The following is a 72,089-nucleotide window of genomic DNA, read 5'->3' on the forward strand; positions in this document are numbered from 1 at the left end:
CAGAGCAGCTTATTACTCATCTTAAATAGAAGAGAATAAGAACAATCCTAGATTTCTTTTCAACACTATAGCCAGGCTGACAGAGAGCCACAGCTCTATTGAGCCATGTATTCCTATAACCCTCAGTAGTAACGACTTCATGACCTTCTTTAATGACAAAATTATAACTATTCGAGACAAAATCAACTCGCTTGGCACAGATTTTTCTTCAAACCCAGGAACCCAGGAATTAACTGTACGACCTGATATGTTCTTGGACTGCTTTTCAACAGTTGACCTTAACAAATTAACATGTTCTATTTCAGCATTAAAGCCCTCTACTTGTCTCCTAGACTCTATCCCAACTAGGTTACTTAAAGAAGTGTTACCTATAGTTAGCACTCCTGTACTAGATATGGTTAAAATGTCTTTATCAGCAGGTTATGAACCAAAGTCTTTTAAAGTAGCTGTAATTAAACCTCTTCTTAAAAAGCCCAGTCTTGATCCAGGGGTACTAGCCAACTACAGACCTATATCTAACTTCCTTTTCTCTCTAACATCCTCCAGAAATTAGTTGCCAATCAGCTGTGTGACTTTTTACATAATAATGAGTTATTTGAGGACTTCCAGTCAGGATTTAGAATGAATCATAGCACTGAGACAGCACTGGTAAAAATTACTAACGACCTTCTAATAGCTTCAGACAAAGGACTTGTCTCTGTACTTGTCTTACTAGATCTTAGTGCTGCCTTCGACACTATTGACCATCACATCCTGCTACAGAGACTGGAGCATCTAGTTGACATTAAAGGAACCGCACTGAGCTGGTTTAAGTCTTATTTATCATATCGATCTCAGTTTGTACATGTTAATGAAAAAATACTCCATTCACACTAAAGTTAGTCACGGAGTCCTACAGGGTTCTGTCCTTGGACCGATTCTATTCACCTTATATATGCTTCCCTTAGGAAATATTATAAGGAAGCACTCCATAAACTTTCATTGTTATGCTGATGATACACAATTATATTTGTCGATCAAACCAGATGAAACCCATCAGTTAGATAAACTTCAAATGTGCATCAAGGAAATAAAAAGCTGGATGACCTGCAATTTTCTGATGTCAAACTCAGATAAAACTGAAGTAATTGTACTTGGCCCCAAAGGCCTCCGAAACTCAATAGCTAAAGACAATGTTGCTCTGGATGATGTTGTGTTGTCCTCCAGCGCCACAGTACGAAATCTGGGTGTTATTTTTGATCAGGATATGTCCTTCGATTCTCACATAAAATTTACGACAAGGACTGCATATTTTCACCTGCGTAATATTGCGAAAATTAGGAACATTGTGTCTCAGAAAGATGCAGAAAAACTAGTCCATGCATTTGTTACTTCTAGGCTGGACTACTGCAACTCCTTATTATCAGGCTGCTCCAATAAGTCTGTCTCCAGTTGGTCCAAAATGCTGCAGCTCGTGTACTAATTAAAACAAATAGAAGAGAACATATTTCTCCTGTATTAGCTTATTTGCACTGGCTACCTGTAAAATCTAGAATAGAATTTAAAATCCTTCTTTTTACCTACACAGCTCTTAATGGTCAGGCTCCATCGTATCTTAAAGAGCTCATAGTACCGTATTACCCGACTAGATCGCTGCGCTCTGAGAATGCAGGGCTACTTGTCGTTCCTAGAGTCTCCAAAAGTAGAATGGGAGGCAGAGCCTTCAGCTACCAAGCTCCTCTCCTGTGGAACCAACTCCCAAGTGTTATCCGGAATACAGACACTGTCCCCATATTTAAGAGTAAACTTAAAATTTTCCTTTTTGATAAAGCTTACAGCTAGGGCTTACGAGCGCTTAGCAATGTTGTTATTTTTAAGCTGATTTGTTCTGCTTAATTATGCTGCTATAGGCCTAGTCTGCCGGGGTATAATACTTTTCCAGATACTCTGAGCTTCTCTCCTCTCTGTCTGTATCATTCATGTCTCATCAATGCATGTTACTAATTCAACTTCTTCCCCGGAGTTGTTTGTGCTTTGTCGTCTCGCAGGTCTCTGCTGATCGTGGTGGTGCTTGCTGCCGTGGTCCTGCATGACGCTTCCTGCTACTATTATAATTTATAACTTTAGCTGTGCTTGTTTCTACTATTCTGCTGTATTAACTGCCATAACATATAAGTCGTATTCACATTACTATAGATATTATTATAGTTACTGGAAGTGTGTCTGTCTCTGTCTTTGTGTCTGTCTTTGTCTCTCTCTGTCCATCTGTCCGTCTTTTCTCTCTTTCTCTCTCCTTTTCTTCCTCCCCAACCTGTCAAGACAGGTGGCCGTCCTCCACAGAGCTGGGTCTGTCTGACGTTCCTGCCTATAATAGGGAAGGTTTTCGTTGCCACCGTACTCTACTCGATACATTGCAGTAGCTGCAAAGCTCTGGAACCCTAACTGTCCTGTCTTAGTTAAACATTGCTGCAAAGTTCCAGGTAGTTTTAAATAATCCAGACCCTCTGAGCACACCCGTGAGCCTAGCTACCTACACGTTAGTTTTCTGCGTGGTGTCTCTACACCTGCACATATATTGTCAATTGAAAGACCCAGGCTTGTGCATATTCCAATTCAATTCAATATTATTTATAGTGTCCCAACCGTAACAAAAGCTATCTCAAGACATTTTACATATAGAGTAGGTCAAGTCCACACTCTATGACTTATTTATGATTTACAGAGACCCAACAATTCCCCATGAGCAGTAACAAGTTGCACTTTGTTTACTACTACTTCTATTACTACTACTGCTACTACTACTACTACTAATAATAATAATAATAATAATATTAATAATATTTTTGTACAGTATTTATCCTACAAAAGTTTTGAAAGGCAAGGTTAGATAAATAATCGGGCATTGTTGGCCAAAACCAAGAACAAGTTTATCTCCTACATAGCTGTTTTGAGGGTGAGAAAGCCATGCCTGACGCCTGATACAAAGAGAACCTTTCTTCAACCGGCTTCTGTCGCAAGGACCAGCCACTGGCATCAAGCGACGCAACGTATCTTTCCTATCTCATGGACTGGTAACTAATCACCATCTGGGCATTACTTCATGTTATAGGACTGTATGAACGGCTAGATAGAACTGTTTATACTTTGTTATAACCTGACTCTAACTTCTGAGGTCTTCAGCCTGCTGCCCTTTTTGTAACTTAAAGGTTCACACCAACCCTGCAGGGGTCCAAGCCCCCCACCTCTCCCAGCAGTAACTCACACTGTGGCCAAACATTCTGTGTGAGATAAAGTCCGCCAACATTCCAAAGATTAAAAGTGTGAAAGGTCATAAAATCTTGATGGCCAAAAGGAGTAATTAGACAGTTAGAAGCCAAAGACTTAATTTATTAGTTTATGGACCAGCTTATCTTCAACAGGCAGAACGCCAAAGACAAGTTGAACCTATGAACTCATATAGAAACTTCACAATTAAAATGTACGGTACATTCATTAATATTGTTGAATATATGTTTCCTTTTCAAGGTGACAATTAATGTTCATCCTGGGATTGTGAACGCTGTCATGGACATTTAATCAGAATGAAGATGGCATGTGTTTAGACTATTGTTATATATGAACGGTGACTATGTAGCTATATCACCATTACATTGACAGAGTTTTGGGTGAAATTAAGACTCAAATTATATTGCTGAACTTCTTTTTGTTCATTGAATTTTCACATTCTATTGGAAAGATGAGGATTGTATGGTAGTCAGTCCTCAACTTATATGACTCATGTGCACAGTAGTGTTCATGTCTCACTTTTATAATAGTTCACATAACCTGTTTAGTTAATTGCATTGTAGTTCATGATTATCAGCTATGTACCATGTTTTATTTGTGACCTTGTCTATTGCCCATCGGATATCTGTACACTTGCATGAGTGGATTGATTTACTGTGTACTGACCTTTACCTGATTAAAGACCGCTTTTCCCGATTTCACCTCCAAGTCGCGCCTGCATTCTTGGGTCTTACCTGTGTTCTTTATACCTCTCCCTTCAGAGGTGGAGAGAGCAGACATAAACTCATTGTCTCTGATAGCGGATGTTGACTTGCCCTTGCTCTCATTCACCTTTGATTTCAGTTCATGTGTTTATGACGCATGATCATAAAATCTTATTTAGTTATTAATAATTAAATCTGCTTCTATTCCCAGTTATTAATTTCATACCCTGTGTGAGACCTGAAACGAACTATAAATGTTTATAATTTATGCACAAACTCATTGTCATTTAAAGGTTACAGCACCTGCTCTGGCAGAGCCAACCAGAGGAAGTATGTGCAGTTGTTATACAGATGGTTACTTGTTATTCGTGAATTTAAACATGTATACACAAACTGATTCATTATTGAAGTGTTTGAATATAAATTGTGGAATTGAATAATAATGAAAGGGATGTGCGTTGTTATAGTGATTCACTGTGCTGTTTGAACATTAAAGTGTTTTTCATATCTGCATGCAACAGCATCCCCCCACACTGTATTAAAAAGGCCTATATGATACATTATGGTTGCTGCAAAGCTCTGGAAACCTAAATGTCCTGTCTTAGTTAAACATTGCTGCAAAGTTTCAGGTAGTTTTAAATAATCCAGACCCTCTGAGCACACCCGTGAGCCTAGCTACCTACACGTTAGTTTTCTGCGTGGTGTCTCTACACCTGCACACATATTGTCAATTGAAAGACCCAGGCTTGTGCATATTCCAATTCAATTCAATATTATTTATAGTGTCCCAACCGTAACAAAAGCTATCTCAAGACATTTTACATATAGAGTAGGTCAAGTCCACACTCTTTGACTTATTTATGATTTACAGAGACCCAACAATTCCCCATGAGCAGTAACAAGTTGCACTTTGTTTACTACTACTTCTATTACTACTACTACTACCACTACTACTACTACTACTACTACTACTAATAATAATAATAATAATAATTATTATTATTATTATTATGATAATAATAATAATAATAATAATAATAATAATAATAATAGTAATAATATTGTTGTACAGTATTTATCCTACAAAAGTCTTGAAAGGCAAGGTGAGAAAAATAATCGGGCATTGTTGGCCAAAACCAAGAACAAGTTTATCTCCTACATAGGAGATAGTGTGAGAAATAACCAAAGATTGACCTACCTTATTTATCTATGATGTAAATCCTTGATTTCCATAACAATCAAGCTCTGAATGAGTGCTGGGGATTGTGGAGAAGGAGTCACAGGGGGTTAGCAAAAAGTGACATTCGGTGGTCGTAAAACACTGATAACATCCACTGGGGTCATAAACATTGGGTAGTGTGTTTTTGTGACTTTGATGTCCTTGTGTTTGTAAGATGCTTTGATGTGAGTGTATATCTGCTGAAGAAATTTGGAGACAGGCAGAGATTATTGGAGACCCGGCTGTTGGTAGGATGTCTCTCCTGTATGCATGCAGTATTTAGTAAAGACATGATTTAAGAAACACTGAGGACTCCAGAGAATTTCTTTCACAATAGAAAGTGAAAGTTCAGCAAAATGCAGCATAAACAACATGTTTTACCTTATTAACGACAAATGTCTGTTGGAAGTGTGCATAGGTGCCGACTTAGGTCAAATTGTGTGGATATAAGGTCTGATGAAATCATATTGGGAAGGGATTGTATTCCACATGGCTACTTAATATTCACCTCAATGGATGATGTGATCATGATGCCTGCAGGCAGTGTAACCCTACCTAATGTGTATATGATGCACCTGGATGCAAGAAATCCAGGTGCATCATATACACATTAGGTAGGTTTACACTGCCTGCAGGCATCATAAAAATAAATGTAACAACAAATAGCAAGTTAAGTTCACACCTGGACATTGTGTGTTTTAAGTGTGGCAGACTGCTGTTGATTCCAGGTGGTTGAGAAGATAAACAGGAGATTTAAATAAACTAGCCAAAAGTTTGGACATGGTATTCTCATTCACCTTTGACTGGTAGCCGACTGCATGTCTGCGCGTAAAATTACGTATACGCATTGACATACAGTACCAGTAACGCAGGTAGTGAAGACACAGATCTCCTGTTTATAAACACAGGACAATGAAATTGTAAACATGACTAACAGTAATGCAAAGGTTGCGGGTATAGTTATGGAACAAGTAATGTCCCAGGCTGCTTTATATACTGTAGGTGCAACCGGCACCCGAAAGATGATTGTTCATTTCTGGATTACGTGAACTTTCAGTTTGATTATGAGAAGGCTTCAGCCTGCCTAGACAAAGGGGGAAAGACTAGGCCCCCCACAGGTCACACCCATGTATGAATTCTCCAAGGGACCCCCAAACTGTTAGTTCATTGGCTGACCTGACCTCTAGTGATGACATCATCAGTGTCTATAAAACTGTAGGACACTTCCATTCCTCTCTCTCTTGGATTCCTCCCTCTTGGCCTCTCTTCCTTCGAATCTCCACACTGCTCGATCCAGGGACCAGCTGCCCGCTGTCCCTAGGCCCTGAACCTGGCGTATGGAGTAGGATCACTGGCAAAGGTTAACCAACCGGTTATCCACTCAACTAAGCAGAACAAAGAGCAATCTGAGTTCTCTTTTGTCTAAGAGCCTTTCTTCAACCAGCTTCCATCGCAATGACCAGCCACTGGTATCAAGCAACGCAACGTATCTTTCCTATCTCATGGATTGGTAACTAATCACCATCTGGGCATTACTACATGTTATAGGACTGTATGAAAGGCTAGATAGAACTGTTTATACTTTGTTATAACCTGACTCTAACTTCTGAGGTCTTCAGCCTGCTGGCCTTTGTGTAACTTAAAGGTTCACACCATCCCTGCAGGGGTCCAAGCCCCCCACCTCTCCTCTTTGTTTCACACACACACACACACACACACACACACACACACACACACACACACACACACACACACACACACACACACACACACACACACACACACACACACACACACACACACACACAAACACATTTGCTTTTAGCTTTAGTTAGTTTATTTTGTTTGTGTTTACCATATGTCTGTTTATTTAATATTACATAAAGATGAATGAGCCAGCCTCTACTAAGAAAAGAACTTTTAAATCCTTCAACTGATTAAACTATTACATTTATCGGTGTTCAACCCTTAATTAGTAGTTTAATATATTTAATGAGACTTTAATATAAGTTGTCACTCCGTCTATGACGGTGGTGCCCCGAGGAACTCTGGTTTAACTAGAGTAATTTTCATTATTATCTTTGATAATTATTGGTGATAACTAATATTTACGTGATTAACGATACGTTTATTGAGAATACTCAATCTCATAATCTGAACGTGAGTCAAGGCCCTACATTGAATTGGTTCTCCATGTGAAGTTTTTAATAAATTAAAGTTATCTATTTTTAGTAATTTTTCTATATTCATTTTCTTTTTCAAATATTTCATTTGATAGTCACACTTTTGATCCAATTAACCTAAAGTACCTACAATACATAACATAGGTGGATGTGATGGTATTCTTTAGTTGGTGTATGCAGCAATACTTCAAAGAACAGTGAGTATTTAAACTATGAAATATATAGGCCCTAGTTAAGTTGTAGGTGGATGCTTGTTGTGACAGAGTTATTACACAGGGACTGTTCCTGTAATAACTAAACACAGTCTTTGTCTGTGCATAATTGTGCATGGAACCGGAAGCTGGTTCACATCACTACACTTTAATTGCAGTTATAGGCTATAACGGTAACTGTCTTGTCACTTCACTGGTGCATGTGTGTGTGTGGCACTGACATGCAAGCTGTATGCTTTTTTTGTCAACATCAACTCCTGTCACAAATAGAAGACATTCTGACATCTCTCACGATCAAAAGATCAGATGAAAATTGTTAAATGTTTGGTCAAAATGCATTTGATTTGTGACTGACAGTTGATGTTTGCTGTGTAGAAAATAAACATACAGTTCACTGATATCATCATGGCCGATGTTTGCCAGACAGACACACGCACACACGCACGCACGCACACACACACACACACACACACACACACACACACACACACACACACACACACACACACACACACACACACACACACACACACACACACACACACACACACACACACACACACACACACACACACACACACACACACACACACTCCTGTGTCCAGACGCATCAGCTCTGATGTACAAATAATGTGCAGGTGTGAACTTAACTTGCTATTTGTTGTTACATTAATTTTACATATTGCATTTCTTGCATCCAGGTGCATCATATACACATTAGGTAGGTTTACACTGCCTGCAGGCATCATGACCACATCATCCATTGAGGTATATATTTAGTAGCCATGTGGAACACGCAGTGTCTTTACAATATGATTCCATCAAACCATATAGCTACACTGTTTGACACAAGTCGGCACCTATGCACAGTCCCATTATGTTTTACAGACATTTGTAATTAACTGGTAAGGTAAAAAAAAATGTTTATGCTGCATTTTGTTGAACTTTCACTTCCCTTTGTATTGTGCGTCAGGCAAGGCTTTCTCGCCCTCCAAACAGCCTAATAAGCCTCAAAGTTTATCCCGAGGAGATAAAGTAAGGTTTTGGCCAACAAAGCTTGAAAAAAAAAAATTTTCACCTCGCTTTCAGGGCTTCCGTGTATCCAGCAATCTTGTGCACACAGTGGCAACGAAAACCTTCCTTTCAACAGCCAGGAACATCAAACTGATCCAGCTCTATGGAAGAACTTCACCCAAAACTGGAACTCCAGGATTTGCAGTTGGAATTTTCCAAGTTGTAAGGCTGCTGGGCCATAATGATTTGCCTGGAATGAAGGGAAGACTTTCCAAATAGACAACCTCAGCCATACCCGCAATCATCAGAAACAAATGGTCTCACCAGTGATGAAACTGAAGCCACGGATCAGCCACACAATGCTGAAATAGCAACTGCACAGACCCATAGCACAACAAAAAGGACTGTTGTGCTTGAAATGGAAAATTACATGCTGTGAAGGAGAATCTGAAAAACCAATGGACAAACAAAAGCAAACTTACTCCTTCAATTAGAATTCATCCAACCCCCACAGAGTTCAGTATTTCACCGTATTTCCCAGTGTTGCCGCTGTTGTTTTTGGAAGCACTTCTTTCTAAATTTGAGCTTCAATATCATTCTGACTGGGCTGTCCAATGTAGGCCCCTAATTGATCAGCTGTTCCTGACCTTAGTGAAGCTTTGGCTTAACTTAACACGGAGAGACTCAACGCACAGCGTCATCTGTACAGCCAGTACACAGGGCGGAGATATTTTGAAGAATAACCTGTGCGAGGTACATGTGGAGCATTCTATCCAGAGACTGAAACTGTTTTACATATTGCAAGACATTCCACTCCTGTTCAGAAAAAACATCAACAATGTACTTAAAGCATGTGTGTCTTACAAACATGCAAACACCCATTCTCTGTGAAATTGAATGATTGATGCGTGTTGAAAAAAATGTTGATGACCGTACGTTGTATGGGTGTCAAACCCTGCTCCTAGAGAGCCACTGCACTGCATTTTTTAGGTTTCTCCCTCGCCCAAAACAACCGATTCTAATGACTTGCTCATTATCAATCAGGCAAAGCGTGTACATGATTGGATAATGAGCAGATCAATGGAATCAGGTGTGTTGGAGAAAGGAGAAAATATAAAATGCAGGGCAGGATCAGGGTTGGACGCCAATAAGTTTTGGTACACTGACATGAAATTAATTCCATAGAGATAAATAAAACTAAATGTCTGTCAACTGAAAAATCTTACTTTTGTTGATTTTTGCCAGTGTGTTCCCTGGCAAACTAATCAAAAGAAGTACAGTATATATGTTTAACTGTTTATATAAATAAACATTTTATTTGTCAAAACATGTTATTGTGTTACTTACTAATTCAAAGGACAAAAAAAGCTAAAGTTATTTCTATTAAAAATACTTTTTTCCCAGATTTGCTGAAACGTCACTAAATCCTGTCATCTCTAAGTGCTTGTTGTAAGTCTGGTGCAGTGGTAGGCAGCAGATGTCATTGGGAGCACGTTTTTCGGCTGACAGGGAACGGGTTAAGAACCCGTTCCCTGTCAGCCGAAAAACGCTACCAGTGTGCTCCCAATGACATCTGCTGCCTACCACTGCACCAGCTCCCAATGACGTTTTGAATTCTTTGAACCTTGGTGCTACCTAGCAACAACATTTCCATCAATTTTGTGGGAATCACTGTAATCAAGGATGTGTCAGCAACTGGGGGCGTGTACAATGCACAACGGCAGTAAATGTATTATGTTGTGTGTTATTGGGGTGCAGAAATGAATGTGCCATAAAGTGGAGTGGTACTCCTTACTTAGTTCCATGTGAAAGTTCTTATTTTGATTGTTGGTAATTTCCTCTCACCAACCAATCACATCGTGTTGTTTACGGAGGATTATAAGACAACAACAGAGGTCGGCTGTGTGCAGACGAAAAACTACTTCTCTTCTTTAACCTCGACAAAAGCTTTAAAATTAAACAACTGTAATATCTTGAAGAAAATTAAATACTCTGTTTTGCACAGACATATCCGCATTCAAATGTGTGTAAGAGTGCTTTTGAGTGTGCATAGATTTTGTTTTTACCTGTGAACAAATACCAAATACAAAAACGTTAGTGAATGAGGGGTTTTAAGGGAACGGTTGGTGAATAAGGCTCATTGTCCTGCCAGAGTGACCCTCGAGTTCTTGGTCACCTGTCTGAGCAAGACTCCCTTATGATGAGGGAAGAAACTGAATTCAGCATAAGGCTGAAACATAACAGTGAAAAGAAATGAATAAAACTGATAAGATAATCATGTTTTAAATCTTTATTCATGCTCCCACAACAAACAGTGACTATAAATAATACCCGAATAAATTCTTTAAATGACATTAGAGGTAGGAGTCTAAAATAGCTTCAAAAGTAAATGTTAGCAGGGTCTGTTAAAGATGCATTTTTTTTTGGGGGGGGGGGGGGGGGGGGGGGGTAACCTGACTCTCGCCACATGACTTTCGTTTCCTTGCTTCCGTCTTGAGCCTAGCTCCACTCATCCATCTGGATAAGGTCCATAGGAAAGTGATTTCAGGGTCCGCAAAAAAATGGTCAGGCCAATCAGGACCGCTGGGCGGGGTTTTTATAGATGTGCCATAGCAGAGAAATGACTGTTGTTCGGACAACAATGGCGGCTCACATTGAATAAGCAGGCCACATCGAGGAAGAAACCATGTCGGCTGTTCTGTTTGGCTTTTCTCTATATCGCTCTCATCAGCGTCACAGGTTGGTTTCCATGTGAGTGGTTGAAGTAGCACGTCAATAAAGATGACGGACAAGTGGTTTATCCAATTATATGCAAGGATTTATGATAAGGCCCAGCATCCTGAAATCACTTTCCTATGGAGCGATCCCAGGTGGATGAGGGAAGCAAGGAGGAACCAAATTAATCTGGAGAGAGTCAGGTTAGGAAAAGTGTGCTTTTCTTTCAATCCCACTCAATACAAATGTAACAGCTGTAGTCTTGCTTCCCAACCATTAATGATAGTATGAATGTTATACTATAAACACATTTTATTTACAGGATGTTGACATAAATCATGCAAAATTCTTGATATGAAAGATGTTTATCAAATTTGAAATAGTTTCGATACACAGCTGGATAATATTTGTCCAAAGAGGTGAAAAACTACAAGTGTTTCATCAAAAAAATTCATTATGTAAAATGTTGGACAAAATATTACTGCTTATTTTTATGCAAGGTAGAAAAATAAGAATTTTTAGGAGGCGACCTGCACAGTTAGAGGAAATTTTGTAGTGGTCAAGTCATAAGGATCATAAAAACATAGGATGCTTCAAAAAACATAAACATTTTATCAGCAGGATTGGGAGGGTAGAATATAATGATTTATTCAACAAATGTTACGACTACATGATAAATACTACTACTACTACTACTGTCAAAATAAAACGACCCTTCATTATCTAACGACCAAAGGGGTTCAGTGGTCTGCAGTGTCAGCATGTTGAGTACAATAAATACTCTGAAATTTGATTTTCATTTTTGTACAGCTTTAAGAGAATTGAAAACCTAAATGGTAATGAACAAATGCAAATGCATGCCAGCTGTTGGAGGGGCCACAGGAAGTCATTATTCAGTAGTTATTACAGCGGGCCAGTGAGGAATGATGAGTTGTTTTAGAAATTAATTGGCAGTAACATGGACAATCAAGGGTTGACTGAATCTTTGGGTTTTGGACAGACCGATTAATCAATAATAAAAGTCATTGTTGAAAAATAAACTGAAACTTGTCTGCCATTTTACTCTGAGATGAAAACGATATATTCTTGTGATCTGTGTCTGAGTTGCCAGTACAGAGATGTGTTGAGGATACGTTCAGAACAATACAATCGCAACACCTTATATGTTTTTCTCATTATCTGTCCACTGCCCCTTATATTATTATATGTTTACATTGCACTACCATTAGACCACTTATTTATACTTTTTTAAAGGTATCTTTATATTACTGTTGTGATGTGGGCCTGTAATGCTGCTGTTACACTGCAATCTCCCAGCTTGGGATCAATAAAGTATTTCTATTCTATTCTACTGTATATGACGCATTCTTGCAGTGAGATTAAAAAGGTGCAATAGGTGCGTTTCCATTAGGCTCGAATACCCATATCTCGCCAAAACGCCCTTAATTTGCATGTGAGTCGCTCGAGTGGCTGTTTTTTCCCCCTGTGGGAGAGCAGGGCCCTTTTTCTCTCCTGAGAGAAGCCTGGTTGCTGATTGGATGAAGCTCTCTGTGGGATGTGACATGTGGTAGTACAGACGCCACAACACGGTGAATTAGGCTAGACTCTTTTATCCAGTGGTGTAGAAGAACATAGCCATCTTAGATTAAACTGCAACTATTCATTATTTATCCCTTAGAAAGAACGGCGCCGCTGTATCACTGATCAGCTGATCACCGGTGATCTAAACCCATTCAGAGCGATACGTCACCTCCAGAGTCTCTAAATCCCTCTCGGGTCTTTTTTTTGTAATGGACACACGACTTTTGAGAGGACCTGACCTGAAACTTTCTGAGCGGGCACGTTTCCCCTGATGGAAACTCACTAATGTGTAAAATATAGGCACATGCTCAAAAAAACTAGGGGGCAGCATTTCACCTTGTGAAAGAATTTTTATGATTTAATAACACTGTTCAAGACTGTGTACAATTAAACACAATAAACCTGCCATGGACAAGTCCTCACAGAGTCTAGCTCCATCCAGGTGGAGATTACTCGCTCAATGGAGTGTACGGAGACCAGCGGCTCGGCATAAACCTGCTGTTATCAGCGTCTTTCTCACCAACACTCGCTCGCTCGTAAAATAACTGCACAACATTAGAAAGCAGATTACCAACTTGTAGCAAATACTAGTGGTGCCTTTATGCTCTTTCCACACACCAGCACTGAGTCAATCCCAGAGACCATCGGTCTGACCACAATTAGCCTCTGGTGGAAACGGCTAATATTTCATGTTTTCCAGTGTAGCCAGTAGATATCCAGGCCAAGACTTCCTCTTCTGAGCAGCTGTCATTGTTTGCAACTTGAGTTAGATTTGAGAAACGGCGCCTCCATAAACAGATATCTGAATGCATAAAAATAAATAACAAAGCTATTGAAAAGGTAAATCATCATCAGATGAGATAGCGGATGGGTTTCAAGCATTTCAGCCAATGTGTTCCGTCTTGTTTGCTCTCCACACGGACTGTTTACCTGCATCCAACCACAGCATGCTCAAACAGGATTGGTCACTATTACTCGGGCTACAAGAGGAAACCAGAACACTTCTGCTACCCAAATCTTGTCCTGCTGCCTAAAGAGTCTTGTCTGGGTCCGGACCTTAGAATCCATTCACTCCACTCCACATATGTGCATTCACATAGACAGCACAAACATGCCAATCACAATCAAGTTCATTAAACATGCTTACAGTCTATGGTCGCTATTGTTGCAGCTGGAAAACAGAGGATACATTGTTGACTGTTGTAACCTCGGGAAATGTCGTTTCATTTTCAGAATCTGATAAATATATTTCCGAAAACATTTGGAAAGTCTAGAAGAGCCGCATGATTTAATTATTTCAACTTAGCAGAGCGCAAAAATGGAAGTAAGACGGTTCGGTCTGGAAGACTCTTGTGATTGGTTAGGGAAAATTGAATCCCCCACGTAAATCGGTTAGAGTGCAGGGCAATGTCAGACTTCAAATGGAAAGTCGAGTCGAGTGCAACTAGTTGAAAATTCTTTCTCTCAGACAGTCAGCGTTCATATGCAGAATCTGTTTAGAAAGATTATTATGTTGTAGTCTATCTAAAGAGGAATTCAGACCTGGTCACAGCAGAAAGTAACGCAGTGAATCCAAGGTGGTGCTAGAAGCTTAGTAATGTCATGATTTCTCGCAGAACAAGTTGGCACTACTCTGGCTGAGTTAAAAGAATCTTCCACTTCTACCTTTAAAATGTAATGCAATAAAAGTCCTTTCAAAGTTGAAGACAAAAAATAGCAATGTATAAACTATAACAGTGAGCCCCCAACAACCAAAAACTTAAATATATAAGTCAGCAGATTGTACAAACTCAAAGCAGTGCAGAGAGAGACACTATGTAGAACATGAGCTTATGAAACAATCAGACACAGCAGTTTCTGAATATTGAAAATGGAATAACCACCTGCTTCATAGAGCCAAAAATACTCTGTGCTGGATGAATAAATCGTATCTAAATATACTTATAAAGTGCAATATGGTTTGGTAGGTAGTAAGATACCTCTATCAAGTATTTTTCAAAATCTACATTATTATTTAAACAAATCCCCTTGTTCCTTCCTCTTGCATAAAGGACAGATTATGGTTTATGAAAAGTCATCTCATAATTCTAAGATGCAGATCGTGTAGTTATGACGCACAACAATAGTTCCATGTCAGTTTGAGGACCTTAAAATTATGAAAAAGTTTTCTTGTAGCTACTTAATAATGACCTCATAGTAATAAAAATGTTTTCTTGCAATTACAAGAGATGAATCATGGAATTTGGGAATAGTTTTCTTGTGATTCTAAAATAATCATCTACTGATTATGAAATAGTTTCCTTGTAACCATTTGATACACATCGTAATCATGACATTCATCTTATGACAGGATACATGTCTGGTTTTTGTATTTCCTTGTAATTACAGGATCCATATTTCATCTTTTATTTCATTTAATAATGAGATAAGGATCTTGTAATTATACAATTTCTAATAATTGCAACATTCAGATCTTGTAATTGTTTTCCTGTACTTATGAAATACAGATGTCATAATTATGAGATACACATCTCTCAAGTACGAGACAATGTTCCTGTAACTATGAGACACAGGACTCATACTATTGTCATGAATAGTCATAATTACTGGACTGTTTTTTCTTTGCTGAATTCAATGTGATTCAACAACATCATTTTCTTATCTTCGTGTGGATTTCTTCTGGTATTGATATTGCAGTAAACACTTGCTTTATGGTGGCGACAGGAGTGTGTTAGACACTGCACACTTCTCAGGCAGAGCTGTTGGGGAGTATAGTGGTGGGGTTATTCAGCAGGATGTGGGATGCTAAAGGGCTTGGTCATCCCTCTGATAGAGGTGGTGTTCCCTCCACAGTCGACGTACTGGTACATCTCCTGAGACACCTGCTCCGCATGACCAAAGTATGTGGAGGTGACTGTCACTCTGCGGAGGGTGGAGAGGCACGAGGTGAGGCCACCAACACACACTATACACAGATTAGATCAAATACATGTGTGGATCAACACAACTCACTGCATCATGACGACAATGTTGTGGACCTTGATGGTTTGCAGAGTGCAGTAGTCACTGGAAAAATAAAACAAGAGAAGGGAAATGTGTATCGTGAAACTATTCAAAAATGACCGAGTGAAGAAATCCCAGCTTAACCATGAACTCTACTGGTCTGGGTTAAAGTTAAGATATATACAAAAGTTAAAACAACCTATGTAAAGTGGTAAAGATTCCCTGTTAGGGGTGTTCCATATCATATTGTTTATGACAACACTGATACAAAGTATTGTTAAACACTTAACAAATGTGTGATCATTATATTAAAGGTTGAAATGGAGAATGAGCTTACAAAAACGTAAATAAATCAGTGTTCGCATTCCAAATCAGTCCTGCTGTGGAGAACACACTGGCAGAGAGGTGGCAGGTCTCAGCAGGTGCTGCTTTGTATATCTATAGCATGGGCGTGTGCGTGTGTATATATACACCGTACACACATATGCACGCAGATTGCTCTAAGACTGCAAGGGAAGCCGCGCTTCCCCTAAAATATCACCCAAATAAAAAGTGGTGAAATATGTACTGCTGTGTGTACATTTCATTGACAAAATACACGCTAGAAAGCCTTCATCTTTTGTTCAGAATCAGCTACTTATCACAGGTAACTGGCTCAACTTCCTTCTCATTCATCCCCACAGCTCTTTACACAAGTTACATTTCACTGAGTAACCTGTCTTGTTTAATAGAAAAAAACAAATAAATCCACCTTATACAAGTACTTACTACATGTAGTTCATCTCATCTGCGATGATGGTGGGGACCATATAATCAATCTGAAAACAGAAATGGGGACAACAGTAAAGAGTCAGACATGTACCCACACAGAGGAAAGGTTAAGTTGTAACTAGAAAGTGAATTGTACCTGTTTCATGTCCAGAGGACTGATGACAGTGATGTTACTGATGCGGGATTTACCAATCACCGTCTTGGCAAACTGCACCTGAGCTGTGATGTTGGCCACCTCCACTGAGTAGTAATTGTTGTTGGTGATATTGAGAGTGTTCTGAAAGAGAGCCAACATTGGAAGTGTTGACTGGTATTAGCTTTTATACATCTATGAGGCGGCAAATGTATACTTAACCATAATATATTAAACAGTACAGGAGTTGTGTTTGAGGGAGAATCCATGCCCAAATCTAAAGGTTTTGATTCAAATCCGTCTTGTAACTTATTCTTAATTACTCGAAATGCTACAAAAACACTCAAATGTCCCTGTATTCAGGAGGACAGCTATGGTCCAGCTGCTACTTCAAGGTGACATACTGAAATACATGTTACATGTTTGGGATGGCTCGTGGGCACAATCTTTTGCAATGCCTCATCTTATGTAGTATACTTGCTGTAGGTTTAATGTTAGCCTGTACTCTGTAGTAATGCAAATGTAAATGTTTTAACATTAACTACCTGCCACCACCATGTCTGTAAAAATGACTGCATCTACTGTAAGTGATTAGGTGTTTCTACATGCATGCTTGTGCCAATGTGTGCATTATTTGTGTATGAATCTCAAGTTGTTGCACTTCAACCAATGGTTGTACAATATATTGTTGCTATATAATATATGTCTGTTGTAAAAATGGCCTTTGAATATTTTGTAAAGTTGCTAATAAAGAAGTTCATGTTTTAAACATAGACTGTATAAAATATGGACCTAGCCTCTCCGTAGAGATCCGTTCTCTCGACTTGATTCAATCGTCCTCGCCTATGGGAGTCTCCATCTTATCAGACTTTTACTCCTCCTCATTTCCTCTTACCATGATGTGACGTTGCGTGGAGGGAGATACATCCATCCGGCTGACCTTGAATGAATTGACCACATTAGCTAAGCTAACAGAACACGCTACTTGATAAACGGGAGTGTGAGTCAATGTTGAGTTTTTTTGTAACAGGAACAGGATTTTTTAGAGGGTAGAGTCGAGTGCAGGCACTCCTGTGTCAGTCTAGTGGAAAACACTAGACTGACACAGGAGTGAAGTGCAGGCAGCATTTATGATCTATGATTTAAACTGATATTCAACACAGTACCATGCTCATAGACTGTAAAACACCGACCCTCACGGCCCGAATCCTCCTGCTGCTCCAGATTAGCATCTAGTGTATGTGCCATCGATAGAAGGTTATAGTGCAAGTCATGGTGCAAGTGCTGTTATTTAATTAGCATAACAAAGTTAACGTTAACACGTTGTGTTCCCAAATAATCTGTTGGTACAGTTAATCGAAGAGCAAACCATCTTGTTGAATGACGCAGTTCAGGTCGGGATGACAGAGGAGAAGTGAGGGCCAGAGGCTAGCTTTCACTCAAGAGGCCACGCCCCCAATTTTTCCTAAACTTTAAACTCCAATAAAATAAAAACTAGCCTTGTAAAAGAAAAAATGTCACCCCCACCCCACCCCCCCTCAGTGTTGTCATGGAGATATGACCTAAACATACAGACTAGAATGTTCTTTTGTCCCAGGCCTTAAACGGGTTTAATGATGCTGTGAAAACGGCCTGTTTAACATGGGGGTCAATGAGAAACTGCTCTATTATAAAAACCTGCTCCTAGTGTACACTCAGAGAACTGCAGTTTTTGGCACTTCCTGAGAAAATCCTTACTTTTTTTTAACATGGTATCGAATTGGCATCGAGAATCATGTAATTTTACTGTTATTTGCACCAACTACTGAATTTTTGGTCTCATGACTTCTCTAGTCAACACAGCACATCTTCTCTTCCAGCAAGCTGCAGAGTAGGCTACCATATATTACAAGGTTAATATAGGCTAGCCTACATACAACAGCATCAACTACTGTATTCAAGTCTGTATGTTTATCTACTGCATGTAGTGTTAATGTTTATTTTCCTGTGTTTTTCTGGCTGTCTATGTCTGACCATAGGTGTTTTAACACTGGACAGCAAGCTGGCAATTTGGCTGCCTTTTTCTCGGCCTGGTCCGCATATTCAGACGGATCGCAGTAAATTGACTGATCTATCCCCCAAATGTGTTGGTTGGACCCTACATATATTGGCAGTTCGATTTCCAGAGTTTTGGGCGAAGGTTTCGATGATGTGAACTGTTGTGCGACGCAGTTGGGAGTTTTAGAAGCAGGAAACAGCTGATCACAGGAACTAGAGACAGCAATTCATCACCTAGTCATCACTGCAACCGCGACAACAAAATATCGACCGTAGAGACCGCACAAAACCTAATTTTTAACATTAACCCAATTGAAACTTCTCGTTTTCGTCATTGTGGTTTTAAAAAATGACACTGGTGTAACAGGGCTATCTTCTTCTGACTGTTGTTTGTCACACATTGTGCTTCACGTCACGTGTTTATGTGTTACCCAGAACGTCACGATATTACGGCTCAGCACGTTATTCAGTGTTTTCATAAAAGCCTTATTTTTATGCATTTCTTAATACACAAAATACACAGTTACTCAGCTTGAGTTGTGGCTCTGTGTTTACCTGGCCTGGCTTTCAATTGGCACTTTTGGCAGTGCTGATTTAAGTTTCCATTACCCGTTCTAGTGCGCCAAGCCACACCAAGATGGACCTTCTCTGGAGTAGGGTCACCAAGTAGGCCACGGTGAAGTCTTGCCAGCTTCACCCAACCAAGTTAGGACACCCCAAGAAAGCTGTGTTATGAGCCTCAACTCGAGTAAAAGTCTGTGTTCAGTCCTCAGTACTTTTGTAGCTTCTAACTGAATCTTTTGTCTAAAGTTTAGTTTCTATCCTCCTGGTTTCTGATTTCTGTTTTCTGTTGTATTTTACTGTCATGGTTGCATTCAGCTGTTTCAGAGTCATGTTGAGTTACTGCAGATGCAAAGCCAACATTTCTGGATTTTGCTGCTTCACAATAAAAACTTTTAAACAACATAATAGGGAGACTTTTTTTGTGAATAATTCATAGGAAATTCAATTCTGTGCATCTGCAGTGCCGAGCCAGGCCATGTGTATGGAAAAACGGCATTAGTGTTTCCTGACAGACTCAAGCTACCCTTTTTCCTAAACAAGAACATTAGATAAATTCCTTGTGTTGCTGAATTCTTTTGTTTTTGACTGAAGCTCACCGTGATGTTGAGATAGACGCTGCGTTTGTCTTGGTCGTAGCTGACAAATACAGACTTTACCCCAACGTAGGACACATCGATGGACCGAGGGAAGAGGAAGAAGACAGCCAGACTGGACAGTAACAGGCAGACAACCACTGATGCTGATACATACAACTTCCTGAGGAGGACACAAGACAACCCTTACTCAACACACAAGGCTAACTACGAAATGTAACGGAGCTTTATACGTACTTAGGATGGACTTTGTAATTGGACTTACTTATATAGCACCTTTCTAGTCTTCTGACTACTCAAGGCACTTAACACAATTTGTTACATTTATCCAGACATTCATACTGATGCTCTGACCACCATCTAATCTAACCATTCACACCACATTCACAAACAATTCAATTCTGTACATCTGTCATTTTGAGTCTAGCATCCTCTAATTTTGCAGTACTATGAAATAATACGGTCACTGCAAAAACATTTTTTAATAGCCCTATAATGTTACAGTACACCAGAACTGGGGCCTCATTTATAAAACTGTGCGTTGGATTTTCTTCAAAGGTGGCGTACGGACATAACATAGGATGTGCGTGCAAATAAAAATATTGGGATTTGGAAGAGTGCACAAAAGTTCTACGCCGGTTTCCCTTTATAAATCACAATAAACTCTAAATGGGGCGCAGCTTTTGTGGCTACATGTAACACCCATAGATGCCTGCAAATAGTCAATGAAACGCCCCAAATTAATATTCACTCATATCGACATTATGACAAATGCAGAGGGAAACAAAAAAAAAAAAGACAACAATCAATGTGAAGTTGAGGTTCTTGTTGGAGAGGTGAAAAAAAAAAAAAAAAGTGTGAGCATTAATAATGATAAAACGGCCGTAGAGTGGAGACATGATGTGAGTGTGCGTCATAACGCACTGTGATGGCAAGACTTTTTATACCTATCCATTTGATTTGTTTGATCTAAAAAGCTCCAGTTGTGGAAAAGAGTCAAATTTAGTTTTAAAAACAATACAAATAAAGACTGTATTAAACACTGTGATATATGAAACCTATGCTCCCTATGCTGAGAATAATGCACACATTCCAGCCAATCAGTTTCAAGTTTTTGTGTAGTTTCAAAAAAGTTTCTAAACAAGAGTGCTAAATTATGTTTAATCAAACTTCTCCTATACTTGCAAATACTTAAAGATAAAAATCTTGAACTGCAAAGAGACTTAAAGAATGTTTGTGGCTTGATCTAACAGTCCTTAAAAAGGACACACAAAGATAAAAGTACTTACGTCCTCCTCGGCCGCAGCCTTTGGTCACTATATGGAATCAATGCCACAAGTTGATTTTCTTGTCCTGAAACACAGGCAACAATCAATGATAGGTGACTATCAGCTGTTCTGGAAAAGTCTGTGGTGCAGATTAAGTCTGTTTTACATTATCCCCCTAGTTTACTTAAGGATTATCACTGGATATTGTCAAATCATAAAATAATAAACAGTCTATGGTTAATATGGGCCTCCCGTCCCAACCCTGCAGCTTCCAAAATTTGGCTGCGCAACAAAACCTCGACCGGAGAGCCAGAGAGGCCAGACACCGCCGCAGTGCGCTTGTAGTAACACTGGTGTTTTCACAAGTCTATTAACCAGTGGACAAAATTTCCTCACTGTGTACACAGTGTTGTTACCTCTGGGGATCCTCCCTGTGCCCTGACATGTGGGACACGTCACACTGTCCCGTCCTGTGAACTCCACATAGGGAAACTGGGAGACGTCTCCACCCTTTCCATCCTCAGTCTGGTTGTCCTCCAGAGGAGAGGTCAGGCTGTCATGACCCTCATCGTGGCTTGTCTGCTTACTGAGATGGGAAAAAGACTTCCCCATAGTCACACCTGGAAAACACAAGAACAACCTGTGATTCACAGTCAGCTGAGCTTCTATTAAAAGCAGGAGTAGAAATATGCAAACATGTTATCTTCTGAGGGTACAAAGTTTGTTGTTTTTTCAAATTTCTTCTGAGATCAGCCGAGATAACTCAATATCAATTAATCTGATTGGCTCACAAATTTCATCTATGTAAATAACTGTATTGGAAAAATCTCTCATAGCAAAAAAATATTATGTCAAATCGGTGTGTTTAATCTGGCTCACACAGTGCAAGTTGGCTTACATGGTATGATAGGGATGTTTACCCCATACAATCAGTACCTAAAAGGTTTTGGTGTTCCCTAATTATTAATTTTCATTATGCAATTCATAAGGGGATAAGTGAATTCATCGTTAAAAAATATAATATATGAATCAAGATTAGCATATGATCATTTTCCTACAAATCCTTCTTAGGGCGCACTCACACTGTCCTTCCATAACGGGTCTCTCGAGCCTAATTAATTTGATCAGTGTGAGTGCAACCGCTCCGCGCCTAGCAGCTGCCAGCTGGCCGTCCACGGCCTGTTTGAGAGAGGTGGGCTTTAGCGGAGCCGTTTGCACATGTACGAGCACGAGCGTGCGCACGTGTACGAGCACGAGCACGAGCACGAGCCCGAGCACGAGCCCTACGGCGGTAGCTTTATGTGCGCCTGTTCGGACATGTTAATAGAAGGACGGACCATGCGCGGACATTTAACAACAACAACAATGGCGGTGAAAGGTTCACGTTGGTGTGATGCCGATGGGGAGTGTTTAATGCAGATTTGGTCGGATGAAAATATTCAAAAACAGTCGACAAGACGCACAAAAACTCCGAGGTCTGTGGAAAGATTTGTAAACAAAGCCACACACACGCGATCAATGCATGTGACGTGTTACGGCATGGCATATGGACAGCAAGATGTATTGGCCAAGGCCCTGGCAGTGTGAGTACAAACGGGGCTGGGGCGCGGGGGGAGAGGCAAGGGGGGCAAGTACCCTAAAGCCGGGGTCGCGGTGCCGAAGGATAGTGTGAGTGCGACCTTAGGGCGTAGAATGACCTCACTGGAAGATTTGTCCTACCTGGTAGGCTATTTGCTACTTTGAGGAACTCTGTGTAGAGGAAAATCATTCCTTCATAGAGGGATTTATACAACTGCACCACTTTGGTTTCTGGAGCTGGAGTTTGGAAGCCATATATCGAAAAATAATCAAAGAATTCTTGTTTTTTTTTAGAGCCTAGTTGAGCGAATGTAACCAACAATTGCTTATCACTGGGTTTACAGTCGGTCTTAAGCATATGTTCAGAGCAATTCTCAATAACGGCAACGTTACTTCACCACAACCTGGTGTTTGTCAACAGGCTCAGGTGACGGAACAGACTTCAGGTCTGCCGCCAACTGCCACACACAACTTGCAAAGTTGCACAGCACGTGTGGTGAACAAGAATCCCTCGTGCCATTCTCGAGTAAATGCATTATTGAACCATGTCATGCAGTGACGTTAGAGCCGCTAACATTAGCCTGTGGACTTTATGTTAGAGCTAACGTTAGTGGCCTTACAAGCAACGAAGTCAGTGAACACTAACGTAAGTACATAACGATGAACTCTGTTTCGATGTAGATAACAACAGTATACCGAAGTGTCAAAGCCTGCTAAAAGAACAGCCCACCACACTAACATTTAGCTTGTTAGCTTTCTATGACTAGCTGACAGGTAACACACTCAAAAATAAACATTTCCCCTGGCCAGGACTACAGGAGCTAACGTTAACTGACCTAATGTTAGATAGTTTATCCCCAAAGCAATTTCAGTCAAAAGCAACTGGACTTGGTTATTTGTCTAGGATGACGTTTAGACAAATAACCAAGTCCAGTTGCTTTTCGAAATTGCTTTGGGGATAACGATGACCTGGACAAATGAGAATATTTACAGGCTTGTTAGCTAGTTTAATATCTAACACAATATAGCGATTAGAAGTTAATGTGCGAAACACTGCAATAACAGCTAATTTCAGGGAAATCTGGTCAGAGATAATGAACGTTACCTCGATTGGAATCTGTATTTACCAGATCACAGCTGCTGCTCTCAGATCATCGACTTTAGTTTGTTTATCTTCTTCTTCTTCTGATGAATTCGCGGCAGACTCGACCAGGTCCCCAGGACAGACGCTCTAATCGTATGCCACCACCGTCTTAGAGGTCAGGCGCGGTACTGCAGCACTCGCCTGTTTAAGTGGCGGTCCTGTGCCCGGGAGCATAGACATATAAAGAGTAGACGCCGCATCGAACGTTTGGCCGCGAGAAATGCGGCCGCCATCTTGGACCGGTCATTCTCCCAGATCAGTTCTATGAGTGACTAGTTGAGCCTATGAGTTGAGCAGCAGAAGGAACAAGATGCCAGAGCACTATGCAGCGTATTCCTGCTCTAATCTAATATTACAATATTACAATTCATAATCAGTACGGTACAGTACAATTTTAAACAATTATACATAAATCCATGCATTTTTGAATGTTATAGTGAGTCCCTCAGGCTGTGGCAGGTAGATACATATTTAGCTGCCAGAGGAGCTGCTGTCCCTTATTATATTATTATTATCTTGTCACAGTAGAGGCATGGAGATTAGCCTCTGTGGGAATCTTAGTTAATTTACCCCCCGCCATATGTGTGTGTGTGTGTGTGTGTGTGTGTGTGTGTTTGCGTGCGTGCGTGTGCGTGTGTGTGTGTGTGTGCATGCCCGTGTAGATATGAAAGGAAAAGCAGGGAGGAGAGGGGTTGTCGTACATGTGGTCTAGTGTAAATGGATTGCACATTTCCAGCAGTAGGTCAGCGGAGGATGTGCTGTGGTTTCATGAGAGGAAGACACTTCAGAGACAGTTCATCTCAGGTCACCTCAGATATTCTCAGTTTTGTTTTTTTAAATATTGAACATGACATTGACATGAATTATGAGATAATTTTTCATGTCATGTCACTTTTTTTTTTTAAGTTTAGACTATCAAAGGAGAAGTGGCAGAATCGGATCAATATCCTTTGCTGTTAAACTGTTTCATCAAACAGGAGCAACATGATGTGGGGTTTATTATAAAGAATGAATTAGAGATTTACGAGGCAAGCGTGAACATGTATTTCCACTCTGTGCCCGATATTCTCACAGCTGAACAAAATGTTCCATACATTTTTACTTGGTTCTCCACATCTCCACTTAAAGCAGGACGAACGTCACATGTGTGTAAACCAGAACTGATGAGTCCAGGCTTTTTTAGTTCAGTTGTACCACAGAAGTTGAAACAGTCTGAAAAGAAAAAAATCATACATTTATTTAACTAAGGAAAAATCTTAAATCGTTTGTATAATTTAAAATGGATATTACTGAACTATGCCCCGTGTTTTTGTTTGCACATTAAATACATTTACTACATCATTAAAATATAAATAAATAGAGCTACACTGTAATTGGTAATTGTGCAAGAACAAAACAGTGTGAAAATGATCGATTTAACAAAATGTTATATATATTTTTATACCACACACACACTCGCTCCCTCTCCTCTCCACTACCACGACTATGCGACTGGCAGAGCATGGATCATTTCTAAATATTTATAAACATATAGGGTTCGGCTCTTGCTTTTTTTTTAGTGCTATAAATGGAAGTGTGTCTGTGTGACTTGTATTTAGATGTGTCCAAAATGTCATCTCTCTCTCTGACCTAATTGTATTGATACTCTTGATTTATATGTATTTTAATTTTCTCTGTGTGTGTGTGTGTGTGTGTGTGAGAGAGAGAGAGAGAGAAAGAGAGAGAGTGAGTGAGAGAGAGATGTATGTATTCATGTATGAAATATAGCCTATTAATACTCTATAAATGATTTCTCTTGTTGTGTTTATATTTATAGTGTTTGTAAAACACCTATCATACATCACATATATCATATATCACAATATTCTATTACTGTTAATCCCACTATGAATATTAAAATACGCCGAACCGTGTCCTGTCCTTACACTGAGTGGAGCGGGCGACCGGTCCAAGAAGGCGGCCCCACCGCTCGTCAGCGCCAATAGGCCCAACCATAGACATATAAAGAGTAGATACCGCATCGAACGTTGGGCCGCGAGAAATGCGGCCGCCATCTTGGACCGGTCATCCTACCAGATAAGTTCTATGAGTGACTCGTTGAGCCTCTGAGTTGAGCAGCAGAAGGAACAAGATGCCAGAGCACTGTGCAGCGTATTCCTGCTCTAATCTAATATTACAATATTACAATTCATAATCAGTACGGTACAGTACAATTTTAAACAATTATACATAAATCCATGCATTTTTGAATGTTATAGTGAGTCCCTCAGGCTGTGGCAGGTAGATACATATTTAGCTGCCAGAGGAGCTGCTGTCCCTTATTATATTATTATTATCTTGTCACAGTAGAGGCGTGGAGATTAGCCTCTGTGGGAATGTTAGTTAATTTACCCCCCGGCCAGATGTGTGTGTGCAAGCCTGTGTAGATATGAAAGGAGAAGCAGGGAGGAGAGGGGTTGTCGTACATGTGGTCTAGTGTAAATGGATTGCACATTTCCAGCAGTAGGTCAGCGGAGGATGTGCTGTGGTTTCATGAGAGGAAGACACTTCAGAGACAGTTAATCTCAGGTCACCTCAGATATTCTCAGTTTTGTTTTTTTAAATATTGAACATGACATTGAGATGAATTATGAGATCATTTTTCATGTCATGTCACTTTTTTTTTAAAGTTTAGACTATCAAAGGAGAAGTGGCAGAATCTGATCAATATCCTTTGCTGTTAAACTGTTTCATCAAACAGGAGCAACATGATGTGGGGTTTATTCTAAAGAATGAATTAGAGATTTACGAGGCAAGCGTGAACATGTATTTCCACTCTGTGCCCGATATTCTCACAGCTGAACAAAATGTTCCATACATTTTTACTTGGTTCTCCACATCTCCACCTGAAAGCAGGACGAACGTCACATGTTTGTAAACCAGAACTGATGAGTCCACGCTTTTTTAGTTCAGTTGTACCACAGAAGTTGAAACAGTCTGAAAAGAAAAAATCATAAATTTATTTTGAATAAGGAAAAATCTTAAATCGTTTGTATAATTTAAAATGGATATTACTGAACTATGCCCCGTGTTTTTGTTTGCACATGAAATACAATTACTACATCATTAAAATATGTAATAAAGAAGACATTCACATAATTAGACCTTGCCTAAAAACAAAGGACACAGTCATTTTAGATACTATACAAAGTAGTCCTACAACATCACTGTATTTACCAATTAGAGCTACACTCTACACTTGGTAATTGTGCAAGAACAAAACAGTGTGAAAATGATCGATTTAACAAAATTTTATATATATTTTTATACCACACACACTCGCTCAAATGTGGACCCTCCCTCTCCTCTCCACTACCACGACTATGCCACTGGCAGAGCATGGATTATTTCTGAATATTTATTAACATATAGGGTTCGGCTCTTGGTTTCTTTTTAGTGCTTTAAATGAAAGTGTGTCTGTTTGACTTGTATTTAGATGTGTCCAAAATGTCATCTCTCTCTTTGACCTAATTGTATTGATACTCTTGATTTATATGTATTTTAATTTTCTATGAGTGTGTGTGTGTGTGTGTGTGTGTGTGCGTGTGTTTGTGTGTGTGTGTGTGTGAGAGAGAGAGAGAGAAAGAGAGAGAGTGAGTGAGAGAGAGATTTATGTATTCATGTATGAAATACAGCCTATTAATACTCTATAAATGATTTCTCTTGTTGTGTTTATATTTATAGTGTTTGCAAAACACCTATCATACATCACATATATCATATATCAGAATATTCTATTACTGTTAATCCCACTGTGAATATTAAAATACGCTGAACCGTGTCCTGTCCTTACACTGAGTGGAGCGGGCGACCGGGCCAAGATGGCGGCTCCACCGCTCGTCAGCGCCAATAGGCCCAACGTTCGATGAGGCGTCTACTCTTTATGTCTATGGGCCCAACGTTCGATGAGGCGTCTACTCTTTATGTCTATGCCCGGGAGTACATTCGCCCATTCACTTCCCTCATGGACATAGAAAAATAAAGGACGTTGGACGGGAAAAAAGCGCCCATTCATTCCAATGGAATGCCGCTTAGTGGTGCAGGCGATAGATATAAGCACTAGATATGCCACGGCTCTGTTGAGGTCCAGTCGGCTGACGGCGGCACCATCTAGAGGTCTCTCCAGCGCCTCATCATGAATGGTGCAATGCACCATACGGACAATTCATACAAACATGTAGCACATTTAAGTGCTTAGTGATGACACTGAAAACATGTGTAGTGATGGCAAGATGAAGCATTATGGAGCATTGAAGCTTTCCATCTAATTGGTTCACTCATGGGCTGCAGCTCCACAGTGCTTCATTTGCTCTACTGTGCCATCAAGTGGACAATAAATGTAAAACAGGCTCAGGAGTGATTAGAATGACACCATGGCTTTGATGCACAATAAATTGGTTGGACATTTAGACACAAAATTAATAGAGTTTTGAAAATATATTGTGATGGAACTTTATTCACAATGGGAGGATGTAGCTGTGAATAAATGCTGCATTAAATACCGGATATATGGAATTAAGTTTTATTAAAATTAACAGTAACTATACTGATATAAACAAACCCGAAGACATCACAAAATTTAGTTATTGATAAGACTTAACAGAGAGGAGATACTTAAGTAGATTATTTTTAAAGGCATTGTGTCTCCTGAATTAAAATGTGTAATGTTGTAAACATGTTATGGATTGGATGAAGAGGTCAAACTTTGCTGGGTTGGTCAGGTTCACTTCATCAGTCGACAGCTTAACTAGGAACCAGCAGTGATCAACAATACTACACATGTCCATGTCTTTCTAATTGCAGCTGTAATGTTTTAAATGTGTGTGCTCAAACAGGAGATCTGCAGGGGCTTGCAAAGTGTACTAAAGATTTGAAAAACTGCTGCTGCTTTTCATGTGTGTGCAATGTTCAATAGTTGGGCCTAAGTATGCAGTATGATTTCCATGCAGTGCATACACACAATGCTCTTTTTTCAATAAACACTGAATGAAACCCTTCTCCTTCTCCATAAACAAAATGCTACAGCATGTTAGTCAGGCAACAGTGTTCACCGAGCTGCATACATCTCAACTGACCTCTTCTGAACGGCGTAGTGTAATAAGGTGCACCATTATAATTCATTACAACTATTAATGCTGTAATAGAGAAAAAACAACATATAAATATAATCCCAACCTGGCGTAAAATCATCCCTTGGTCTTTTTCGGCACTTACATACATCACATAAGCCGAGACAGTTTTTTTCATGTCACAACTATTAACGGAGAAATCCGGGAGAGTCACTAACAGTCGGACGTGGCTAACAGTGATTAGCTTGGGGCAGAAGGTGAAGGCCTTAAAACGTCTTTTTTAACCACTAATACTGCTCAAAATCCCTACACACGAGACAAAGCACCAACAGCGTAGTTAGTGAACCCAGAGTTTATTAAAAGAGTGTTTTAAAGACTTACCTACTGGCCTCTGTAACAGCTCCTCTCGTAGTAAAGTCCATTCAAGTGGATTACCAAAGTCAATCCCAAAGGAAGGAGCCCATTGCAGCTTTGTTTTCTGTGTAGGGACTCTTCTCATGCTACTGCAGAGGTTTGCTGTTATTTTGAGCTGTATTAGTGGTTAAAAAATACGTTTTAATGCCTTCACTGTGCTGCCCCGAGCTAATCAGTCTTAGAGACTGTTAGTGACTCTCCTGGATTTCTCTGTGAATAGTTTATAAACAAAAAAACTGTCTCTATGGCTTATTCAGGGATGCCCAATCCTACTCCTTTAGAGCCACTGTCCTGCATGTTTTAGGTTTCTCCTTGCCCCGACACAACTGACTCTAATGGTTATCAAACCTGTGATGAGCTTCAGCTGCTTGAAAACGAGCACATCATTAGACTCAGGTGTGTTAGAGCAGGGTGAAATCTAAGACTTGCAGGGAAGTAGCTCCCCAGGAGCAGGATTGGGCAACCCTAGCTTATTTGATGTTTGTAAGTGCCGATTTTACGCCAGGATTTCTCTTTAATAATAACTGGCAGTGACGGAGTAGAGTTGTGACTGTGAAGTTTATGTGTTTTGCTCTGGACGTGACCTTACAAAGGTGGCAGAAATGTAGTGCGCACTTAAACTATAATAATATCTGCCACAGTAGATATGAAAATCATTGGTAAGATGTTTGTGAATCTGAAGAGAGGCTGAGCAGCTGCTGTTGTCACAGAAACACAACAGGGAAACCACAACACTGGGGCTCTGCAGCAAAGAAAGCAGTGATAGTGAGCCATGTTTTTTCTTACCCTCTATACCCCCCCCCCCCAACACACACACACAGGCGTAGAGTTTTTTTAAATCATTTGTAATTTTGACATACTCTGATGTTATATCTGAAACTTGATTCTCTTGTTGTGTCCACCCTGTCCTTGTATATTGACAGGTGTCTTCGAGATGGCCCCTGGCGATATTCGCCTCAGGCCCCAAATCATTAAGTCCGCCCCTGTGTAGGTGTCATGATTATTAACTTACTACAGTAGAAAGTCAAACATTAATGAACTGAATTATACTTATATGATTTATATACTGCATTATATATTTGATATATTTTTGTATTCTATATTTTATTAGATGTTTTGCGATAGTATAATTGTATTATCTTAATTATTTATTAAATTATATTTGACATGTGCCATGTGACACTGCCGACATTTTGTTCCATTTATAAGATATCACTAAATTAATGTTTAAACTGTTTGTGTGTGTGTGTGTGTGTGTGTGTGTGTGTGTGTGTGTGTGTGTGTGTGTGTGTGTGTGTGTGTGTGTGTGTGTGTGTGTGTGTGTGTGTGTGTGTGTGACATGTTGTATATAATCATAGGTAGTTCAAGGACATTGATTGATTTATTTTAATATCAGAAAACATCATAAGGGCTCGGTTGTCAGTATTATTTTGAAGGTGTTCCGGAAGTGCTGGTGTCCGTTTCCTCCGGTGTGACCGTGAGCTCGGTCAGCAGAGCGAACCGTTAGCTGCCTTTAACTAAGGGCACAAAAACAAATAATTTAGTTGAGTTTAGGAACCGAAGAAGAGAGTGACCGACACCGAAAACTGCTGCTGCGCGTGCCTTTACAACCGGCAATGAAGCCGAGAAAAAAAACAGGTTGGTTTCCTGGCTCCTAATGATGCTAAGCTAATGTTAGCTGGTTAGCCGCAGCTAGCTGATGTCTTTACTGACGTTTTTATCTGACAGCTTTAGTTAAGTGTTAGTACATATTAAATAATAATAAATAGTAAATGTAAAGTCATAAAACTGATGATCACATTAAATAATAACAATAATAATATAGAATAAATGTAAAGTCATTGAACTGATGAACACGTTCTGTCAGAAATCTCAGAATGTCCCTAAAATAAAGAATATATTTATTTAACCAGCATTGTCTTTCATTCAGTTCATTTAATTTTTCGTCTCTAACACAAACAACTGTTAAATAATATAATATAAATGCGCTGATAATATATTAACAAAAAAGATTACATCTGTAACTGTTATATACTAATATAACATGTATAATTCTGCAGAATGAGTACTTTTATAAGCATATTTTGAAGCTGAAACATTTGTACATTTTCTTAAGTAATATTTTCAGTCTTACGCAGTATGGAAAAGTCTGGAAAAGTAGTGAATTTAATGTGAGTCATTTCCAGGTCTGAATAAGTCTGGGAAAAAAAAGGGGGGGGGGGGGGGGGGTGGAAAAAAGTTTTTGTTGTTTCCAAATTTTTATCTCACTTCCTAAAAGAAATTATATGAATGTATACAAATCAAAACAAGTTTACTAACACAACACAGCCGACCTGTAGATGATCTGAAACTAATCAAGCTGCTGTAGAATGGTGGGAGGTTACCATGGCTACCGTTCGCTGTGCGACTGCGATTCTCATTTATTGACTTTTTTCCAAACACGTCGTCTACATTTTATTTAATATTAATTTTTATATATTGTATTTTCTTTTATTTATGATTTATTTGTATTAGTCATTATTTTATTCATGATTTATTTATTAGCATCATCTAATGCCAATGAAGCACAGTCGTGAGTTTTTCTTCTTTACTTCCTGGTTAATTGTCTCTACAGTTCCTGTCTGTAGAGTTACAGGTTCAGTTATTAATTTAATGATCCATCTCTACTGTTCCTGTCTGTAGAGTTACAGGTTCACTTATTAATTTAATTCTCCATCTCTACTGTTCCTGTGTGTAGAGTTACAGGTTCACTTATTAATTTAATTCTCCATCTCTACTGTTCCTGTGTGTAGAGTTACAGGTTCACTTATTAATTGAATTATCCATCTCTACTGTTCCTGTGTGTAGAGTTACAGGTTCACTTATTAATTTAATTATCCATCTCTACTGTTCCTGTGTGTAGAGTTACAGGTTCACTTATTAATTGAATTATCCATCTCTACTGTTCCTGTGTGTAGAGTTACAGGTTCACTTATTAATTTAATTCTCCATCTCTACTGTTCCTGTGTGTAGTGTTACAGGTTCAGTTATTAATTTAATTATCCATCTCTACTGTTCCTGTGTGTAGAGTTACAGGTTCACTTATTAATTTAATTCTCCATCTCTACTGTTCCTGTGTGTAGAGTTACAGGTTCACTTATTAATTTAATTATCCATCTCTACTGTTCCTGTGTGTAGAGTTACAGGTTCACTTATTAATTGAATTATCCATCTCTACTGTTCCTGTGTGTAGAGTTACAGGTTCACTTATTAATTTAATTATCCATCTCTACTGTTCCTGTGTGTAGAGTTACAGGTTCACTTATTAATTTAATTATCCATCTCTACTGTTCCTGTGTGTAGAGTTACAGGTTCACTTATTAATTTAATTATCCATCTCTACTGTTCCTGTCTGTAGAGTTACAGGTTCAGTTATTAATTTAATTATCCATCTCTACTGTTCCTGTGTGTAGAGTTACAGGTCCAGTTATTAATTTAATTATCCATCTCTACTGTTCCTGTCTGTAGAGTTACAGGTTCAGTTATTAATTTAATTATCCATCTCTACTGATCCTGTCTGTAGAGTTACAGGTTCAGTTATTAATTTAATTATCCATCTCTACTGTTCCTGTCTGTAGAGTTACAGTTTCAGTTATTAATTTCACTCTTTTAGCATTTAGCTTGAATAAAATGCTGTGTTGAACAGAGTTCATTCACTTATATGAGCTACAATATGTTTGTAAAAATGTCTCGTAAATACATAATGGCATACATAGACAGAATTTAACAGTGTTTGAACGTTACTTTAAAAAAGTAATTAGTAATAGTTACTCACTACTTGTTCCAAAAAGTAACCAAGTTAGTAATTCAATTACACTATAATAAAAGTAACTAGTTACCAGGGAAATTAACTATGTCAGAGAATTTGGATTTTTCTGAGCAGTTTTCACAAGTCAGTTAAAATGAGTAGAACAGACAGGTACTTGTACATAACCTTCAATATTTATTGCACACCAGCAGACAGCAAGAGGTTTATCCTGCACTTCAAGTATTATCTTTGTAACAAAAGTAAACAGTTAAACAATATAAAGTGTGTTTAACTCTGTAGTCTTAATTAAATAAATCAAACTCCCAATCTCAGACGACTGGTCTGGTAGACATTCTTTAAGTATTTTCTTCAAAAGTAAACAGTTAAACAACATGAAGTGCTTTTAAAGCTTAAACTTGAAGATATTTACCTTCAAATCCATACACTCCTTCAAAAACACTTGTCTATTCATGTCTCCGTCATTTATCCGGCTAACCCATGTAGCCTGACCGTCCTACCCTTCAAACAACTGGTTGTATCTAAGAAGAAGCAGCAGCATTTCAAACCTCTTCTCAGGCAGCCTTTACCTCTTTGGGGGGAAGACCAAGTTCCCCGGGCTAAATAGTCTCACTGCTGGGGCACTGGATGGAGTGACTATATTGTATTTGAGTGACATTTTCTTTCTTTTCTCAGCAACTTGGCTTTCCACAGAAGAAGAGGTATCCTCCTCATCCTCAAAGAAAAATAATTCATCCTCTATGTCTCAGTCGGTGCTGAGGTTGCGTGTTGGCGCGTTGGTACCTGTTAGCTGGTCTTCATCTTGGGCCCTTTTCTGGCACAGCCTCTGTACTGTTGGGTGGCTTCATCACTGTGCAGTATTCTCTGAGGAACTGGTACTCTCGATATGTGATGGCCTTCAACCCAAAATTGTAGGCATCGTCATCCTCCTCCCCAGAGTCATCACCCTGAACAGTCTGGTAAACTTTGAAGGCCTTCACAAAATTCGAACCATTGTCTGTGACAGTAGCTGTGATTTTGTTAGAAATACCAAACGGATGAGTGGGTATTTTCCATTTCAGTAGCAATGCGGTCATGTGATTATGGCCCTTGAACCGTCTGCAGGCCAGGTCTGCTTTCTTTTGCTCTAGGCTGTGGGGATCTATCCAGTGGGCGGTCACGCCGAGGTAACTGCGTTGTGCGCAGTCCAAATATCTGCAGTTGTAGACAAAAAGTCAAACTCTTCAAAACTCTTTTTAAGCTCTGTTCATTTTTGCGTACTCATCTAGGTATTTAGCAAACATCTTTGTGCATGGCGTACAGGCCCCTCATTTGTTAGGTATTTTAGCAATAAAGGCTCGGAATGAATCATCCTCCACCATCGATAATGGCAACATATTTTTAACCACATACCTGCCTATCATATGGTTGACTTCAGCCTGTGTCATAGTTTTTTCTTGTGAGGCAGAAAAATCTGGCTTTGGCTGCTTTGGCGACTTTGCTCCGTGTCCTTCTTTGCTAGTGGATGGCGAGCTATCCTCTGTGGTGGAGAAGGTCGGAGACGCTTGGCTTAAAACAATGGACTCAGTCTTGCTCTCATTAAGGTTGAGCAAGTTTGCCCCCACCCATGCTTTGATGTCAGAGCATGCCCATCAACCTTAAGGGGGAGATACAGCTGAGGTCGCGCGTTGCATCGTTGAGCCATGGTGTTGACTGTGATATTGTGCATTTGGGCTTGAGAGGGGCAACAGAATCCAGAATAGATGAGAACATAGAAAGAAGCTCATTAGCAGTATGCTCTGAGCTGAAGCCCAGAGGTGGCCTACACAAGGGGGAGTCATTAAAAGCACTCCAGGGGTTAAGCATGCACGAGACCCGTTTGGAGACACTTGGGGTACTACCTGAGCATGGGACCGACACAGTGAACAAAATTGGGGAGTGATCGCATAAAGACATGGCACAAACTTCGTTCACAGAGACAGAAACACCATAGGATAACACAAGATCTAGTGTGTGGCCCTTTTTCGTGCGTAGGGCCAGATGCAGCTTGCTTAAGACTAAATGAGTCGAGGAAGTTCAGAAAGTCCCGGGCCAGAGACTGTGACTCAGAACAAACATGGAAATTAAAATCCCCACGTATTGTTATGTGATCCTATTTTAGCAAAAGCCCAGATAAAAAAACAGCTAAGCCATGAATTAAGTCTTTGTTAAATTTAGGTTTGCAGTACACCACTGCACACAAAACGGGGAAAGACATAATTATTTCAAACAGTTGCAGTTCAAAGTTAGCAAAACCAGCGTGTGGAGTCTGCCGACAGTGAAAAAATGACTTGTACACAGAGGCAATGCCCCTGACCAGTCGCTCTGGGGGTATTAAAAAAGTTACACTCCGGTGGAAGTTCAGAGAAGGGCGTGTTTTCGCGAGGAGGGCCTGCGGGCGTGCGGCACAGGTAAGCAGGGTTACCTGACAGCACAAGAGGGGGAGGTTTGGTCCAATATCCGGGATCGAGTCTAGCTGCCCGAGCTTAGCCAAGAATTTGGTCCAGAATGTTAAACAGGGCTTGACGATTGTAGCACAGCAGAGCAGATACATCCAGATAGATGCATATAAGCAGGACTTTAACAAACGTTAAACAGAGCGGCCGTGAAAGACAAATCACCGAGCAGGCTGGCACCATCTTGCGCAGTCGCACAGTGTGAGGTCAGTGAAAGCTGCTCGCGTCCTGCCACCCTGAAATGCCGTATTTAAAATCATAAAGTCCAAAGTGATCTCTTAATATTTTGTTTTTGTTTTTCAGACTCACATGAAGAGTCTGTGTTCACTAAAATGGTGGACTAGCAGATGTATCAGAATGGTAAAAGTGTAATAAGCATCTGTTGTTTGTTAGCTTGTAAGTGTCAGTGGCCCTCATTTATCAATCTTGCGTGAAAACGGGCCCAGATCTGAGCGCAAAATTGGTCAGGGCACACGTGTGATTTATGAAACATTCATATCTGACTGAATTCGATCGTCATTAACATGTTACGCCCTTAAATATTCCTGGTTCGGAGGCCTAGCCCACTGAGGTCAAACATGGAGAGTAGAAACACTGGTAAGAAAAGAAACTTTTCCGACACAGAGATCGGCATCCTGACATCCGAGATGGAGCAAAATAAAGATTTGCTTTTTGGCAGTCTTAAGAGTGGAATAAAAGGGGCCCATAAAAACGCTGTATGGAAAAGAATAACGGAGCCAGTCAACCTGAAGCAGCGCTCCACTAACCCGTGTGCATGTGTGCGCACTGTTGAACCTGCGCTCGTGCTCTGTAGCGGGGTTTGCCAGCGGGGTTATTAGGTATTCCGTTAGGGGATAACCTTTGTCACCTAGAAGAACCATACCAAAATGTTAATCATCTGGTACCTTGTTTGATTTAATGCAATTTATCGAGGGTAGCCCCTTACCGAGGAGATGACTTTGGCTCTGCAGTGCGTTTTCTGCAGCAGCGCGCCAACACATTCATTCATTCATCTCCACCGCTTGTCCCTGTCGGGGTCGCGGGGGGCTGGAGCCGAGCTGTTTTGAAATATAAAAGAATCCTGTGTGGCCACCTGGCCACCACGTTTAAAAGCGATAGCTTGTCATCACAAATCACCTGTACATTAATCGAGTGGTAGTTTTTGCGATTGATGAATGCGTAATCATTCATGGATGGTGCCTTCAGACGCACATGAGTAGAATCAATTGCTCCAACCACAATTTTAATTTTTTTTATTCGTTTTAAGAATCCGTTTTTATCTGTTCTTAATATGTGACTGCTTATGCTTAATGACAGCTGAGGTTTGTTCATTATTTTCAGCCAGATTTTGCTGTGCTGCACTGCAAATCCACAGGCTCAAATGTGCGAACACGATCTCAGACCTGACGTGACATCAGGTCGCAGCTCCCGCTCACGTCCAAATTGATAAATGCCGGAGTTTGCCAGGAAATGGTCGTACGCACGTTTTTCTGCCTTACGTTCGTTTGGTAAATGAGGGCCAGTGTGTTTTCTCTCTGTGCTGACGGTTCACTTTGAGCATCCAGGAATTGTTCCAACTTAGAGAAAGCAAATACAAGTTAAGAGGAACCTGTATATTTAAAAACCACCAATAAGAACCGATACAAAACTACACTGTGTTACAACAAAGGCTGTTGGTCTGTGGAACAACTGTGATAATGAAATGAAAGAACTCTTTAAAGACAAAACATTCAATCCTCATGAGCTGGATTACTGAATTTTCTGTTTTTGTTGTTGTTTTCTGCTCTTGTTTATGTCTTTGTTATTGTTTTGCTGTGATTTGTTTTAACCCACGAGTCAAATATCAGATATCGACTCATTCAAACTGAATCTTTACTTTGTTTATGATAATAATTATAAATTATTATAAAAAGTAAGAGGGGGTATGACCAGAAAAGTTTCTAACTTCTTCCTTTCACTTTTGAACATGAACTGTATTATTAAGTGGGCAGCTCTGGCTTGGTGGAAGAGTGGGTCGTCCTCTGTTCGAGAGATTGGTGGTTCGATCCCCATTCCCCCCTCCGGTCTACATGTCGAAGTGTCCTTGGGCTCCCCGTGCTGCGCATGGGTGTGTAAATGTGGTGTGAATGGTTAGATCAGATTAGATGGTATGTAGATGTCCACTGCCATCAGTGTGAATGTCTGTGTGAATGGGTGAATGTGACAGACACTGTGAAGCGCCTTGAGTAGTCAGATGATTAGAAAGGCGCTATATAAGTACAAGTCCATTTACCATTTAAGTCATGTATTCCCTGAAAGCCCAGTTTGCTCTGATTGGTCAGCTGGTCTGCTCTGCTGCGATTGGTCAACTGGGACCGGGACATGTTATGCCCCTTACCATATACAGAATCAGTGACCACAGCAACTGAAAACACTATATGGAAGCTAGCCACGTTAGCTGCGCAGTATGCTAACATTACCTCCAAAAGGTTAACTTCCAAAATAAACAGCAAAACAGCATAATAGTGTCTGAACTCACAGATTATGGTTTGAGCCTGTGTGTAGCAGCATGAGCAATAGGGAAGTCAGAATTTCCGGGATTTGTCTACATAGAATAATCCTGAGAACTCTCTCATAGCGACTGACAGGCTAGCGTTCAGAGCTGAGCACAGCCAACCCAGATGGTCAGCAGGGCTCACGTTCTTCATTATTTGACCCTTTGGTATTATTAAAGATGACTATAAAACATAACTAAATTCATAGGTCAGAAAAGACGGAAAAGCTTAATAGGTCCTCTTTAATGACTGTACTTTTTGTGTTTCAGATTTACCCTCTGATGACATCAAACTCATTGTGGTTAAAGAGGAGCAGCAGGAGTGGAGCTCCAGTCTGGACCAGGAGGACCCAGAGCCCCCACACATTAAAGATGAAAATTCTGCAGCCACTTCTTACGGTAACTTGGCTGTTTAAAAATGTAGGAGGGTTTGAAGAATTTCCTGTTTTGCAGGGTTTTAACTTTAGCTTGTAGGAAAGTACCAGGATATCAGGTACTAGCCACAACTTGTAGTTTTGGTCATAAGCCTTCTCCAAGTCCAAGAAGCACATGTGGACTGGATGGACAGACTTCCTCGACCCCCTAGCAGCCATGCAAGATAAAGAGCTTGTCCATTGTTCCAAAGCCAGAATACAATCGGCATTAAAGTGTAATTCCGGTGTATAATCATCCCATGGTCTTTTTCGACATTTGCACACATCAAATAAGACTTCCAGACACTTTTTTTGCGTGTATAAACTATTAACGGAGAAATCCCGGAGAGTCACTAAGAGCAGGATGTGGCTAACACTGATTAGCTCAAGGCAGTACAGTGAAGGCATTCAAATGTCTTTTTTAACCACTAATACTGATCCAAATAACACCAAACCTCTGCAGTAGCATGATAAGAGTCCCTAGACATCAAACAAAGCACCAACAACATAGTGAACCCAGAGTTTATTAAAAGAGTGTTTTGAAAGACTTACCTACTGGCCCTGGTACCAGCTCCTCGATTACCGAATGCAATCCAAATGGAGGCCATAGGTGCTTTGTTTTATGTGTAGGGACTCTTATCATGCTACTGCAGAGGTTTGGTGTTATTTTCTTAAAGATTATTTTTTTGGGCAGTTTTTCGAGCCTTTGTTATTGTCGGACAGGAAAAGGGGTGAGAGAGGAGGGGGAGACAGGCAGCAAAAGGCTGCAGGTCGGAGTTAAAACCGCAGCTGTTGCCTCGAGGACCTTCAGCCACTTTACATGGGGCGACTGCTCTAACCACTCAGCCACCGGCCGCCCCAGGTTCGGTGTTATTTTGAGCAGTATTAGTGGTCAAAAATGCCATTTTAATGCCTTCACTGTACTGCCTTGAGCTAATCAGTGTTGGCCACATCCCGCTGTTAGTTACTCTACCTGATTTCTCTGTTAATAGTTGTCACATGAAAAAAACTGTCTCGATGGCTTATTTGATGTATAGAAGTGCCGAAAAAGACCATGGAATGATTTTACACCGGAATTACACTTTAATCCTCCTGAATTTGAGGTTCCAGGACTGAGTAGTGCGACTCCCTGATAATTGGAGCACACAATGGCGCTTCCCCTGATCTCCGTGCGGCACTGAAGATGTGTGTTCGCCGACAATGTCCAAGGCCGTCTCAGGGTTAACCTCATTCACATTGCTACCAAGGAGCTTTTTGACCTCTATATGGGTGAGTCTTCACTGGAGTGTTGAAACTCTGCCTCCTCTACGGAGGATGTACTGGTCGGGTACAGGAGTTCCTCAAAGTGTTCTTTCCACCGATCAACGATCTCCCGAATCCAGGTCTGCAGTTATCCTCCCTTGTTGAACACAGCCTGGCCCTTTTCCTTTCTGAGTCGTCCGACAGTTTTGCAGAACTTCCTTCCAACCTGAAGTCCTCCTCAACAGTCTCCCTGAACTCCGCCCACACCTGAGTTTTTGCTTTGGTGACTGTCTGAGCTACAGACCTTCTAGTTAACTGGTACCCGTCTGTTGCTTCAGGAGACCCCTGGATCAACCATGCCTGAAAGGCCTTGTTCTTCAGCTTGACGGCTTCCTTCATGGTTGGTGTCCACCAGCAGGCCCTAAGGTTGCCGTTACTATGGGAATCAATGACCCTCTGACCACAGCCGCTTCCAAAATGGAGGTTATGAACACTCAGTCTCCATTTTCACCAATTTCTCCCGGGATGCAAGAGAAATTCTTGCGCAGGTGGGTGTTGAAGATTTGACAGGGACCTCAGCCAGACGTTCCCAGTTCACCCTCACTACATGCTTGGGTTTAACAAGTCTGTCCAGCAGCCTCCTCTGTCACCTGATCCAACTCAGCACCAGGTGATGATAAACTCTCATCTCTGCTCCTCTCTTGCCTGGAGGAGATCTGGTGATACGATCACAAAATCGTTCATTGATCTTTGACCTAGGGCTTTTTGGTACCAAGTACACTTATGAACCACCTCATGCTCAACTGGTGTTTGTTATGGCCAATCCATGACTTGCACAGAAATCAAATGAAAAAGCCAAACAGGTTCAGGCCAGACAGGCTGTTCTTCCCAGTCAACCCCCTGCATGTTTTTCCATTATTGCCCAAGTGAGCATTGAAGTACCCAGCTGGTATCTCTTCCAGGAAGCCACCCAGGGACTCCCAGAACTGCTGTTTGGTTAATAAGCGCAAGCAACAGTCGGTGACCTCCTCCAAGTGACTTAGTTGCATCGAGGCAACCCTTTATTTCCTCTGGGAGAACTCCAACACGGCAGCACTCAGTTGGGGTCTTGTGAGGGTCCCCTCTCATCTGGGTAACTCCAGAAAAGTCGTGAGCCCAGTCTCCCTCCAGGAGTTTGGTTCCAGAACCAGTGCTATATACGGAGGTTAAGCAAGGCAAATTTATTTGCATAGCACAGTTCAACAACAAGGAAATTCAAAGTGCTTCACATAAAACATTAAAAGCATTGGTAGAAATAACACATTAAACATATACATTTAAAACATAAAAGATTTAAACCGCATAAGAGGTCATTTTTAAAACATAAAAGATGGTTACAGTTACAGAAGTTACAGTGCGGTTTACGGAAAAGCAGCGGCAAATAGAAAAGTCTCCAGTCTTGATTTAAAAGAACTAAGAGTTACAGCAGACCTGCAGTTTTCTGGAAGTTTGTTCTCCATTGCTCTGAGAAGTCTGGATGGTTTGTAGCTGAGCAGAAGATCTGAAATGTATTTTGGTCCTAAACCATTCAGTGCTTTGTAAACCAACAGAAGTATTTTGAAATCAATTCTAAGTGGTGGGCTCCATGTAGTCTCCTCGGCTGTCCCTGGCCAGGAGCCATGGGTCAAAGCCGGGCCACCAGACGTTCAAGGCGGGCTTCTTTCCCAGATCTGGGTCCATAAGGGTACCCCGGTTTCCCTTTTCAGTGCAAGGTAGCTGCTGTTCTTGGGCCAATTGATATAGGGTCTCCATATCACAATTGGTCTGGCCCCTCCTCTGGAACCACAATGCCTTGGGAGATCCTACCAGAAACTATTGCCCCTGACAAGGGGCAACTCAACCACAACATGAACTGAACGTTCAGTTTGAATGATTCAGAACTTAGAGGTGATGAAAACAAGGTGGCGTGTTAATGTCTCTGTTTCCTGTTTCCTGCAGACGTCCAGCAGCTTTTGGTGGTTAAAAATGAGGTTCCCCCTGAGCAGCAGGAGTGGAGATCCAGTCTGGACCAGGAGGGCCCAGAGCCCCCACACATTAAAGAGGAACAGGATGAATTCTGGATCAGTCAGGAGGGAGAGCAGCTTCAAGGGCTGGAAAAGGCTGATATCACCAAGTTCACATTCAATCCTGTCACTATGAAGAGTGAAGATGATGAAGAGAAACCTCAGGCCTCACAGATGGAAACAGAAACTGATGGAGAGGATGGATGGATGGATTGTGGAGGACACCAACCATACAAGAACTCACATCCAGATGCACCTTTAACAGCAGAGACTGAAGACAAGACTGGAGACTCTTCTGAACCTGAGACTGATGACAGTGATGATTGGAAGGAGACCAGAGAACCTCACTCAGGTTCAAACTCTCTGAAAGATGATGAAGTTCCTGATTCAAGATGTAGTACTGGAGATAAACCCTTTAGCTGCTCTGAGTGTGGGAAAAGATTCACTCAAAACTCAAATCTGAGAACACACATGAAAATTCACACTGGAGAGAAACCTTTTAGTTGCTCATTTTGTGGTAAAAGATTCAGACAGAAGGCACATATGACAGAGCACCAGGCACGACACACGGGGGAGAAAACATTCGGCTGTTCTAAATGTGGGAAAAGATTTGGTCGCAGGCAACATCTGAAGAGACACATGAGAACTCATACAGGAGAGAAACCCTTCAGCTGCTCAGTCTGCAATACATATTTTAAACATAGTGGGAATTTACAGACTCACATGAGAATCCACACAGGAGAGAAACTCTTTCATTGCTCAGTTTGTAAGAAATATTTTGCACGGAGTGGACATTTTCAGAGACACATGAGAATCCACACAGGAGAGAAACCGTTCTGTTGCCCAATATGTGGTAAAGGATTTTCACGAAAGGAGCCTTTGACACACCACATGGCAGTTCACACACAAGAGAAAGGACTCAGTTGCAGTGTTTGCAACCAAAGATTTGTCCAACCTGAACATGTCAAAAGACATAAATGTGTTGGTCCTCAGTCCTCACAGCCTGGGGGGATTTCCCCCTCTCTTCTTTTGATATCATCCCCCGTGGTCATAAACGTTTTATACCCGGGGGCAGTTTGTGTTATCCCTGCTTCTGGTCAGACTGCATGAACTGAATGCATCCCATAATGCTGCCAATCCATGTTGCAAGTGTGTTACAGATGTTTGCAGATGGACATTGCAGCTACACCGCTAACCACACCTATAGTGTCTGCTGTTTATGGCTGTTCAAACTGATCAAAGCTGGGGGAAAAACAAGCTACTATTGAGTCCTCTAGATTTTAAAAGGGTCTTATACGTATATATATATAAATGTATTATTTTGTATCTATATATTATATGTTTTGTATCCGAGAAAAGGAGGTAAACACTGTTTGAACTGTGCTTGGTGGTGCTGGAAAAACACATCAGCAGGAAGTTATGTCCAGGCCAAAAGAACAGGATGTTAAGAGCAGGCTAACAGATGCCAGGCGGTCTGTCTTTGGGGTCATCACAACCTGGATTGAAAAACAGAAACAGTATTTGGCAAAGTGTGAGCAAGAGTTGCTTCACTAAAAGTCCCTTCTAAATAAGAAATTATATGATACAGAGCTGCTCCGTAGGCTTAAACGTCATAGGTATTAGTACTTCATTATAAAAACTATATGTAAAGGATCTTCAATGCTTTTTTTGACAGAGATTCTCAGGAAGACAAATAAAGTCCATCAACTGTGTTAAGTTCTTGATAATGTCTTAGTGTTATTTTTTTTTCCTTTGAGTAAAATGATCAACACATTTTTGCTTCAACAGTTCCAAAGGTAGCTTAAAAAAAACGGATAAATGAAAAAAACTAACAGAGAAATGACTGCAGACCTGGATTAAAAATCTCTGTCTAAAGTCACAGCCGTTCAAATGTTCTGTTGATTTTCTATTTAAGAAGGTGACCGACTTGTTTATGTGATATGAAAATAGAAATTTTGAAATGCAAGATAAGTTTTGAATAGTTATTTTGGCATGTTATATAATACTGTTTTAAGTCTACTTTGCTTTTTGCTGCCTGTAGGGGTCTGTGTGCAGGCTCAGGACACTCCCCGGGTAATATAAGGGCCGGCGTGTGTTCTTCAGGCAGAAAACAAAATGTCAAGTGAAATAGGCGGTGGTTGAAAAAAGTCTTTATTAAGATCAATCGTACCTTTATTTTATTTGTTTCTGTGACTACGGCTCCAACAAAGAACAGCCGAGACATTTAAAGTGCTCCTGCCTTAAGTGACCACTTTGTGATCGCTGAGGCTATAAAAAGCTAACAAACCTCAGCCAAAACTGACAAATACAGAATAAGGTGGTGATATGCTATTCAGCAACATCTGTGATATTAGTGTTAACTATAGGGAGCTATCAACATAGGTAAAGCATATCTATACGTAACATCTCTCAGGCACATTTACTCGATCGGGCAAAAACAAGACGTGTGTGGAGGTCTAGAGAACTCAGTAGTTTATTCCGGGCAAATTCCCTTTTTTGAGATGATACGGATCATATCCAACATCTTTGAACATCTGTTCAAGATACCTGCTGGGTCAATGTTAACCTTGTTTTATTCATTCATATTATTATATGCTAATACTATCTAAAAGCAGTTTAAATTTCCTGCATTGTTTTCTATTAGTTCCGGGTTCACCTGTAGCAAGGTGTACGTGGGTGACGTCGGACCAAACTCCCGGCTAAACTATGGCTGCTCTTGTTATGGGAAGAAGTGTCGTTATGCTCTCACATTACTCTTTAAAGTGTCATATAGTGCAGTTGAAACTGTGGGCTAAAGTAACGACAGCCTTTTATTATTATTATTATAGATTATCATTGTCGTATTCTATCACCTTAGCTGTGCTTGATTCTACTATATTAACTGTCATAACATATAAGTCATATTCACATTACTATAGATATTATTATAGTTACTGTAACTTTGTGGTTGCTTGCATCTCTGGAAGTATCTCTCTGTCTGTCTTTGTCTCTCTGTCTGTACTGTCTCTCTCTGTCCATCTGTCCGTCTTTTCTCTTTCTCTCTCCTTTTCTTCCTCCCCAACCGGTGCAGACAGATGTCCGTCTTTCATAGAGCTGGGTCTGTTCCACGTTCCTGCCTGTTATAGGGAAGGTTTTCAACGCCACTGGACTCCATGGGGGAATTGTAAGGTCTATGTAAATTATAAATCAGTCATAGAGTGTTGTCTTTACCTACTCTGTTAAGTGTCCTGAGATAACTTTTGTTATGATTTGGCACTATAAATAAAATTGAATCGAATTTTATTGATGTGTTGCTGTGTTTTCAATCGTGTTTTCTGTGGGTGCATTCACTTACCCGTCATAGCAGGCGGACAGTATATTTCCTGAGCCTGCCCTGTGCTGCCTGCCCTGTGCTGCCTTTTCAGGTGCGTTTGTCTCACAGATGCTTTGAACTGTGATTTCAGAAATGTTTTTGTGGTAAATATGAGAGAGTAGAGTTTGTTCAGAGCTGTAACAACGTCAATAGAGCACACACTATTTCAGTTTTTTATCATCGTCCTTGTGTAGAGGAATAGTATGGAAGGTTTTTAGTTAATAATTTCATGGTGCTTTTTATTCTGCTTTTCTTATTATTGTTATTTACCAGTGGGTTACAGAAATATTAATTCCATGTGCTTCTTTTTGTTTTTATTCAGGAGAGTATTTCTTCACTAAAATCTTTTTTAAAAATGCATTTATTTATTCATTTATTTTTTATTTTGACTTATACACTACAGTAAAAAGCAGAAGAGAAAAACGATGGCAGATCTTGTGGAGGCGGACTATTCCCACCTGCACCTTTTCATAACTGCTACACCTACTCTTTGCAGGTTCCTCTAACTGTTTTATGTTTAATTTATCTTCTCCTAAAGAAGAAAGTGACAAGACGAGATGAGAGATTTTAACACTATTTGAACTTTCAGTATTTTCTTTATTTTGACATGAAAACTATTTTGGTTAAGTAAATGTCTGTCAACAGCTGGTGAAGACCGGTTATCTAGAGACTGTCTGTCCCAGCCCGTCATATACAGTCCCTATAGAAAGTCATGATCTGCCTTTTGAAAAAGTCACTATTTGTTTTGCAGCCTGAAATGATAATGCTTAAAAAAATATATATTCCAGTGTGATTTACACATTCATCCATGCCATCAGTCTGTTTGGATCTGTCTCTACCAGCTTTGTGCACCTAGATTGGGAAATATTTCCCCATTCTTCCTGCAGAACTGTTGGAGTTCAGTCAGATTCTGTGGTGAGTGGTGATGGAATGCACTCTTCAAGTCCATCCACAGATTTTCTGTAGGATTCAGGTCAGGGCTCTGACTGGGCCACTCTAGGACATTCACTTTCCTGTCCTTTAGCCACTGTGTTGTTTTTATGGAGGTGTGTTTTGGGTCATTGTCATGCTGGAAGGTGAACCACCTGCCCCTTCTAAGAGTCTAACAGAGGGACAAGGGTTTTCTTCAAGAATTTGGGTGGACTTGGCAGCATCCATTTTCCCTTCAGTCCTGACCAAGTGCCCAGTCCCTGCTGAAGAGAAACAAGCCCACAACATAATGCTGCCACCACCATGCTTCACTGTAGGGATGCTGTGTTTGGGTGGTGTGCTGTGTTTGGTTTCTGACAAACATAGAGCTTGTAGTTCAGCCCAAAAAGTTCAGTTTTGATCTGACCATATAACCTTTTGACACATGGCATCAGAACCTTTAAAACATTTTTTTGTAGACTGTAAACGGGACTCAGTGTGACATTTTTTCAGAAGAGGCTCCTTTCTCTCCACCCTGCCAAACAGGTAGAACTTGTGAAATTGTTGTCACATGCAAAGATGGACCAACCTCTGCCATTAAGACTTGGAACTCTCTCGGTCTTCATGGGCCTCTTAGTAGCTTCCCTGATCAATCTTTTCCTGGCTCGGTCCTCCAGTTTGGAGGGGCGACCCGATCCAGGCCAGGTCTGGGTGGATCCATATGCCTTCAACTTCTGGACAATACTCTGAATGGTCCTCAGAGGGATAGTTAAAGCCTCTTTTTAGATCCTTCTCCTAACTTGTGCCTATCCACAACTTTATCCTGGAGCTCTTTTGAAAGCATCTGTCCAACCAAGGTGAATTCTTTTTGTTACCATGTACGACTAGGAGTGGAATCCTCAAGGAACAGCTGATTTCATTCTGAAGTCAAATCAAAGCAACAGCTGATTTTATTCTGAAGTAAAATCAAAACCACCACAGTTGATGTCAGGTGGAGGCCAATTAACTTGGTGTGTAATCTGGAAGCTGATTGGTTAAACCTGATAATGTTTAGAATTGTTATTCTAAAGGGACTCAACACGTTTCCAACACTGCTATTCTAGTTTTTCATTTTTTATTAATTTTCAGAAATTTTGCAAAAAAAGGAAATTATTGGAATGTTGTAAGGCAAAATGTGTAAATCACGCTGGGAAAACTTCTTTTTTTCATGTATTGTCATTTCAGGCTGTAAAACAAAAAAAGTGACCATTTCAAAAAGGGTATCATGACTTTCTTTGGGGACTATACGGAGGCTTCGGGTCCGTCAGGTGCCGACACTGACTATAACTTGGAGCCTGATGTTAAAGAAGCTGTGGGGCTCATGTGTTACAATTCAATTCAATTTGATTTTATTTATAGTGACAATTCATAACAAAAGTTATCTCAGGACACTTTACAGAGTAGGTATAGACCACACTCTATGACTTATTTATGATAAACATAGACCCAACAATTCCCCCGTAGAGTACGGTGGCAATGAAAACCTTCCCTATAACAGGCAGGAACGTCAGACAGACCTCTGTGGAGGACGGCCATCTGTCTGCACCGGTTGGGGAGGAAGAAAAGGAGAGAGAAAGAGACAGATGGACAGAGAGAGACAAAGACAGACACAAAGAGAAACAGACAGAGACACTTCCAGAGATGCAAGCAACTACAAAAGTAACAGTAACTATAATCATATCTATAGTAATGTGAATATGACTCATATGTTATGGCAGTTAATAAAGCTGAATAGTAGAAACAAGCACAGCTAGGGTTATAGAATATGAAAATGATAATAATTATGCTGGTAAATATTAGGGGTGGAACGTTTTTTTTTTTTAATCCGTCCCGTTCGGTACGCATGTCACGGTTCGGGACACGTGTTCGGTTTATGAGGGGCCACGTAGCGTAAGCCTTCATGACCGCTGTCCTTGCATCTCAGTGCTACGCCTCAGCGCGTCAAATCACGGCGCGCTGGCAAACTTGCTCCATGCGCTCCCTGTAGGCACACGACCACAACGCTATGCACGCTCTCGCTTCGCTCTTCTTCGTGGGTTTCTGAATCCTCTTTACAACAGCTCGCTAAGCTCCGCTCTGTTTGTTCTCAATCGTTTGTCTGGTTAAATCTGTGGTTAAATCACCACATCAATGTCTCTCTCTACTCTGAAAAAAAGACAAGTTGACACAGAAAACCGTCAGTTCACCAGAGAATTTAAAGAGAAGTTTTTGTTTCTGTCTCTGTGAAGCCTGAGTTTACTCTGCAGCCATATCTGAGTGTAAAGAGGAGAAGTTGATAAAAATCATGCTACTCTGCATTTACAGTATGTTACGTTCATTTTTGCCAGTCCAGTTTTTGATGAATAAACTAATGTTTCATATGTACTTGTAAGCCTGGTAAAGTAACTAGTAACTGAAGTATGCAGATAAATGTAGTGTAGTAAAAAGTAGAATATTTCCACTGATTTGTAGAGGAGTAGAAGTATAAAGTAGCATGTAAATAAAATACTCAAGTAAAGGACAAGAGCCTCAAACTTGTACTTAAGCCCAATACTTGAGTGTAAACCTCTGGTTCACAGGTTTATTCATTTAATAATAATAATAATTCATTTTTGACAAGCTTGTTGCACTTTGAGGTCATGACTACTATTTATATTGAAAGAATAAAGACAATGGCCCTCATTTATCAATCTTGCATGAAAACGGGCGCAGATCTGAGCGCAGAATTGGTCGTATGACAGGACCCATGTGTGATTTATGAAACATTCATATCTGACCAATCTCAGCGTACGGATGAGCGGGCCTTGATAAATGGAGCGGCTTAATTTGATCGTCATTAACATGTTACGCCCTTAAATATTGCTGTTTTGGAGGCCTCGCCCACTGAGGTCAAACACGGAGAGACGAAACACTTGTAAGAAAAGAAACTTTTCCGACACAGAGATCAGCATCCTGACATCCGACATGGAGCAAAATAAAGATGTGCTTTTTGCCAGTCTTAAGAGTGGAATAAAAGGGGCCCATAAAATTGCTGTATGGAAAAGAATAACGGAGGCAGTCAACCCGAAGCAGCGCTCCACTGAGACGCGGGTTGGCACTGTTGGACAGGTGTTGTGCCGTATTCAGTCACCTGGCCACCACGTTTAAAAGCGACAGCTTGGCATCACACATCACCTGTACATTTATCGAGTGGTAGTTTTTGCGATTGATGAATGCGTAATCATTCATGGATGGTGCCTTCAGACGCACGAGTACAATCAATTGCTCTACCACAAAACCTCAAAACCGTGAAATGAACCGAACAGTGGATTTTGTGAACTGTTCCACCCCTAGTAAATATGATCAATGATGAGTAGTGGCAATAACAGCTGCGATACAATAAGAAATACAACTGATGATGTTTTTATGGCTACAAATTTTAGTTTATAGTTTATATGACTAATAGTAATAATAGTAGCAGGAAGCGTCATGCAGGACCACGGCAGCAGGCACCACCGGTTACGTTAAAGAAACTACGGGGCTTACGTGTTGCGGTGCTGTCAGCACAATCGTCTTTCATGTTCGTGTCTTATCTGTCACTCTGTTGCTGGTTCCACTTACATGTTGATATCACAAGACAACTTTCTTACCTCGATGAGAAATATCGTCAAATTTAATACCGTGCCTACACTTTAACGACTTATCAAAGCTGATGCTAAATGACGGGATTTTTCCATGTTCATGACTCAGAAGCTGTTACGTAACATTATATCACTGAAGTGTTTGTCACAACATGAGCAGATACGTGTCTTCATTTCAACCATCAGCTCAAATCCTGTCTTTCAGCTGCGTCCTGTTTGGATCAAAGACTTCATCAGTGATTTTAACAGTAGAAAATCCCACTGTATACTCAGTCTTCTGCAGGAGTACAGAGACAGAAGTGCTGACCAATCAGAGCAGACTGGGCATCTTAAAGCGACAGGAGCATCTCGGATTGAGGTAATAATACAGCTGCAACAGCCGTGAGCACAAGGAGGAAACATGTTCTAGTAGAAACAGAATAAAACGTATCATATAATAGATCTCCTTTCAGCCACAGTTAGAGCTGGCAGATCAAGGTCGAAATTTCTGTTTTGTTCATTTTGGAATTCAGTTTGGATTTCTTTGGTCTTTATCTAATATTGAATCAGAGAATAAAATAATAATTTCCTTCAGTCGTCTTTAATAAACTGAGTTTGTTTGAGACGAGCATGGATCGTGATATTAGATTTATGTGACTTGTGAAGTAAAAAATTAAAACATACTTCCATGATTCCACTCACAACTGCTGCTATCCAAATGTAACTGTGGTAACAACCCCGGCTGAAGCTCTGAAACTGATCCAATCTGCCTCAGATTTCTCAAACATAATAAGGGTCCACACCTGAACACATCTACATCTCAGTATTGACTCAAACTCAGAGTGCCCCCTACTGGCAACAGGAAGTCAGCCTTAAATGAAAAATATTAAATTCACACTGTGTGGTCTTCACTTGAAACAGAGCAATATAAGATATGTTTATTAAGTGTTCTTTAGCGTCAGGTAAGGGATGCAGGAAGTTATTCCCCTCGACATGAATTAGGTGGGTTTTGTCTTCTTTCTAAAACTGGATGATTTATGATGTTCTATGGAAGCATAGTGTTGGCTTCAGTGAATATGATCAAACAAATGCTACTGACTAGGACTTTAATAACTCTTTGTGTTTCATCTTTACTCTTAGATGAAGAAAAACCAACTGTGGTAAAAGAAGAGCAGCAGGAGTGGAGATCCAGTCTGGACAAGGAGGGCCCAGAGCCCCCATACATTAAAGAGGAACAGTCTGAACTCTGGATCAGTCAGGAGGGAGAGCAGCTTCAAGGGCTGGAAGAGGCTGATATCACCAAATTCCCATTCACTCCTGTCACTATGAAGAGTGAAGATGATGAAGAGAAACCTCAGGCCTCACAGATGGAAACAGGAGCTTATGGAGAAGAAGAGATTGAAGACAAAACCGGAGACTCTTCTGAACCTGAGACTGATGACAGTGATGATTGGAAGGAGACCAGAGAACCTCACTCAGGTTCAAGCGCTCTAAAAGACGATGAAGTTCCTATCAGTGATTCAAGACGTAGTGCTGGTGAGAAGCCATTCAGCTGCTCTGAATGTGGAAAAAAATTTGGCACCAAGACAAATCTAAAGTCACACATGAGAACCCACACGGGAGAAAGAGCGTTCAGCTGCACAGTGTGTGGTAAAGGTTTTATTGAAAGCAGAGATCTTAAGCAACACATGAGATCTCACACAGGAGAGAAACCGTTTAGCTGCTCAGTTTGTAAAAAATCTTTCACACAGTGGAAGTGGAAGTTTACAGTCACACATGAGATTCCACATAGGGGAGAAACCATTCAGCTGTTCAGTGTGTGGGAAAAGATTTGTCCTCAACGGAAGTCGGAACAGTAACTTGAAATGTCACACAGGAGAGAGACCGTTCAGCTGCTCAGTCTGTCACAAGTCTTTTTCAGAGAGTGGAACTTTACAGAAACACAAGATAATCCACACAGGAGAGAAACCATTCAGCTGCTCAGTGTGCGGTAAAGCATTCGCTGAGAGTGGAAATCGGAAAAAACACTTTCAAACTCATGTAGATACAGATACCCAATTACAACCTGATACTGTTGTCAAGTCTGGATACTCTTCTAAACCTCAGACTGATGACAGTGGGACCAGAGAACCTCAGTCAGGTTCAAACTCTCTGAATGACAATGAAGTTCCTGTCAGGGATGAGAGATGTAGTGCTGGAGTGAAACCATTCAGCTGCTCTGCATGTGGGAAAGGATTTGTCCGTAAATCAAATCTGACGACACACATGAGAACCCATACAGGAGAGAAACCATTTAGCTGCTCTGAGTGTGGGAAAAGGTTTAGCATCAATGCATACCTAAAGTCACACATGAGAACGCACACAGGAGAGAAACCATTTAGCTGCTCTGAGTGTGGGAAAAGGTTTAGCATCAATGCATACCTTAAGTCACACATGAGAACTCACACCGGTGAAAAACCTTTTCCCTGCTCAGTGTGTGGTAAAAGTTTCACTGAAAATAGAGATCTGAAGAAACACTTGAGAACTCATTCGGGAGAGAAGCCATTCAGCTGCTTTGAGTGTGGGAAAACATTTAGCACCAACACATATTTAAAGTCACACATGAGATTCCATGCAGGAAAGAAACCATTCAGCTGCTCAGTGTGTGGAAGAAAATTTGCCCTTAAGGGAATTCTGAACAGACACATGAAATGTCACACAAGAGAGAAACCGTTCAGCTGCTCAGTCTGTATGAAATCTTTTGCGGACAGTGGAACTTTACATAAACACAAGATAAGCCACACAGGAGAGAAACCATTAAGCTGCTCTGTGTGTGGTAAATCATTCACCGACAGTGGAAATTGGAGGACACATTAAAACTCATGCAGGAGAGAAAAGATCAATCTGCAGCGATTGTGACCAAACATTCACTTCGCTGTATCAGTTGAAAAAACATAAATGTGTTGGTCGTCAGTCCTCACAGATGGAAACAGAAGCTGATGGAGAGGACTGTGGAGGACCAGAACCAGACAGGAACTTGCATCCAGATACACATTTAACAGCAGAGACTTATGTTGGGACAATGTCCCAGGATAAACCTGTAATTAGATCAGAGTGGTTAGCTCACAGTGGGTCTGTTCACACCTGCAGCAGAATGTGTCTCCACTAGGGATAAAAGGATACACTCAACTCATGACCCATTACAATTCACAATTTTTTTTGATTACAATAGGATTTTCTCACAATTCGTTTTTCAATCAAAATCAAAATGCGCTACAGACAAATTGTGACCAAATAAAATGATCTTTAATTCGTGGGACAAAAAAATCTCACAGGTGCTTTCTTTACAGAAACCCCCTAAAACAGTTTATGTCCTCTTGTAAAAAGTGCAACTTAAATGGTCAAGTTAAACAACAAAATAAATGAAAAATATCTCCTTTCTTTAGAAACAATCTCACAAGTTAAATGGTGTTAACTGGTATAATTCAACACCTTAATTAACAAAAGAATATCAAATTTTGACCAAAAAAAAGAGGTCCTTTCATTACAGAAACACTGTTAAACACTGTTTTTGTGTCTTGTGAAAAAGGCCAACTGAAGTAGATATTCACTTACATAAGGAATAACTGGACTTTTAAACACAATCCCACATCAAAATAATTAATTCAAAACATATCTGTTTAAATAAACTAAGACTGGCTTGTGTAGCTTAAAACTTTCAGGTTTCTCGTGAGGAAAATCAACATGTAAACATTGTCAGGCCGAAGCTGAGATCTCTGTGAGGTTACAACATAAAGACCCTTTCACTGGGGACAGAGGAGGCTGCTGTGGTGAGGGAAGCCTTCTTTAGAGGTGAAAGCGGTGGGTGAAACTTACTGTTCTCCTTCCATTTGTTCTGGGGGAGAGGAGATGCAAAGCCTCTCGTCAGGGTGGTTTGCCTCTTCGGCACTCACTTTGGTGCTTAGGATGTAGCGTAACATTATTCTACTTCTCACCGTGTCTCTTGCAGTATTTCCATGCTGTTCTGGTTTTGTCTGTCCATTTCTCACCGGATGTGTGTATGGAGAATCCAAAATGCCGTCTTCCCTTGTTCTGTGCCCTGTACCTACGTAGTGACATAAGTCACGTGACTTGACTTCTGACATTGAACAAATGAATCACCAACCAGTGACTTTTGTTCAAGATAACGTAACCTGTTCAAATATAAAAGAAAAGAATGTATCCTACTTCTCTCGCATTTGCAATTCATTTTTTCTGTCAACCGGTGGAAATCGGCGTGCATTTGTGCCGATTTTTAATCGTGTCACAATGCGTCGATACATCCCTAGTCTCGGCCGGCTGTGTCTTTAAAGCAACACGTAGGTCATTTTTGTTTACATATAGATCTGCATATTTGAATGAAAAGTCATTTCTGTTTCTGTTGTGTTGTAAATTTCAGTTGTTACATTATTACATACATGTGTCATGACATTGTAGACAGTTTGTCTGTGTGCTGACAGTTGTAACCTTGCCTTGTTTGGACTTGCAGGTGTATTTTATGAACATTAAATAATGACGTGTACCTGTAGTGATCTGTGCAGGAGAACACATTAATGTTCTTTCAGATCTGTAGGAGTCGTTTTCAGTTACTGCTGATTAAAACTCAACATTTCAATAAAACCTTTTAAATAATGGGGAGACTCTTATTGTGAAGAACTTACAGAAAAAAATCTGATGTGGTGTAAATGTGTTTATCTGTTTTACAGCTTGTGTACAGCAACAGCAGGCATTACAAAGAAAGAAGAGGAATATCAGCAGTAAATATGTCCTACATATTCCTGAACTCAGGTACATTAAAGAATCTAAAAATAAGAAAGAAGAAATGAGAAGCTCCAGAGAACGGGATCAGAGGGAAGATCCAGTCTGACACTGAGGGCCCATTCACACGGAGACTTGTTTTCCTGTAACCGCACAACTTTTGTATCGTTTGGCCGACCATCCACATGCAGCCGGCGTTATCGGAGCCTGAAAACGGAAGATTTGAAAACCTTGGATCTCAGTCTATATGCAAATACCCATACATCATTTCCGTTTGCAAAACACTGAGCAACTAAGTATCTTCTGCGTGCGAGTTAAACTTAAAGGCTTAATACGGCTGTTTTGAGGGCGAGAAGCTGCTGAATGAAGTGCTGGTTGCTCGATACAAAGGGAATTGAAAGTCACTGGCGGTTGCCCCCCCTCGTGGCCCAATTGTTGGAAAATTTGTGCTAAAGTGCACCCTGGGAGCCATAACGTGCTAAAGTGCTCTCATGGGGCCAAAACGTGTGCTGAAGTGCCCTTATAAGTGGCACTGATGCACTATGTGCCCTTTATTTTCTTTTTTGCCCCTGCCCTTCAAAAGGTCCGTGGACACCACTGTTGAAAGTTGAGCCAAATACAGCATAAACATTCTGTCTAAGTGATCTACAAATGTCTGTAAAACAAAATGGGACTTTGCATAGATGACTTTGGCTAAAGAGTATAGATATAGGGTCACCCAGAAAATTTTGTGTTTTCCATGAAAAGTCACACTTATTTACCACCATGAGTTGTAAAATGAATAGAAAATATAGTCAAGACATTGACAAGGTTAGAAATAATGATTTTTATTTGAAATAATATTTTTTTTCCTTCAAACTTTGCTTTCGTCAAAGTATCCTCCATTTGCAGCAATTACAGCATTGCAGACCTTGGGCATTCTAGCTGTTAATTTGTTGAGGTAATCAGGAGAAATTTCACCCCATGCTTCTAGAAGCCCCTCCCACAAGTTGGATTTGGATGGGCACTTCTTGCCATACGGTCAAGCTGCTCCCACAACAGCTCAATGGGGTTTAGATCTGGTGACTGCGCTGGCCACTCCATTACAGATAGAATACCAGCTGCCTGCTTCTTCTCTAAATAGTTCTTGAACAAATTGGAGGTGTGCTTTGGGTCATTGTCCTGTTGTAAGATGAAATTGGCTCCAATCAAGCGCTGTCCACAGGGTATGGCATGGCGTTGCAAAATGGAGTGATAGCCTTCCTTATTCAGATTCCCTTTAACCCTGAACAAATCTCCCATCTTACCAGCACCAAAGCAACCCCAGACCATCACGTTACCCCCACCATGCTTGACAGATGGCGTCAGGCACTCTTCCAGCATCTTTTCAGTTGTTCTGCGTCTCACAAATGTTCTTCTATGTGATCCAAACACCTCAAACTTCGATTCGTCCGTCCATAACACTTTGTTCCACTCTTCCTCTGTCCAATGTCTGTGTTCTTTTGCCCATATTAATCTTTTTCTTTTATTGGCCAGTCTCAGATATGGCTTTTTCTTTGCCACTCTGCCCTGAAGGCCAGCATCCCGGAGTCGCCTCTTCACTGTAGATGTTGACACTGGCGTTTTGCGGGTACTATTTTATGAAGCTGCCAGTTGAGGAATTTCTCAAACTAGAGACTCTAATGTACTTGCGGGGCCTCCCACTTCTCTTTCTACTCTGGTTAGAGCCTGTTTGTGCTGTTCTCTGAAGGGAGTAGTACAAACCGTTGTAGGAAATCTTCAGTTTCTTGGCAATTTCTCGCATGGAATAGCATTCATTTCTAAGAACAAGAATAGATTGTCGAGTTTCACATGAAAGTTCTCTTTTTCTGGCCATTTTGAGCATTTAATCGTCCCACAAATGTGATGCTCCAGATACTCAACTAGCCCAAAGGAAGGTCAGTTTTATAGCTTCTCTAACCAGCTAAACTGTTTTCAGCTGTGCTAACATAATTGCACAAGGATTTTCTAATCATCCATTAGCCTTCTGACCCAATGAGCAAACACATTGTATCATTAGAACACTGGAGTGATAGTTGCTGGAAATGGGCCTCTATACACCTATGTAGATATTGCACCAAAAAACAGACATTTGCATCTAGAATAGTCATTTACCACATTAGCAATGTATAGATTAGTTTAAACTTAGATTAGTATAAAGCACTGTTTAAAAAAACAGTGCTTTTCTTTCAAAAATAAGGACATTTCTAAGTGACCCCAAACTTTCGAACGGTAGTGTACGGCCTGATGGAAACGGGGAACCTCGTTGGGCTTCTAGATGTTTCTCTCTGACAGCGGTCCACATGGCTCAATAAAGCTGCAGTCGGCAAGTCTGGCAGATCAAGCTGACTAGATCTGCTCCCTCCCATCATGCTCGTCAGATTCCTGTGAACGCGCCTGTGTCTTCTCTCATCGATAAACAGCATGGAGTACATGTTACATGGAGGTAGGCTGGCTAACTTACTGATAGACAACAACTGTTAACGTCATTTAGCATATGTCTAGCCTGAGGGGCATGCAGAATCAGAATGCCTTTATTGTCACTATACACAGTACAATGAGTTTGAAAGCAGCTCCTACTCAGTGCAGACATGTTTGCATTAAAAAAATAAGATATGAAATTTATTAAATAGTGCAAAAGACAAAACAAAGGTGCAATGTTCTGTGGTGCTATATTCATATTTATAAAAAAGAATAAATAGGTTTCTGACAACGATGTCTACGAAGTCAGGAAGAACCTGTGCAATTCTCTGCTGCTCCAACAGCAGTGGGAAACTTCAACTTTGGAAAAAAAACTGAATGAGAAGTACACAAACCTTTACCTCATGAAGAGCGCCCCTGTCTGAGGCCGTACGGTCTGTATGGATTCAAACCTTTACCTCATGAAGAGCACCCCTGTCTGAGGCCGTACGGTCTACATGGATTCAAACCTTTACCTCATGAAGAGCGCCCCTGTCTGAGGCCGTACGGTCTACATGGATTCAAACCTTTACCTCATGAAGAGCACCCCTGTCTGAGGCCGTACGGTCTTCATGGATTCAAACCTTTACCTCATGAAGAGCGCCCCTGCCTGAGGCCGTATGGTCTACATCGATTCCCTGGGCGCAAAGATGTTCTCCAGAAGTCGATCAAGAATATTAACAGACTTTGACTTTGTTCCCAATAGCAACAGCACACTAAGTGTTGGTTCACACTCGTCAATTTCACCATGACCAGCATGAGGCTGCCCAGCTTAAATCAGCGAAAAAGTAATGTCAGCTAAGCTAACACTGCTTAGCCAACTCATGTTAGACGCCTCTATCAAGGTTGCCATGGTCGTACACAGTTAATTAACTCAGTATTACCGCTCTTTGATCAGCCACGGTGGGCTGAACACAGGAGAAATTGTTGACTCGCGCACTTCGCTTTATTCTTGATCTCGAAGCACCTTTATTTTAATATCACGGCAGCAGACATAAGCTCCAACTGCCTACAAATGTCTGTGCAGAGTGAGGTTCAAAGAAAAGTCATCACAAAACTTATCAGTCCCAGTAAATGAGCTTGTTGATAATTTCAATAAGGAAATTACAAATATTATTGATACCATTGCACCCACTAAGGTGAAAGTGGTCTCTGGCAAAAAAAGTCCATGGAGAAATGCCACGTTGGTAAGAATAGAAAAAAGAGAGTGTTGGAAAGCTGAATGCAGTCGGAGGAAAACAAATCTCCAGGTTCACTATAAAGAACCAATTCTGGGGTTTTAGAATATGTATTAATGAATGAGTCACTTTTAACATATCTACTTAAAATTAAACATGGATACAAAAACAACTTTATGAAAGCTTACATGGCAGAAATGGAAACACATCATGTTTGTCAACAGAATAGCCTATGGGAGGATAAGCTAATGCAAATGTTAATAGCTGTTGTCAGGGGCGGGTTTAGGGCATGGGCTACTTGGGCTCAAGCCCCAGATGGTTTTGCCAAAAATGTTTGTTGTTTGTAAAATGAATGTTTACAGTAGTTGGAAAAAAGCTCAACATGGTTTATGTCAGTCTCCCTCCCCTGACCACACCAGAGTCTGAGGTGTAGCCTTCCTGCAGTACCGGAGTCCAACAGAGAAGCAGCAGCAGCGGGAAAATAACCTGCGTTCATATCCTGCCCTCCTCTCTGATTCTGCTTCCTGTGTTGATCTCGCGAGTTTCTAGATCTGTCAGATGGACAACAACAAATGTTGGCTTACTAGTTAAAAATGAATTGTCACTATGCTATATACTATGTGAAGTTAACTGTATGAAATTGTATTAGTCTGAAACATGAGAGCATTGCTGCTGTGTTTCATATCTAGGTCAGTATGAGTTGTTTCACGTCATTTGAACCACTCAGCTATAAGATCAAGGCCTACTTTTACAGACTTTTACATGTCTCACTCCCCGGCCTCCAAGGTGACAGTTTTGTACCTGACCCTTTCCTCCAGCATGACTTCTTCCAGCAACCTATGCTGTCACTTTTCAGGAGGCAAGAGGTGATTGGGCCATCTGAAAATATTCTAATAGCTGCTGTGTGAGTTTCCTCATGGAAGTACAGTAGACTGTCTATTTTTTGCTTTGAAAATGGCTCCCTTCACTGTCAATCATCAAACAAAGATCTTATCCAAGTCAGAGAGGCCTCCACTTTACTGAGTGACAACACAAATGAACAGACTTCTTTGAATTCATAGTCACAATCTAAAGGCTGAAACAGACAAACGTCAAAGGCCTATAATAACCAGAAGTCAGTGTGGGATGAATGTGATACATTAAAATGGGTTGCCTTGTTTATTTAAGGTTTTAGTCATCAAAAACATTTTTTCATTTAAGTATATAATATACATGTATACATGCTTTAAGTTTGGCAAGTGAGGGGATGCTTTTAACTTCTGTGGTTTCTATTTATTTTTTTAAAGATTATTCTTTGGGCCTTTTTACTTTTATTAGTAAGTACAGCTGAAGGTCAACAGAAAATGGTGCATGACATGCAGCAAAAGGCAGCAGGTGCAGTCTTGACTTTTAGCCTCTGTATATGGGGCTACCACTCTACTGATAAACCCAACTTCTTTGCTTTTAGTTGCAGTGCTCAGATGTAAGCATGCTATTAAACAATATCAGCCAGAAAAAATAAAATGTGGGCATAAAAGCCTGACTGATGTCACCTGAAGACATTTTGAGCGTTGAAAGCCTGTTTCATTGTATTTTAGGCTTGTTGATCATGAAGATGTTGTAAAATATTTTTCTCTTTTAGCATTCAAGTCAATGTTCTGCAGCCATAACTTAATTTATGTTAATTTTAGAAGGCTGTAATTATGTTGATATTATTAAGTTTAGTCATGATATTGAAAGTATGTCTATATATGTTGAATACATTTTGTATGGATTCATTTTCTTTTATACAGTTTATGGTAAATATACTCATACTGCCATCTACTGTTAGAGATGGTAAATATCAGCTTGATCTGCATTCACCTGACACAATAAAAGGCAAATTACGGTTTAAAGACAGTCAGAAACATTGATAACAATTGTCTACACACAATAATTACTTGAATTAAACCATATTTATATCTGTTTTGCATCAAATGCATATAAGGATAAACGCTATCCATCAACCTAATCTATTTATCGGCTATTTGGTATGGACATATCCTCTTAAGGCTTTTACTTTGTAATACGAGTGACCCACTTCCGTGTCACCTGTTTACCGTTCCTTTATTTCATTCTTCAAAAGTAATAACGACAAAACAAATGAGAATGAAAAATATGGGCGTTTTGTAAAATTCCAAAAAAGCCTGTCTATTATGAAGCTGGTTAATGGGTTAGCGAAATATGTTGCGATCAATGATTTCGTTTAATGCATGGATCAGCTGTGACACGAAGGTCACTCTCTTTAAGCGTTGCAATATCACCATGGTAACTGATGCTTTCAACCAAATCTGATTGAGAAGAGCCAAAAGCTTATCAGCTAAGACTACTTTCTGACAGATGCAGGTTCTAATCAGAGGGTATTCAGTATTTGATCCTCTTTGCTGGACCTTGTGTTAGCAATGCTACACAAAGCTGTGCACTTATTGTTACCAATGTGTCTGTTTCACTGTGATTCTTTGTCACAGGTACATAATTTCATGTAGTTGGTGATGCTGACACTCACAGCAAAAATACGGGGTTCCGTGCTATCTGTAGTGTTGCAGCTGTGCTCAATTCATTGCTCAATATGTTCCTGAAGTTTCCAAACTTTTTTATAGTGTGTGATACAAGAAAATCTCTGGCTCGGTAAGACAGTGGAAGAGTGGAGGCAGCGCGTCAGTCTTGTACTTCTGCCTGTGAGGTTCGTCTCACATGCGATGTGCATTTATGTGTAAATCATCCAATTCTTATCCCACATGGACAACTTATTCACCTAACGTTGTGGAATTACGGCCCGTGTGATGTATTACACCTTTGTATTCCCTGAAATATAAAATAGTCAGGTTGGACGTTTTTGCATTTTTAAATCATCATCACTGATCGGGATTAATTGAGATCAATTCTGCAGTGGCATAGTTATTTTTAGACAATGCATAATCTTTTCACTTACAGATTTGCACGGTCTGCTATTTTATTGCCAGCAGGCCTCCCTAGCCTTATATAACCCAACCAGCCGTGGTGAATAGTTGCAGTTTGAATCATCTAGGTCAAATTCATACAATTTCTTCAGCACTTCAACATCCAATCATTACTAACGCTTATTTTACTATTGAGTGACAAAAGGACAAGCTACAGTGACATTTCTTCTCTTGATATATCCCTAGCAAGATGTAATTTTCCCAACTTGCTAGGGAAATGGCAGATATTAAAGAGTCCCTAAACTTTATGTCAAGGGATATCAGTGAAGTGGTAAAGCAACAGAAAGCACTGGCAGGCCTCATGGGGGAGATCCGTGAGCTAAAGGCTATCATCAAACAAAAAGAACAAAGGATTGAGCTCCTGGAACAGAGAGTGGATGATTTGGTGCAGTATTCCAGAGCAGAAGACCTTGTGATAACTGGACTCGATACCAGGCATAAGACCTAGGCCCAGGCTGCTGGCCCAACGAGTGACCAACAAGGTGAAGATGCACGATCTGAGGAGCTGCAGACCCTGGAGCAACAGGTGGTTAAATTCATGGAAAGCAAAGATATTCACCTGGAGAGGCGCACGTCACACTCTTCCAAACAAGGATAAAAAGAAAAAGCCAGCAATTATTGTCAGATTTGTGAAAAGCACAAGGTGGAAATCTTTAAGGAAGCAAAGAAATTTAAAGGCTCCAGGATTTACCGAAATAAGCACTTAACCAAAAAAAATGCTGGAATTGATTGGACTAGCCGAATGCTGAAAAGTCAAACTAAAATTCAAGCCACCTGGACAAGAAATGGAAAGGTGTTCATTCGGCTGAATGTGCCACCTGAACAATCTAAAGTGACTGTGGTCAGAAACCTACAAGACCAGTACAAATTAACAAACTCAAGAAATGACTTCATTTGTTCAGAGATTTAAGAGCAAGATACTCCATGGCATATAATCCAGACTACAAATGAATGATTCATGGGTGAGTGAATCTTTTTCAAATTTTGAATTCATAGAACATAGCACGTATGATTTTGATAAAGATGTGGACCCAGAGTCTCATTTGTTTAAGGATTTGAAGGATTCTTGTATATCTTACACTGAATATCAACTGAGTGAAATACCAACTCAAGAGACATTTTCTCTAATTAATTTTAATTGTAGAAGTCTTCCAAAGAACTTCACAAAAATGAAGCACGTTTTGAACACATTTAAAGGCAAATTTAAGTTGATTGCCCTTTCAGAGACGTGGATTAATAAAGGTAAAGAGGAAGATTTGAATATTGAAGGATATGATTTATGTTTCAACAGTAGAGCAGCTACAATTGGAGGTGGAGTAGCTATCTATGTTGACAATGACTTAAAATGTAAACCAGTTAATGTATAACAATAGTAATTGATAGTTTGATGGAAAGTGTTTCAGTTGAAATAGAATTAGAAAAAAGCAGAAACATTGTTGTTGCATGTGTGTACAGGAAGCCGGGATCCAAAATAGAAGCTTTATACAGACTTGTCACCATCGAAACTACAATAAAACATTGGTGTTTTGTGGAGATTTCAATATTGATCTTTATAAAGTAACTCACATTGACAAACATCTGATTTTTTTAGACACATTATATGGTAAAGCGCTCTATCCAATAATCAGAATGCCCAGTATAATAACTACAACTAGTGCAACTCTGATTGATAATTTATTTACTAATTGTTTGGAAAATTACACAAATTGTGGCTTAGTAATTAATGACATAAGCGACCATTTGCCTATCTTTGCAATATTTAACCTTCAATTATCAAACAAGTCAACAGTATTTTCTCAACTATATAAAAGAAAACTGAATGATGAGACAGTAAGTGCTTTCAGAAATGATCTCAATAATTAAGACTGAAACAATGTTTTCACGAATGACGTGAACACAGCATATGACTAATTTCTAAAATGTTTTTCACATCTCTACAGTAAACATTATCCAGAGGTCCCATGTAGATCTAGACATAATTATAACAAAAAAACTGTCAAGATCTGGCTCTGTCAGTGCCCTCCTCTCCTTTGTCTTGTGTGTGTTTGTCTCCCTCTGTCTGCGTTTCCCTGCATGTGCTTTCCCCTGTCTGTCTGTAGGTCCGGTAAGCGTTCCCCAAAGCTGCTGCCTGTTTAGCTGATTACACCACCACCTTAAAAGCCTGAGGCTGGCTGGCATGCAGCGCCGGACCGTCATCGACCCAACCTTGGTAAAACTATTCCCCCCGGACTGGCATCCCCTTTCTCGTAGTGACTTTCACGCTCCCCGTTGTAAGCTTACTAATCGTGTTTGTGTTCTGTTTTCTCTCCGTAGTTTCCCGTGTTCCCGTTTTCCCGTCCGTCTCCCGATCTCCCGTCGTCTCCCCGTTCTTGTATTTCCGTGTTTGTTTAGTTAGTCTTGTGTTTGATTATCTGTCGTGTTTTTCCGTTTGTATTATTGAACGTTTAATTTGTAACTTTCTTTTGTCTGTGTCTGCATTGAGTCCACCCTTGTGTTATACCTGTACCGTTCATGACAAAAACTTGGATAACAAATGGCTTACATAATGCACGCAAAAAAAAAAGTACAAGAACTTTATCAAAACAAAAACATCATTGGCTGAAAAGCACGATAAGGACTACAAATATAAGTTGACAACTATAGTGCGACATGCTAAAAAGGAATAAGATTCCACAATTCTGTATGAAAATAAACATAACATCAAGGCCACTCAGAATATTCTGAGTAAGGTAAAAGGAAAAAGAATTCGCAGAAATTCCAAAATACTTCATAAAAGATAACATGGTCATTGATAAGCAGGAGGAAATTGTAAATTGACTTAACTCATTTTTTTGTCAATATAGGTCCCAGTCTAGCTAACAAAATTAAATGTGATAAAACATTTAAAGATTACAGTAATAAGTAAAAAAAAATCTACAATAAATGTATTTAGCCGATGTTACAGAAAATGAAACATTAGCTGTTGTTCACAAACTTAAAAACAAGATATCAAAGGACAGTGATGGTATTAACATGAATACTAAAGATGACTAAAGAATGTATTCTCAAACCACTACATCATACTTACAATTTATCATTTATAATTGGACTATTTCCAGAGAGTATGAAAATGGTTAAAGTTGTTCCTCTCTTTAAAACTGGAGACAAGCATGACTTCAATAATTATATGCCAGTATCACTGCTTTCTCAACTTTCAAAATTATTAGAAAACACTTTTGTAAATAAATTGGATAGTTTTGTAGAAAATAACAAACTACTCAGTGAGAACCACTATGGTTTTAGGTCTAACCGGTCAACAAGTTTGGCTATAGCAAAAATTGTAGAAGAAATCTCAACAGCAATTGATAAAAAGAAATAGATGATAGGAGTGTTTGTCGATTTAAAAAGGCGTTCAACACTATAGATCATTCTATTGTACTATCTATATTGTATTCATATGGAATAAGAGAAGTAGTGTTGAATTGGTTATCCAGCTATTTATGAAATAGGCAGCAAATAGAATCCTGATAAAATTAAATAAATAAATGGATAAAAAAGTACAAATTTGAAGGCCGGCTGAACACACAAAAAATAACTGCACTACAAGTATTGGTAGAAGGTAGCGGAAAAAAGAAAAAGTAAAAGGGAGATACGTGAAAGTGTAGAGAAAGCTAAAGCCAAAGAGGTGCTGTTTCATAGGAAGGAGGGTGATGAGACATGGCCAGTGACAAGAAGACAGGAGAGACATAGGGATGAGGAAAGTGAAGAAGAAGGAGCTGCTGCAAAGCCAGTGGTTGCTGCAGGGCCAAAAGGTCGCAGTGAAGGGATTATGTTAGTACTTTCTTTCGGGACGAGAAAGAGGAAATTTACTACCAAGTAGGTAGTGGTAGAGGAGTGTTCAAGAGGGCGTGGTCAGAACCGTAGAGGGCAGAGAGGAGGAGGAGTAGGAAGAGGAGGTGTCAGACAAAATTCCTCGGGCTGTTGGTCATGTGGAAAGAAGGGGCACACAGCCAGAAACTGCCCAGAAAATAAACATTTTTCAGCATGACTAACACAGACACCAGCTGAGGCAGCTCCCCACAAAGCAGAACCAGAGAGCAAAACAGACCGGGACACAGGAGAAGTCCTGTTAAATTATCAGGACCTGCTCTCTATGGATAGTATAAAACCAGAGGTCATTTTGTATGTGAACAGTAAACCCATTACCTTTTTATGTGACACAGGTGCCTGCAGGACTACCTGCAGAGAACCAATACCAGGGTTTAAACCAAACCAAACCAAGCAAGTGTCACTGTGAGATTTGTCAGTGGAAAGCTGACTCAGGTGCCAGAGACAGAACCAGTGTGGATAAGAGACCCAGATCCATCTAGACCAGGGGTCTCCAACCTTTTTCCCTCTGAGAGCTACTTTTACAAAATCAGAATGGATGCGAGCTACTCATGTTTTGTAACATTTATTCTTATACTGTATTTTAACCCAAACAAACTCAATAAGCTTGTTTTAACTGAACATTTACAAAATATCAGTGTCCACAGCTCACATTTTGTATCAAAACATCACAAACAATAAATCATCATTTGCATTTTGTCTTTCTGTATACTTTTTGGTGTGTATCTCACACTATTAGCGAAAGTGAAATAAGAATGCTATCAAAACAAAACAATGCCATTACAAATACAGATATTGTTAACTATTCAGTCATCATTTTGTTATATCTGCTCATGTCACTGTATCACACTTCACAAGAGTATTCACATGCATAGTGATATGTGTATGCTGGAGTATACCCACTTAGGTTCACTCTTATGGAGTCATTCATTTGGTCATCAGTCAGTCTTGTTCTGAACTTTGATTACTGTATTTTAACCCAGACAAACTCAATACGCTTGTTTTAACTGAACATTTACAAAATATCAGTGTCCACAGCTCACATTTTGTATCAAAACATCACAAACAATAAATCATGTGCATTTTGTCTTTCTGTATACTTTTTGGTGTGTATCTCACACCATTAAATTGAAATAAGAATGCTATCAAAACAAAACAATGCCATTACAAATACAGATATTGTTAACTATTCAGTCATCATTTTGTTATATCTGCCCATGTCACTGAATCACACTTCACAAGAGTATTCACATGCAGAGTGATATGTGTGATGCACAGTCTTTTTTAGTTAGTGAGATGATTGGCACTGCATGGAGCCAACAAGAGAGGTGTATGCTGGATTATACCCACTTAGGTTCACTCTTATGGAGTCATTCAAATGGTCATCAGTCAGTCTTGTTCTGAATTTTGATTTCATTACATTCATATCAGAAAAGGCTGACTATCACAGGTATGTAGACCCAAACAAAGCAGACATTTTCAAAGCTGCTTGGTGAAGGTTTTTGTAGTTGTCTGGGTCTACTAAGCTCCAAAAATGTTCAGAATGCTGCTGAGACTTGAGCTGCACATTATTTTGAAGTGTTACAACCTCAATTTCCATTTCAACAGGATCAACACAGAAAAGTTCTGCCATCTGTCCTGAAATCTCACTTGTGTCCACATCCATGAAAGGGTTGGCCATAAATGTCACACAGGGCTCAAGTCTCTCAAAGTCACTGAATCTGTCTGCAAACTCCTGTCCCAGCCTTGACAAGAGGTCACAATACTTGGAAACATTTAAAACACTGGCTGCACCTGTGTGACTTTCCAACATCTTGGAAACAGAGGGGAAGTGCTGAAACTTTTTGTTTTTCACTTGCTGAATGTACAATGACAGTTTTGCACTGAATGCCTTGACAGCACTGATCATATCAGATATGGTTTTATCTTTGCCTTGTAACTGTAGGTTCAGGTGGTTAATTTTCTCAGTTACATCAGTCAGGAAAGCAAAATCCAGCAGCCACTCTGGATCAGATAACAGGGTGGTATCCTCCTCCCTCGTTTCCATGAAAGCCTTGATTTCATCCAGCAAGGAAAGAAAGCGATGTAGTATCTTACCTCGACTTAGCCATCTGATGTCAGTGTGGAGGAGGAGATCCCCATACGCCGCAGAGCATTCCTCCAGGAACAGCTTGAAGCTCCCGTGTTGTTTTGCCTTTGCCCGAATGGAATTGATGATCTTAATAACAGGCGCCATGACATGGTCAAATCCCATTACTTTTGCACATATAGCCTGTTGGTGTATGATGCAATGATAGTTCAGAAACTTTGGAAAGTCCGGATCCGCTTTGCAGTGCGCAATAAATCCCGAGTGACGACCTGTCATTGCGGGCGCGCCGTCTGTTGTTACAGACACCAGCTTTTCAACGGGGATCTTTTTTTCCACAAAGTAGTACTTCACTTCGTTGTAAATATCCACTCCCCTGGTAGTAGTTTTCAGTGGAAGTAAGGTCAAGAACTCTTCTTTGGTGGAGAAGTCATCAAACACCATGCGAATGAAAACAGCTAGCTGGGCTGTATCACTGGAGTCGACAGACTCATCACACTGAATTGAAAACCATTTGCACCTGTTCATGTCCGACTCCAGCTGTTTTGCAGCATCTGCAGACAGCGCAGACACTCTCCTTGCCACCGTATTAGCGCCAAGCTGTACATCGGCAATAGCAGACAAAATTTCTGTCTTACTTTTATGGTCCTTGAATAACGTTTCAGCCACTGCAGTCATTGCCTCTTTCACGATGCCGCCATCGGTGAACGGCTTTTTGTGCTTCGTTAAGATGTGCGCCACTTTAAACGATGCCTCTGTCGCTGCATTGCCCTTCTTTGTCGGTTTGGTGAACAAATCCTGTTGTCTTTGAAGCGTTGTTTTCAGCTCTCTTATCTTTTCTTTTCGTAGACTGCTACCTGCTGGAAAGTCTCTTGAAAAGTTGCTGTGGACTTTGGTGAAATGGCGTTCCACATTACACTTTTTACCGACCGACACGCCAGCACCGCAGATCAGACACACACACTCGTCGTTAACGTTGGTAAAACAAAACTCTGTTTCCCATTCTTCGTGGAAATTATATGTAGGTCTAGTTTTTTGCCTCTTACTCGTATGAGCTGCTCCCGCGGATATGGCTGCTGCCAGTCTCTCTTCTTTTGTTTTGTTTTTCGTCACCACTGAAACATCAAGATTGACAGCAGCGCAATCGTTTGATTGACAACTAATTGGCAAATAATCACTCTGTGTCCGAAGGGGGAGGGACACCTGTGAATTTCATTGGATATAAGGTGGCAGTTGGCCGTGTGACCAATCAAGTTTTCACATTCATGTACGATCCATTTACCCTTTGGCGAGCTACTTGGAAAGTAGCTACGAGCTACTGGTAGCTCGCGAGCGACGTGTTGGAGACCCCTGATCTAGACTGTGTTGTCAGCTGTCCATCTTAATGTTTACAGATACAGAAAGTACAGCAGTAGCGGGTGTAACCTTCTCTGGTGAAACCTCCAAGCTGTATTGGATGTGGACACCACCTCACATCTCCCTGTTGTAGGTACTTTGGGTTTATTTGGATCAATAGTGTGACTATCAAATGAAATATTTGATAAGGCAATTTAATAAAGAAAAATTACTAAAAATGAATAACTTCAATTTATTAAAAACTTCACACGGAGAACCAATCAAATGTAGGGCCTTGACTCACGTTCAGATCATGAGATTGAGTATTCTCAATAAACTTATCGTTAATCAAGGAAATATTAGTTATCACCAATAATTATCAAAGATAATAATAAAAATGACTCTAGTCAAACCAGAGTTCCTCGGGGCACCACCGTCATAGACGGAGTGATAACTAATATTAAAGTCTCATGTAATATATTAAACTACTAATTAAGGGTTAAAACCGATAAATGTAATAGTTTAACTAGTTGAAGGATTTAGAAGTTCTTTTTTAGTAGAAGCTGGCTCATTCATCTTTGCGTATTAAATATTAAATAAACAGACATATGGTAAACACAAACATTTATTAACAGATTAATAAATGCAACAAACAAAACACAATCAACTAACTAAAGCTAACAGCAAACGTTTGTGTGTATGTGTGTGTGTGTGCGTGTGTGTGTGTGTGTGTGTGAGAGACAAAGAGAAGGGGGGGGGGCTTGGGACCCCTGCAGAGAAGGTGTGAACCTTCTCTTTGTTACACAAAGGCCAGAAGCCTGATCTCTCGGTTCTTATGACAAAGTTACAATTGTTTCTAGCCGTTCATAAAGTCCTATTACATGTAGTAATGCCCAGTTGGTGATTAGTTACCAGTCCATGAGATGGAAGATGTTTTGCGTTGCTTGATACCAGTGGCTGGGTTGAAGAAAGGAAGCTGGAAGCTTGTCTTAGTTGTTCTTAGGCAAAAGAGGACTCGGATCGCTCTGTGCTCAGTTGAGGATAACCGGTTGGTTAACCTTTGTGGTGATCCTACGCCATAGGCCAGGTCCAGGGCCGAGGATCCGCAGGATCGCATAGAGTTGGAGAAGAGCAGGAGGAAGAGAGTGGGAGGAAGATCCGGTAGAAGGATCCAGTAGAAAGAGAGCGAGAGATTGTGTGCTTCACTTTATATAGGCCCGGATGATGTCATCACCTGGGGGTCAATTCAGCCAATGAACGGTTTGGGTGCCTTGGAGAATTCACACCTGAGTGTGACCTGTTGTGGGGGAGAAAGCATGGCAGCAGGGCTTTTCGGCCTAGTATTTGAGGTCTTTGTTTCAGCAGTCTGTGGGCCTACTTTTAATCAAACTGAAAGTTCAGGTTTATCCAGAAAATGAACAATCATCTTTGGATGCCGGTTGCACCTACACTGTATAACAGTAAAAAACAACAATGGAAAGATCTGGGTAAAATAGTGCAAATGGGGGAGAGTGCAACAGACTGGGTTGTCACATCAGTGAACACGTGGTACAGCTCAAATACAGGACTGACCAGAAAAGCATTGTTTGGACAGTCCAAGTGCAGGGAGGTACTCATCTGGACCAAAGAGCTCAGTGAAACATTATGTTAAGGGAAAATGAGGAAGAACTGCTAAAAAGTGTTCCAGATAGATTATGGTCCAAATGGCCAACTGATGTGGGACTAGTAAAATGAGCATTACCAGTGCAAATAAGACCTAAAACTGAGTACAGACCATGTGTGAGACAATATCCATTAAAACAGGATGCACAAGAGGGAATTAAACCTGTATTTGAGGATTTAATTGCTGCAGGAGTAATAATTTAATGCGAAGACTCCCCTGTAACACTCCTATTTTTCCAGTAAAAAAGCAAGCACCATCTGAAGGATAGGGCTTGGTGCAAGATTTACAAGCAGTAAATAATGCTATAGTTCAAAGAGCTCTGTGTGTTCCTGACCCTCATACGCTGCTAAATACTTTAAGACCAGATGCAAAAGTGTTCACTGTAGTAGATATCAGTCACGCATTCTTTCCGGTGCCAGTAGACAAAAATAGTCAGCTGGGGTTCGCCTTCACCTTTGGGGGGAAAAGATACACATATACCAGACTGCCCCAAGGCTACTGTGAGAGTCCAACTATTTACTCTCAAGTGATGAGTGCAAGTATGGCTTAATTCCAACCTCCAGGGTTCCGTTTCACAAAGCAGGTTCAACAAACTCTGAGTCTAACCCTGAACTCTGAGTTGATCTACTCTGAGATAGGAAACTCTGAGTTTTCGGTTCCAGAACAGCTGATTTGAGTTAGTTTGATCAACTCTGAGTAGTTTGACCTGGAGTTAAGCGCATGCACCACAAGTATGTCATCATGGCAACGGGGAACAACAGGGCTACGCTACTACTGGAATTGGAAATATGAATGCGCTCATATGGGAGTTTGAGCAGGTTTTTCGCCGAAAGTGTAACACCGCTGCAGCAGCAAAAGAGAGGGAGACGCGCGGGAGAACATTGCTGCTCGGGTCAATGCGTAAGTTTAAATGTAGTCCTGTTGCAATCACATTAATATCACAGGGGGACTTGCTTGGGTGGGAGCCTATTAATTTATTTCATTTAGGTACATTCCCACGGGGGAGAAGCGCACTTGGCAGCAGCTTAAGATGAAACATAAAAACATTGTTCAAACAGGTAAAACATCTGCACAATCACATGTTGACACCTCATTTTGAGCATGTTTTACATTGTAAAGTGAATATTACTGTAAGTGGCTATTTTAGATGTTGTATAAAAAACTCCCATTTGCAAATAACACAGCGCAACACACAATATCTGCTGGGATGTGAGAGCATGAGGTTGTGTATGTAAATGATGGACTCTGACATGAAACAGTGTTGTGCCGTATTCTGAATACGGCACAACAACTACGGTACCGCTGGAAGTCTGTACCGTATATCTGATAATCATCTCCCGACAAATATTTAATTCTCTGTGCAGTAATGCTACACCTTCATTCACGGGATCATTATCAAAAGGGCATGCCATGGTAGTGGAAATAGCCACCACCTAATATAACTTCTAATGTAGGCCTACTGACGGATTTTTATACGAAAGGGATTTTTTAAAAAACTCCCTTTTGCAAAAAAAACACAGCCCAATACACAATATCTGCTGTGATATGAGAGCATGACTTTGGTTGTTAATTTTGGAAATGTAAGGACGGATGAGGTTGTGTATGAAAATGATGGACTGTGATGTGAAACTGTACCGCTCAAAAATATAATTGCCTGGAAATGCAAGAACATCTATAATCAAAAGTTTGATAATCATCTCCCGACGAATATTTAATTCTCTGCGCAGTAATGCTGCACCTTCATCCCCGGGATCATTATCAAAAGGACATGCCATGGTAGTGGAAATAGTCGCCACCTAATATAACTTATAATGACTGATTTTTGCAATGATTTTC

General features: G+C 40.3%; 2 protein-coding genes across 3 annotated transcripts; one reads left to right on the top strand and one right to left on the bottom strand.

The window, feature by feature from the left end:
* Positions 1–11,044: 11,044 nt before the first annotated feature.
* tmem106bb (transmembrane protein 106Bb) lies at positions 11,045–24,014 on the bottom strand. Of its 2 annotated transcripts, none has more exons than XM_083925029.1 (8): positions 23,945–24,014; positions 21,678–21,881; positions 21,283–21,346; positions 19,997–20,156; positions 16,803–16,943; positions 16,664–16,713; positions 15,905–15,958; positions 11,045–15,814 (listed from the first exon to the last, which is right to left on the bottom strand). In XM_083925029.1, the coding sequence occupies exons 2-8, from the start codon at positions 21,871–21,873 to the stop codon at positions 15,676–15,678; spliced, it is 804 nt and encodes a 267-aa protein (XP_083781155.1). In that variant the 5' UTR covers positions 21,874–21,881; positions 23,945–24,014; the 3' UTR covers positions 11,045–15,675. The 2 variants fall into 2 exon arrangements, with proteins under 2 accessions (XP_083781155.1, XP_083781156.1); XM_083925030.1 differs by having other exon boundaries at positions 23,967–23,992.
* A 6,991-nt stretch (positions 24,015–31,005) lies between these two features.
* Positions 31,006–45,219, top strand: LOC310955980 (uncharacterized protein). The gene is made up of 3 exons (XM_083926063.1): positions 31,006–31,143; positions 38,588–38,716; positions 41,950–45,219. Exons 1-3 carry the CDS (start codon positions 31,122–31,124, stop codon positions 43,122–43,124), a joined length of 1,326 nt encoding a protein of 441 aa, XP_083782189.1. The 5' UTR covers positions 31,006–31,121; the 3' UTR covers positions 43,125–45,219.
* The last annotated feature ends 26,870 nt before the right edge of the window (positions 45,220–72,089 follow it).

Source organism: Echiichthys vipera (assembly GCF_963691815.1).
Source record: "Echiichthys vipera genome assembly, chromosome: 13".
Classification (NCBI taxonomy): Eukaryota; Metazoa; Chordata; class Actinopteri; order Perciformes; family Trachinidae; genus Echiichthys; species Echiichthys vipera.

What these genes read in the sequence shown, in the direction of transcription:
- tmem106bb (XM_083925029.1), bottom strand. Translation starts at nt 21,873, where the DNA reads ATGGGGAAGTCTTTTTCCCATCTCAGTAAGCAGACAAGCCACGATGAG. An exon ending in GCGTCTATCTCAACATCACG is followed by an intron (nt 16,944 to 19,996) that starts GTGAGCTTCAGT and finishes GCTCTCTTTCAG; the next exon opens with AACACTCTCAATATCACCAA. An exon ending in GATGAGATGAACTACATGTA is followed by an intron (nt 15,959 to 16,663) that starts GTAAGTACTTGT and finishes TTATTTTTCCAG; the next exon opens with TGACTACTGCACTCTGCAAA.
- LOC310955980 (XM_083926063.1), top strand. Translation starts at nt 31,122, where the DNA reads ATGAAGCCGAGAAAAAAAACAG. An exon ending in GAAGCCGAGAAAAAAAACAG is followed by an intron (nt 31,144 to 38,587) that starts GTTGGTTTCCTG and finishes TTTGTGTTTCAG; the next exon opens with ATTTACCCTCTGATGACATC. An exon ending in TTCTGCAGCCACTTCTTACG is followed by an intron (nt 38,717 to 41,949) that starts GTAACTTGGCTG and finishes TGTTTCCTGCAG; the next exon opens with ACGTCCAGCAGCTTTTGGTG.